Source organism: Oncorhynchus mykiss, chromosome 14, assembly GCF_057628025.1.
Source record: "Oncorhynchus mykiss isolate SJ-2025 chromosome 14, ASM5762802v1, whole genome shotgun sequence".
NCBI lineage: Eukaryota > Metazoa > Chordata > Actinopteri > Salmoniformes > Salmonidae > Oncorhynchus > Oncorhynchus mykiss.
Window position 1 is genome coordinate 35802797 of NC_143035.1, and position 71378 is coordinate 35874174.

General features: G+C 42.1%; 5 protein-coding genes across 11 annotated transcripts in view; 1 reads left to right on the forward strand and 4 right to left on the reverse strand.

Moving 5' to 3' along the window:
• Window positions 1-1474, reverse strand: part of shtn3 (shootin 3) — a 29078-nt gene extending 27604 nt beyond the window's left edge. The window contains exon 1 of the mRNA XM_090198844.1: window positions 1181-1474. Coding sequence (XP_090054970.1) covers window positions 1181-1258 — 78 coding nt within the window. The 5' untranslated portion in view covers window positions 1259-1474. The remainder of the gene's footprint in view (window positions 1-1180) is intronic.
• A 349-nt stretch (window positions 1475-1823) lies between these two features.
• On the reverse strand, window positions 1824-4147 carry tmem216 (transmembrane protein 216). The gene is made up of 4 exons (XM_036943421.2): window positions 4001-4147; window positions 3759-3851; window positions 3310-3511; window positions 1824-2199 (listed from the first exon to the last, which is right to left on the reverse strand). The coding sequence occupies exons 1-4, from the start codon at window positions 4014-4016 to the stop codon at window positions 2184-2186; spliced, it is 327 nt and encodes a 108-aa protein (XP_036799316.2). The 5' UTR covers window positions 4017-4147; the 3' UTR covers window positions 1824-2183.
• Window positions 4148-13961: 9814 nt separating this feature from the next.
• LOC110489210 (uncharacterized) lies at window positions 13962-24965 on the reverse strand. Of its 2 annotated transcripts, XM_090198845.1 has the most exons (18): window positions 24887-24965; window positions 23341-24355; window positions 23061-23122; window positions 22774-22812; window positions 22608-22684; window positions 20823-20881; window positions 20610-20726; window positions 20241-20366; window positions 19961-20086; window positions 19755-19879; window positions 17845-19543; window positions 16798-16873; window positions 16634-16677; window positions 16248-16391; window positions 15998-16128; window positions 15352-15782; window positions 14688-14809; window positions 13962-14399 (listed from the first exon to the last, which is right to left on the reverse strand). In XM_090198845.1, the coding sequence occupies exons 2-18, from the start codon at window positions 24328-24330 to the stop codon at window positions 14367-14369; spliced, it is 4401 nt and encodes a 1466-aa protein (XP_090054971.1). In that variant the 5' UTR covers window positions 24331-24355; window positions 24887-24965; the 3' UTR covers window positions 13962-14366. The 2 variants fall into 2 exon arrangements, with proteins under 2 accessions (XP_090054971.1, XP_090054972.1); XM_090198846.1 differs by lacking the exon at window positions 23341-24355 and having other exon boundaries at window positions 24887-24951.
• Window positions 24966-25001: 36 nt separating this feature from the next.
• LOC110489212 (polyadenylate-binding protein-interacting protein 2) lies at window positions 25002-27601 on the reverse strand. Its single transcript, XM_021561840.3, has 4 exons — window positions 27415-27601; window positions 26953-27121; window positions 26589-26765; window positions 25002-25788 (listed from the first exon to the last, which is right to left on the reverse strand). The coding sequence occupies exons 2-4, from the start codon at window positions 27088-27090 to the stop codon at window positions 25732-25734; spliced, it is 372 nt and encodes a 123-aa protein (XP_021417515.1). The 5' UTR covers window positions 27091-27121; window positions 27415-27601; the 3' UTR covers window positions 25002-25731.
• Window positions 27470-45096, forward strand: LOC110489211 (uncharacterized). 6 transcript variants are annotated; one of them, XM_090198847.1, is made up of 20 exons: window positions 27470-27594; window positions 28633-29638; window positions 30021-30082; window positions 30339-30377; window positions 31637-31746; window positions 32188-32252; window positions 32414-32530; window positions 37766-37891; window positions 38071-38253; window positions 38378-38517; window positions 38622-39264; window positions 39843-39969; window positions 40156-40298; window positions 40409-40537; window positions 40622-40744; window positions 40869-40999; window positions 41169-41481; window positions 42059-42218; window positions 42428-42543; window positions 44589-45096. In XM_090198847.1, exons 2-20 carry the CDS (start codon window positions 28847-28849, stop codon window positions 44649-44651), a joined length of 3582 nt encoding a protein of 1193 aa, XP_090054973.1. In that variant the 5' UTR covers window positions 27470-27594; window positions 28633-28846; the 3' UTR covers window positions 44652-45096. The 6 variants fall into 6 exon arrangements, with proteins under 6 accessions (XP_090054973.1, XP_090054975.1, XP_090054978.1 ...); XM_090198849.1 differs by having other exon boundaries at window positions 38393-38517; XM_090198850.1 differs by having other exon boundaries at window positions 27582-28256; window positions 38393-38517.
• Window positions 45097-71378: the final 26282 nt, after the last annotated feature.

The following is a 71378-nucleotide window of genomic DNA, read 5'->3' on the forward strand; positions in this document are numbered from 1 at the left end:
AGACTGGGAGACTAGTCAGGATCGAGGGATAGATGAATGGAGCAAAGTCCAGCGAGATCCTTGATGAAAACCTGCTCCAGAGCGCTCAGGATCTCAGACTGTGGCGAAGGTTTACCTTCCAACAGGACAACAACCCTTAGCACACAGCCAAGACAACACAGGAGTGGCTTTGGGAAAAGTATCTGAATGTCCTTGAGTGGCCCAGCCAGAGCCCGGACTTGAACCCGATCAAACATCTCTGGAGAGACTTGAAAATAGCTGTGTAGAGATCCTCCCCATCCAACCTGACAGAGCTTGAGAGAATTGAGAGGAGAAGAATTGGAAACTCCCCAAATACAGGTGTGCCAAGCTTGTAGCATCATACCCAAGACGACTGGCTTTAATCACTGCTAAAGGTGTTTCAACAAAGTACTGAGTAAAGTATGTCAATACTTATTAATATTTGATATCAGTTCTTTATATTTAATACATTTGCAAAAATGTCTAAAAACCTGTTTGTTTTTTTGCTTTGTGATTATGGGTTATTGTGTGTTGATTGATGAGGGAACTTTAAAAAACAAATAAAATGGTGTTGACTAGCATACTGTTAAAGGATGTGGCCCACAGATTTTATACTTTTATTATTATTATTTGTACAGTAGTATCACCCCTGTTTTAAATAGGCCCATTGTGTAATCATGCTTCAATTAACATTTTCTTTATTCATATTTTTAAAAAATGCTAATTTTTAATTAAGAAATAGGACAGGCCTACTTGGTGGGACCCTCATTTATAGTGCATAGGATTGCATTTGTAGAAACAACAAATTGGGTAGTATAGAAACATAAAAAATCACGGTGATAAAATTACCTATAAAATATAATATGATGCTCCCAATTACCAAGCATCTAATCTGGTTTGTTCAACTGAGATCCAATCATTATTTTAGTGTGTCCAGCTAAGGACCCCAAACAAATCTAGCTACCAAAATGTTGCCGACACCGGGTTTTCCTAGAGGAGCGAGATTTTGGGAGGGGTCGGCCCTTTGATTTCTCTCAGCATAGTTTACGTACAACGAAGAAGCCAAACATTTCCATGGAAAAATAATAACGTGTCACCTTGATCTCGTTCAGACTACTATGTTACTTCTGTAATCTTGGAAAAATGTCTCAAATACACGTAACGGGAGAGCATCTATTACCTGCATTTTCTGCGTATCCCTCGCCTCTTCCCCACATCCCTCCATCTGCACCAGTCCGGATGATGAAGACTGTAGCATTATTCACCCCGGCCGATAACTAATCTAATATCTTGGCCTGTATAATATCCTATTATATAAAGAAAATAACTAAGCTACTTCTAACAACAACTGGCAAGTCCACTGATACGCCTTAGAAATAAATAGCATTTTATGTCTATATGGGATGGATGACTGCTACCGCTATTCAGGCACACTGGATCCTTTCGCTGACAGCATCGCCCCCCTCCCCCCCATACAGGGTTGATTGCGCATGCATCCTTATGTCGTATTCGTCCACATTTGCTGATGAACATAAAAGCTTCACCCCATCAGATTGATTGTGCATTGTAATTAGGGATAAACGTTTTATTCAATGTCTTCAACTGTTAAATGTAAAAAATATATATATAATAATAGTAACTGCCCATCTCTCCAGAGATTGACAAAAATGTATCAACGTTGCTTCAGAATGTTCAACAACACATATTTGGTCAATATCCCTGTTCTATGCAATTAGGATCTGGGTTTAACCACAGGCTGCTGGGGGGATTCAGCAAATCAGGAATATAAATCACTCAAGGAAAAAAGTCCTCTGGTGAATGAATGAATGAGGAATTGTATTTATTAAAGTAAATAATGAAATATAGTGCTCTGAATCAACAACAACAAAAATTGTACAAATACATTCCATTATCAGGCACAGCAGATGGAATAACCTCATAAGACAATCCCATTGGTGCTGCTAGTACCATACAAGATTGACAGTTGATACAAAAACAGGTACAAAAAAATAAATAAAATAGATGACATTTCATCGTTACAAAAATATAAATATTTTGGCTATTAACAGACAATATAAAAACTACAACATGTGGGGTTTAAATATGTTCACATAACAATTCTGGTGAAAACCCTTTCTTCATTCCTCTTGAAACGATGTGGAACATTGCAGCATTCCTCTTCCTCAGTACACCTTTGACCTGACCAGCAAAATGGAGGAAAAACTGATGAGAATGAAACACTGAGCAGATCAGGACATATCCAGCATCACTGATATAGGGCCTTTACAGTGAAATGCTACGCACGGTCACATCCAGCATCACTGGTATAGGACCTTTACAGTGAAACATTATGCAAGGTCACATCCAGCATCACTGGTATAGGACCTTTATATTGAAACATTATGCAAGGTCACATCCAGCATCACTGATATAGGACCTTTATAGTGAAACATTATGCAAGGTCACATCCAGCATCACTGTTATAGGACCTTTATAGTGAAACATTATGCAAGGTCACATCCAGCATCACTGATATAGGACCTTTATAGTGAAACATTATGCAAGGTCACATCCAGCATCACTGGTATAGGACCTTTAAAGTGAAACATTATGCAAGGTCACATCCAGCATCACCGTTATAGGACCTTTATAGTGAAACATTATGCAAGGTCACATCCAGCATCACTGTTATAGGACCTTTATAGTGAAACATTATGCAAGGTCACATCCAGCATCACTGTTATAGGACCTTTACAGTGAAACATTATGCAAGGTCACATCCAGCATCACTGGTATAGGACCTTTACAGTGAAACATTATGCAAGGTCACATCCAGCATCACTGTTATAGGACCTTTATAGTGAAACATTATGCAAGGTCACATCCAGCATCACTGGTATAGGACCTTTACAGTGAAACGCTACGCAAGGTCACATCCAGCATCACTGATATAGGACCTTTATAGTGAAACATTATGCAAGGTCACAGCTTAAGCGCAAAGCATAATACATTCATTGATCAATAATCAACAATTGTTGAGGCCTAAAACCAAGGAATCTGTCAGTCTCTTTCTCCAGTAGGAGAAACATGTCATGCCTAGCCTGGGTACCAGTTTGTTTCTGCTCTCTTGCCAACCCTTTAAATGTAAATTCCATAAGGAGTTGGCAAGAGAGTAGAAACAGACTGGTAGCCAGGCTATGCCATGTCATGTTTCTCCTACTGGAGAAAGAGACTGGTCCCCAGGCTATGTCATGTTTATTCTTGCTGGAGAAAGCCTGGGTACCAGTTTATAGGTCATGTTTCTCCTACCTGGAGAAAGCAGATATGGACATGATTCCTAGCAGCATCTCCAGACTGTAGAAGCAGAGTAACACAGCATTAAGGATGAACTCCAGGCGCAGGACGAAGGTCTGCAGCATCAGGTAGTACACAGACAGCACTGTGCACGGCACCAGGATGAGCACACTCACTGACATGGCCAGAGAACGCTCTGTTAAGTTCCCCTTCCAACCTGGAACAAGTGCGGATGGAAAAAAATGTTAGCACATGATCATAAGGAAGGACATATAGCATAGTCCTACGGTAGGTGCCAAATAGAACTACCAGATGCCATTATGGCAATAAATATAAGTAATAAGCACACAATGTAGGCTACATAATGTGAATATTCTTGTTTTAATGAACACATATCATTCTACACCATGTGATGATGCAGAGACATACCTCTAGCCCAGAACACAGCTTGACAAAACACAAACCGTAAAATATTCGGAGGGACTCAAGGCCCAGGAAAACAAGTAGTAGCCCAACATCCAACGTGAGACTTGCTGGTGGATATGGTAACAACAATCCTGTGGAAATACAAAAAGGCATATTTAGAAATCTATCATTTTGCTTTTGGCCTTGACACTGGGTTTGCAAAAACATCACTCATCAGTGAGTGATCGATTAAACATGACTTTATGTCCCCGTTGTGTGACCATTTGAGTAGACGACAAACCTTTGTAAACAAACATCAGAACCTCAGCAAGGAAGTAGGCAGCAAAATACCAGCTGTTGAGGTAGAACAGGACCTGCAGTGGTGTGGAAGACAACTGAGATGTGTCGTTAAGGTCATATCGAAGACTTGCAAATGGTAGCCCACTGGCAGATGATATAACCAAGGGTCTATGATATGAGTAGGCAGGGCAAACCCATTTTGGGGATTTCTGGTAGCCTTTATCATCAAAATAAATCACAGCACATTTTTGGACTCACTCGGCAGTTTCCCCGTGAGTAAGTCCAATACCATTGGAAATTCATGTTGAAAGTTCAATTTATTTTCCTAAAACTTAAGTTGAAAGTGATGCTGTTGCTGCTTCCTGTTGACAAAAACTTTTAGATCAATAGCTCAATGTAAAAACACAGTTAACGTGTCCAAATCAATAACCAACATGCAGAAACAGTTTGTAATATATTGAAAACCTAAACATAAAATGTACTGTCTACACATAAAACAATACTAATGTGAAACAATACTAATCATATTACTTGTATTTTTTAAATAAGCACCTTAGAAACTGCACACGCACCAAAAACCCTGTTGTTTTAAAAATAAATCACTCACATCGATTAGGGGGGGGGGGGGGGGGGAATCAAATCTGGTAAAAACCACATAATTTTACTCACTGGTTAGACAACAACCAGAAGACAGTCAGCTACATTTTGATATGGGGGACACCAACAGAAAGAGAAACGCAACACTTGTCAATCCCTCCAATCGGTTATCACGTTGAAATCAATAGTTTGAGAGGGGGGAGATGAGGTTGCACGTCCTGTTAAAACTAATACAGCTCAAAAACCACACGGAATCTGGGACTAATGTGTACATCACTGGTTACAGGACAATTTGTAGGAGACACCTAGCTACATTCTGAAGTGTTGCATTTTGATTCAAGTGGGTCGACAACGCGGTAAGCGTAATGCAATCTTTTTTTTATTTTTTTAGCACTTCCATCGATATCACATTGAAATGAATTGAATAAGGAGCAAACGTTTGCTGTGTATGCACTGTTTAAACAAACACTTTTCAAAGGCCACACGGAATCTGAGACAAAAATATTAACATTACTTGTAAAGAAGAGAATTTGTTGAAGACAGTCGTCAAAATTCTAGAATGTCGGAGGGAGATAACTATTTTAATTTAAACCAATCACAGTAAGGTTACCCAGAAATGATTTGATATTGATATTAAAAGGGCTGCATTGTACCTTTAAAAATGATAAGTGTTATAAAGTCCTGCAACAGACAGGCGCATATAACAAAATGAACGGTACCAACCCACATATATTAACCTGTTTAAAGCAATCGATTTAAATCTATTCGTGATGACAGTGAACTTTTATATTAGCATCACCAATCTGAAGAAAAAAGGACCTTGTATCTCAACAAAAAAATGTACGTGTTGAAAATGTGAGCTTGTGTAATGTAGTAACATAAACCTTGGGGAAATTGGCATAAAGTAAAAATAATCAAATACAACAAAATAATTCAATACTTAAATGTAGGATGATGGTAAACCAAGCACACTCAGTTTTTTTTTTTACAACAATGAGATCTGTCTTCCTACTTAACAATGGAGAGTTTAAAAATAGACCTAAGCAAACTTTTACTGTGCTCTCTAGACTAGTAGTTCTCCAAGTGGGGTATGCAGAGGTACTGCAAGGGCATGATAACAAAAATAAAAAGATATTCACTACTGTTCAAAAGTTTGGGGGCACTTAGAAATGTTGTTTTTTAAATAAAATCACATTTTTGTCCATTAAAATAACAAATGGATCAGAAATACAGTGTAGACATTGTTAATCTTTGTAAATTACTATTGTAGCTGGAAACGGCTGATTTCTTAAAATTGAATATCTACATAGGCATACAGAGGCCCATTATCAGCAACCATCACTCCTGTGTTCCAATGGCACGTTGTGTTAGCTAATCCAAGTTTATCATTTTAAAAGGCAAATTTATCATTAGAAAACCCTTTTGCAATTATGTCAGCACAGCTGAAAACTGATGTGCTGATTGAAGCAATAAAACGAGTCTTCTTTAAACTAGTTGAGAATAAATGCACTGTAATTTAAAAATGTAATCCTTAGTTACTAAATGCATTTTTGGTATGGAATACCATGATATACTAATCAATTCTTGAAGAATAAAACTTATAAAGGCCTCATGAGGTTAGTTCAACTGTTTTACCACATCAGAACCTAAAATTACTTAATTTTTTTTTATCTCTGTTAGTAAACAGTAAAAATGTAAACAAACACTGTATAGCCTCAAAACATTGGTTACATTTCTCCAGGCCAATCCCTCAGCTTTCTACCAAAACAGTGCTTTATTATTGTTTCAATTAAGGACTCCAGCTTTAAAACGGCAACGTTTTCTCGCTGCCTCATGGCATATTATGTAGAATTGCAGGAAATTAGCTTGAACGGCGAAATTCTCTCTCGATACCAAGTGGTAGGCTTTAAAAATGTTCCTTCCCAGAGCCTGAGACTTGGTTCAGCCAGCCATGCACTGCCGACGTCATTGTAAAACTCATTGAATGCTATTTATTTTTTATTTTGATGTCACTTGGGTTATGAGAAACCGTTTTTGAGAACCCCTGCTCTAGACTAGAGCTTCCATAGTGAGTGTGAAGCAGCCTAAACCTAAGCTTTGACGTCCCTAACGTTATGTCCCAAATCGGTACCCATAGGGCTCTGGTCAGAAGTAGTGCACTATATAACGAATAAAGATGCAGACTAACGTTAGCTGTCACAGTAGCTAATGAAATAGCTGACGTTAACTAGCTATTAAATGCAGCTTCTACATTACAAAAAAAAAAAAAAAAAAGGATACAATTGGATGTTTTCCTGCAAGAATGAGACAAATGAGCAGTTAAACAAGTCTTCTTCTAAATCCTCCCATGTACATGACAACAGTGATGTTTTTCCAAAATGACTGATTAGCAAGCTTGCTTAAACATTTAACATGCTGTCGCTGTTCGTGATAGAATGCTAGGTAGCTAACATTCTCTAGCTAGCGAAGTGGCTAGCCAGTTAGTAGACAACGTTACTTCTCCCATGCTAAAGCCTACTAAAAAGTAAATGATCTTGAAACTGACAGCGCAACTCATATCCACGTTATGACAAGCGATTAATAACCAGAGACATTTATCGTTCACAAGTTGTCTGCACATTTCTGAAAACTATTTCCCACTCACCAGACACCGCCATGTTTATTTACCATGGAGACAGACGCCGCACCCAGAGATAGATAGAATAACAACCAGTGAAGAACAAACACCATTGTAAATACAACCCATATTTATGCTAATTTATTTTCCCTTGTGTACCCTTAACCATTTGTACATCGTTACAACACTGTATATATACGTAATATTACATTTGTAATGTATTTATTGTTTTGAAACTTCTGTATGTGTAATGTTTGCTGTTAATTTTTTATTGTTTATTTAACTTTTGTATATTATCTACCTCAAATGCTGTGGTTACCTAGGTTACCCCCATTTGGCTCACAGCAACAACAAACAAAAATATATATTTTCCAAACGCAATGTTATTGTTGTTTGTTTGTTTTAGTCGATTACACAACTATATTTAAGAAAAGTACAACATGTTTAAATTACTTTTCAACAATTGTCTGCTCTTAAGCGTTCTCACTACTTAGAAAAGCGTAATATTGTAGGGCTTTCCTCATGCCCTTTTTCATGATGGCGCTAGCAACCAGAACATTAAGCTAGCCAATACCAACAACAAACAAACGGACTGTACAGCTACAAGTAGTGAATGGAAACGGAGGACACTAAACAAGTTAAATGTATTTCCTGTGGTGAAATGTTTTCCACACACATAGCTACGTGTAGCCTACTTGGACACCGGGTCCACACATTTCCTATTCTCCCAGGCTGAATACCCTGAAGCCACAGGGCTCTTCTCCCAGGCTGGATACCCTGAAGCCACAGGGCTCTTCTCCTAGGCTGAATATCCTGAAGCCACATGGCTCTTCTCCCAGGGTGAATATCCTGAAGCCACAGGGCTCTTCTCCCAGGCTGAATACCCTGAAGCCACAGGGCTCTTCTCGCAGGCTGGATACCCTAAAGCCACAGGGCTCTTCTCCCAGGCTGAATACCCTGAAGCAACAGGGCTCTTCTCCCAGGCTGAATACCCTGAAGCAACAGGGCTCTTCTCCCAGGCTGAATACCCTGAAGCAACAGGGCTCTTCTCCCAGGCTGGATACCCTGAAGCCACAGGGCTCTTCTCCCAGGCTGGATACCCTGAAGCCACAGGGCTCTTCTCCCAGGCTGAATATCCTGAAGCCACAGGGCTCTTCTCCCAGGCTGAATACCCTGAAGCCACAGGGCTCTTCTCCCAGGGTGAATATCCTGAAGCCACAGGGCTCTTCTCCCAGGCTGAATACCCTGAAGCCACAGGGCTCTTCTCGCAGGCTGGATACCCTGAAGCCACAGGGCTCTTCTCCCAGGCTGAATACCCTGAAGCAACAGGGCTCTTCTCACAGGCTGGATACCCTGAAGCAACAGGGCTCTTCTCCCAGGCTGGATACCCTGAAGCCACAGGGCTCTTGTCCCAGGCTGGATACCCTGAAGCCACAGGGCTCTTCTCCCAGGCTGAATATCCTGAAGCCACAGGGCTCTTCTCCCAGGCTGGATACACTGAAGCCACAGTGCTCTTCTCCCAGGCTGGATACCCTGAAGCCACAGGGCTCTTCTCGCAGGCTGGATACGCTGAAGCCACAGTGCTCTTCTCCCAGGCTGGATACCCTGAATCCACAGGGCTCTTCTCGCAGGCTGGATACCCTGAAGCCACAGGGCTCTTCTCGCAGGCTGGATACCCTGAAGCCACAGGGCTCTTCTCGCAGGCTGAATACCCTGAAGCCACAGGGCTCTTCTCTCAGGCTGGATACCCTGAAGCCACAGGGCTATTCTCCTAGGCTGAATACCCTGAAGCCACAGGGCTCTTCTCGCAGGCTTAATACCCTGAAGCCACAGGGCTCTTCTCGCAGGCTGAATACCCTGAAGCCACAGGGCTCTTCTCGCAGGCTCTATTTACCAAAGTTGGAGCATTGTGAAATGTTGGTCGGACTTTTTTTTAACCTGGTTACATCGACATTGAACAACACAACAGCTTTTCGGCATGTTTTGTTATTTGTGTAAAACAAAAAATGTACTACGAAATAGAGTCTTTTTACACTGGGAGTCAAGGGGGAAAGGTTGTTTGTTTTCACCGATTTGTGGACGAGGTAAATGCATTATTATTACGTGAATATCGGTTGCGGTCCAAATGTGAAGTTACTTGACGGCTCTCAACCCTCGAATTATGTTTTACATCCTCACATCTGAGTTTACCTTCAATGTCCCTTGCCCAAGCGATGGAGAGTGATGCTCGGAGAGGCAATGTTCTTGGTGGAAATCTTGGAAGTTGAGGCTATAAATAACGTACCTAAAGCTTTTGATGTACCTAGCAAGCTAATGGTGCTAGCTAGCACTCCTGTCAGGTAGGTAGTGGAACAATAGCTATCAGAGCTTGAGAGGATCTGCAGAGAATAATGGGAGAAACTCCCCAAATACAGGTGTGCCAGACTTGTAGCGTCATACCCAAGACCGAAGGTGCTTCAACAAAGTACTGAGTAAAGGGTCTGAATACTTATGTAAATGTGATATTTCTGTTTTCTTTTGTTTACATTTGCAAACATTTCTCATTTGGCTTTGTCATTATTGGGTATTGTGTGTAGATTGATGAGGTATTATTTAATTTTTTTAAATAAATTTTTAGAATAAGGCTGTAACATAACAAAATGTGTGTATTGTTAGATATTACGGCACTGTTCTGCCTAAAAACAACCAACCTAAAGCTGTTGATGTACCTGGTAAGCTAACGTCGCTAGCCAGCACTCCCATTAAGAAAATATTTACCAAATAACCTAAAGTAATAAGTAACACAATAAAATAACAATATTTATTTTATTTAACTAGGCAAGTCAGTTAAGAACAAATGCTTATCAAATCAAATTTTATTTGTCACATACACCTGGTTAGCAGATGTTAATGCGAGTGTAGCGAAATGCTTGTGCTTCTAGTTCCGACCATGTAGTAATATCTAGCAAGTAATCTAACCTAACAATTTCACAACAACTACCTTATACACACAAGTGTAAATGAATGAATAAGAATATGTACATAAAAATATATGAATGAGCGATGGCCGAACGGCATAGGCAAGATGCAGTAGACGGTATAGAGTACAGTATATGCATATGAGATGAGTAATGTAGGGTATGTAAACATTATATAAAGTGCCATTGTTTATTTACAATGATGGCCTACCAGAAGGCCTCCTGCGGGGACAGGACCCTGGGATTAAATTTTTTAAAATAAATATAGAACAAAACACACATCACAACAAGAGTGACAATACTACATAAAGAGAGACCTAAGACAACAACATAGCAAGGCAGCAACACATGACAACATGGTAGCAGCACAAAACATGGTACAAACAATATTGGGCACGGACAATTGCACAAAGGGCAAGAAGGTAGAGTCAACAATACATCACACAAAGCAGCCACAACTGTCAGTAAGAGTGTCCATGATTGAGTCTTTGGATTTAGAGATTGAGATAAAACTGTCCAGCTTGAGTGTTTGTTGCAGCGCGTTCCAGTCGCTAGCTGCAGCAAACTGAAAAGAGGAGCGACCCAGGGATGTGTGCGCTTTGGGGACCTTTAACAGAATGCGACTGGCAGAACGGGTGTTGTATGTGGAGGATGAGGTCTGTAGATATCAGATAGGGGGAGTGAGGCCTAAGAGGGTTTTATAAATAAGCATCAACCAGTGGGTCTTGCGACGGGTATACAGAGATGACCAGTTTACATAGGAGTATAGAGTGCCGTGATGTGTCCTATAAGGCGCATTGGTGGCAAATATGATGGCCAAATGGTAAAGAACATCTACCTGACAATCTATAAATTATGTCTCTGTAATATAGCATGGGTAGGATGGTCATCTGAATCAGGGTTAGTTTGGCAGCTGGGGTGAAAGAGGAGCGATTACGATAGAGGAAACCAAGTCTAGATTTAACTTTAGCCTGCAGCTTTGATATGTGCTGAGAGAAGGACAGTGCGCCGTCTAGCCATACTCCAAAGGACTTGTATGAGGTGACTACCTCATGCTCTAAACCCTCAAGAGGTAGTAATAACATATTGGGGGGAGGGGCATTCTTCTTACCAAACCAAATTACCTTTGTTTTGGAGGTGTTCAGAACAGGTTAAGGGTAGAGAAAGCTTGTTGGACACTAAGAAAGCTTTATTGTAGAGCATTTAACACAACATTTGGGGAGGGGCAAGAGTATAAGACTATCATCAGCATATAAATGGATGAGAGAGCTTCCTACTGCCTGAACTATGTTTTTGATGTAAATTGAGAAGAGCGTGGGGCGTAGAATCGAGCCTTGGGGTACTCCCTTGGTGACAGGCAGTGGCTGAGACAGCAGATTTTCTGACTTTATACACTGCACTCTTTGAGAGAGGTAGTTAGCAAACCAGGCCAAAAACCTCTGAGACACCAATACTTCTTAGCCTGCCTACAAGAATGGAATGGTCTACCGTATCAAAAGCTTTGACCAAGTCAATAAAAATAGCAGCACAATATTGCTTAGAATCAAGGGCAATGGTGACATCATTGAGGACCTTTAAGGTTGCAGTGACACATCCATAACCTGAGCGAAAACCAGATTGCATACCCAAGAGAATACTATAGACATCAAGAAAGCCAGTCAGTTGATTATTGACAAGTTTTTCCAACACTTTTGATGAAACAGGGCAAAATAGAAATAGGCCTATAACAGTTAGGATCAGCTTGATCTCCCTCTTTAAATAAAGGAATAACCGTGGCTGCCTTCCAAGCAATGGAAACCTCAGGTTAAAAAGGTTGGAGATCAGTTTGGCGATGATAGGGGCAGCAACCTTAAAGAAGAAAGGGTCTAAACCATCTGAAACAGATGTTTTTTGGGGGGGGTCAAGTTTAAGGAGCCCCTTTAGCACCTCGGACTCAGTGACCGCCTGCAGGGAAAAACTTTGTAGCAGGGCAAAAATGGGGAGAAGCATCGGGGATAGTCGCATTGGAAGGGGTGGGAGATGAGGAAATGTTGGACAGGCAAGGAGGCATGGCTGAGTCAAATAGGAATCCTGACTTAATGAAGTGTTGATTAAAGAGCTCAGCCATGTGCTTCTTGTCAGTAACAACCACATCATCAACATTAAGGGACATGGGCAGCTGTGAGGAGGAGGGTTTATTCTCCAGGTCTTTAACCGTTTTCAAGAACTTCTTGGGGTTAGACCCACAGAGAGAGAACTGCTCCTTAAAGCAATGAACTTTGGCCTTCCGGATAGCCTGAGTACATATACAGGGTGTACTGGTACTGAGTCAGTGTGCCGGGGTACAGGCTAGTCAGTAATTTGTGCATGTAGGTAGAAGTAAAGTGACTATGCATTGATAATAAACAGTGAGTAACAGCTGTGTAAAATACCCGAAGCGAGCATTAAAGGCATTTAGCTCATCTGGTAGGCTTGCGGCTGGATTTCCCTTTGTAGTCCGTAATAGTTTTCAAGCCCTGCCACATCCGATGAGCATCAGAGCCGGTGTAGTAGGATTCAATCTTAAATCTGTATTGACGCTTTGCCTGTTTGATGGTTCGTCTGAGGGCATAACGGGATTTCTTATAAGCGTCCGGATTAGTGTCCCACTCCTTGAAAGCGGCAGTTCCTTTAGCTCGATGCGGATGTTGCCTGTAATACATGGCTTCTGGTTGAGATAGGTACGTATGGTTAACTGTGGGGACGTCGTCGGTGCACTTATTGATGAAGCCTGTGACTGAGGTGGTATACTCCTCTATGCCATTTGATGAATTCCGGAACATATTCCAGTCTGTGCTAGCAAAACAGTCCTGTAGTATAGCATCCGCGTCATTTGATCACTTCCGTATAGAGCGAGTCACTGGTACTTCCTGCTTTAGTTTTTGCTTGTAAGCATGAATCAGGAGGATAGAATTATGGTCAGATTTTCCAAATGGAGGGCGAAGAAGAGCTTTGTATGCGTCTGCGTGTGTGGACATCCTTCTGGTTGTGCGTGACATGCTGGTAGAAATGAGGTCAAACGGATTTAAGTTTGCGGCCACAACGAGCACCATTTCTGGATGATAATTTTCTTGTTTGCTTATGGCTTTATACAGCTGGTTGAGTGCGGTCTTAGTGCCAGCATCGTTTTGTGGTGGAAAATAGACGGCTACAAATAATATCGAGTACCCTCTCGGTAGATAGTGTGGTCTACAGCTTATCATAAGGTACTTTACCTCAGGCGAGCAATACCTCGAGACTTCTTTAATATTAGACATCGCTCACCAGCTGTTGACAAATAGATGACTGACATGGGGCACTGTTTTTAAGCCACTATTGTAACAAAACAATTCAGAAGATATAGAAATTCCGTTAAATGTCTACATTTGTTTTGCCATGTTTATTCTATTACAGACATCTTAATGCATACTTAAATTATGTGAGCTAAACATAAAACATTTTCCTTTTAAGTATAATTTGTAGAAAGTACTAATGTTGCTACAATATATATATATATATATATATATATATATATATATATATATATATACACACACCTATATAAAACATGTAATTTATTTGAAATACTGTAGAATTGCATTAATTCCTATGGAGGACTGCTCCTACTGAGGAGTGCCAATATGGCCGACCACTGGCTTCAAAGCCTTTCATTGGCCAATACATAGCGTCAGTCATCCAGGGTTTAGATACATCATTGGTTATAATCCTGAACCTAGAGCAAACTAGAAGGCGGTGATGTTATCTTGCTTGAAGAATGTTAAATTACAAAAATGCAATAATTAAGCATGTTTATTAACAATCTTTTAGAATGAAGTTCAATTTAACACAAATCTTGAAAACAAATTACATAGGAAAACCGAACAAACACTTCACGTTACAGAAAGTAGATCTGAGCTATTTTAACAGAAACATAACAATATATATATAGGTAGGTGCTGAACATTTGTTCATATAAACCAATACAGATTAACGTAATCTGCAATCTCATTTATTGTTCTAGGATGAGTTTCACAAAGAGCCTCTCATGGATGAGGTAAACCTGTGCCGTGCTTCTTGAGTGCAATATAAAGAAAAATCCAGATTCTCCACCCTCCTCCGGAAGTGTGCACTTGTACACTTCCCGTCAAAATGGGCCTAAAACTGTCATCTTGTCAACTTCCTCCAGAGATGGACACCTTTTAGCTAGAGGCTGTGTCTTCACCTGAATGTTCCTGTGAGACAACAAATCATACAGCTCAGTAATCGTCCAGGTAAACATGTAACGTACACAGCAAATAACTGCACAGAAATGTTGGTTGAATAATGTAAAGAATAGATATCCGCGATCTATCCCCTCCATGATCCTACTTTTTCAAACCTGTGACTTACATTATTTGGTAATAGGGACTATATAAAAGAGCAGTCGGCCCCCACCCTTGTTTCTACACTTATGATAAAGAAGCATAGACAAGTCAAGTGAGATGATTCTGATGAGATTCAACAGGATTCTGGTGCTTTACCATAAACTTCAGATAGTGACGGAGGCTGCTGCAGTGTTGGTTCTTTGCTTCGTCCTCATCGACATAGATGACTTGACACAGGTCGCAGAAGTAGCCAATGACAGGTTTAATGAATTCTCTTCCTGTGACAAACACATTAGAAAGCATAGTACTGTACTTCATAAAGACAATGCCTCTTTACTACGGTTCATTGCTGCACAACTTGATAGTGTTTTCAAAGCAAACAAATGAAAATAGCTGTTTCAGTGATGAAGTCTACAAAGGTACTTTTGTTATTTTTCTTGAAAGGAGACATGGCAAGTAGCCTTGGGTGCCAGTCTTATTGTGCTCTCTTGCCTACTCCTTATAGAATTGTCATGCCATGGAGTTGACAAGAGCACAAACAGATCTGGGACCAGGCTATAGAAAGAGACAACAGATCTGAGACCAGGCTATAGAAAGAGAACAGATCTGGGACCAGGCTATAGAAAGAGACAACAGATCTGAGACCAGGCTATAGAAAGAGACAACAGATCTGAGACCAGGCTATAGAAAGAGACAACAGATCTGAGACCAGGCTATAGAAAGAGACAACCAATCTGGGACCAGGCTATAGAAAGAGAACAGATCTGAGACCAAGCTACCATGAGTGCAGTGAGGCTATGAATCACATCCAAACACTTACCCACTGGGTTGTTGGCCTGAAACGATGACTCCATACCAGTCTTTATGGAATCTGGTCTCGTTTCCACATTATCCTCCATCTTGGTTTCTGCATTATCCTCGTTGCTACAGGCCTGCTTCTCTTCCTCAGCAGCAGGGACAGGGGCATCCTTTTGGTCTTCACCGTTGGAGGATTTGTCAATATTCCCTTCAGACGCTCCTCTGTCCTCCTTGTCACAGTGTTGGGCTGGCTCGGAGCATACTTGTCGTGCCGTCTTCTCTTTTGTTTCCTCGTCCTTCTCTTTTGTCTCGTCGTCCTTCTCTTTTGTCTTGTCGTCCTTAGCCGCTGACTTTGAGTGACTGCTGGTCCGTCCACTCCTTATCCTGCTACTGCTTCTAGTACTCATGTGATCCTTCTTCCGATCACTTTTAGAATCAGATTCAGGTTTCCACCTGACAAAATAAGATCATTCCTTTTTAGTCCAGACTTATAGAAAGTTTAGAAACGTTTACCTTAAGATAGATAGGCAGAAATCACTGCACGTAAAATATGATCAGACGGGGGATATTTTCTATCAGAAGAGACAGAGAAACATCAATTATCAGTGGCTCCCACACGGGATGGGACGGAGTGTGTTATACGTTTGTTTAGCAGAGCAGACACCAACCCTGTTGTTAGTCTTTTGTATTTCTGAGACCGCAGGACGATCAACTTCTGGCCGTATAATTTACAGCCATCATAACGCAGCTCTCTTAAAGCCTTTGTCGCATCTGAAGACCTCTCCATCTCAATGAAGCCCTGAGAGATAGAGGAGAGAGGAGAGAGACCAGGGTTACTGGAAACAACAAATGTGATCAGACTTGTAGTACATCATTAGGATCGACTCCATTTTAGATTTCCTTCTGTGAGGAACATACCTCTTCACCATTGCGAAGGAGGAAATAGCGATGCACTCTCCCGAAGCCTTTAACAATCTTCAGGAAGTCACTATCTGTATAGAAGCCTCTGGGAAGGTTTTTGACGTAGATCACTCTACCAAGTGTCTGATCACGTCCTGAGGGCTGAAATAAAAATATATTTTACAGGTGTGGTTGTAACAACCTTATTGACAATAGTTAACTAAAGCGGCAATGAACCGACTCAACCAAGATCGTATATATGGTGTTGAACTGATATATTGGATATATATATTAGAAGGTTGAATTAACAATTCTAAACAGATGACCAGTACTGACTCACAGAACACATCAGAAACAATAATACAAATATATATATATATATATATACACACACATTTGCTCACCTTGCTCTTGGATCTGCTCTTGATCTCATCTGTTGACTGGTTATCTGCAATGTAAGATAAACATACAATCAATGACCTTCATAACAATGTTACTCTTTCTCTAAAAATGCTGAAGTTTAAATGGAACCTATGGTCGAGTTGCTAGGTGTTGAGTAATAAGTCACCTTGGTTATCAACCGAGGAATCCTCCTCCAGCTCATCCAATGTAATAAGATTCTCAAGGTCCTCTGGGAAATCAGGCTGAGGGGAACAAACATCAAAACATAACATTTAGGATTTACTGAAACACACAACACGTATTAAACATGGCACCTTGTATTTTACACTTTTGGAACTATGTTACTTGTCTTTTTTCAATTTGACTTATTAAATAGATGAACTACATGTTAAAGACCTGACAGATTATGTATAGATGAACTACATGTTAAAGACCTGACAGATTATGTATAGATGAACTACATGTTAAAGACCTGACAGATTATGTATAGATGAACTACATGTTAAAGACCTGACAGATTATGTATAGATGAACTACATGTTAAAGACCTGACAGATTATGTATAGATGAACTACATGTTAAAGACCTGACAGATTATGTATAGATGAACTACATGTTAAAGACCTGACAGATTATGTATAGATGAACTACATGTTAAAGACCTGACAGATTATGTATAGATGAACTACATGTTAAAGACCTGACATATTATGTATAGATGAACTACATGTTAAAGACCTGACAGATTATGTATAGATGAACTACATGTTAAAGACCTGACAGATTATGTATAGATGAACTACATGTTAAAGACCTGACAGATTATGTATAGATGAACTACATGTTAAAGACCTGACATATTATGTATAGATGAGCTACATGTTAAAGACCTGACAGATTATGTATAGATGAACTACATGTTAAAGACCTGACAGATTATGTATAGATGAACTACATGTTAAAGACCTGACAGATTATGTATAGATGAACTACATGTTAAAGACCTGACAGATTATGTATAGATTAACTACATGTTAAAGACCTGACAGATTATGTATAGATGAACTACATGTTAAAGACCTGACAGATTATGTATAGATGAACTACATGTTAAAGACCTGACAGATTATGTATAGATTAACTACATGTTAAAGACCTGACAGATTATGTATAGATGAACTAACTACATGTTAAAGACCGGCATATACTTTACCTCATCATCAACGTATGAAATATCTCCTTTCTGGTCTTCACCATCCATCTCTTTCCCCTGTTCTGACCCGGTAGCTGAGAGCTCTTTCCCCTGTTCTGACCCGGTCGCTGAGAGCTCTTTCCCCTGTTCTGACCCGGTCGCTGAGAGCTCTTTCCCCTGTTCTGACCCGGTCGCTGAGAGCTCTTTCCCCTGTTCTGACCCAGTAGCTGAGAGCTCTTTCCCCTGTTCTGACCCGGTTGCTGAGAGCTCTTTCCCCTGTTCTGACCTGGGAGCTGAGAGCTCTTTCCCCTGTTCTGACCCAGTAGCTGAGAGCTCTTTCCCCTGTTCTGACCCGGTCGCTGAGAGCTCTTTCCCCTGTTCTGACCCGGGAGCTGAGAGCTCTTTCCCCTGTTCTGACCCGGGAGCTGAGAGCTCTTTCCCCTGTTCTGACCCAGTAGCTGAGAGCTCTTTCCCCTGTTCTGACCCGGGAGCTGAGAGCTCTTTCCCCTGTTCTGACCCGGGAGCTGAGAGCTCTTTCCCCTGTTCTGACCCAGTAGCTGAGAGCTCTTTCCGCTGTTCTGACACGGGAGCTGAGAGCTCTTTCCCCTGTTCTGACCCGGTAGCTGAGAGCTCTTTCCCCTGTTCTGACCCGGTCGCTGAGAGCTCTTTCCCCTGTTCTGACCCGGTCGCTGAGAGCTCTTTCCCCTGTTTTGACCCGGGAGCTGAGAGCTCTTTCCCCTGTTCTGTCCTGGGAGCTGAGAGCTCTTTCCCCTGTTCTGACCCGGTCGCTGAGAGCTCTTTCCCCTGTTCTGACCCGGTCGCTGAGAGCTCTTCTGTAGGAGCATCATCTACAGTCCCAGAAGTTGCTTTCTGCCTGGGCTCACATAGATCTTTAAACTCCTGGATCAAGTCCTCAGCACTCTCCTGCAGTTCCTCTTGTTCCTCTCCCTCCCCCACCTCTCCCTCCTCTCCCATGTCAGAGTTCTCCTCCCCATCCTCCCCATACACGGCCATCCCCTCAATGTCACTGTCCATATCACAGGCCTCCATGGCTCCATCCTCCTGGCTGTCGTGGGTCGCAGTTTCTTGCTTGCTCTGGTCAATCGTGTCAACAGCCTTTTTGGACTTCTCCATCACAGTGGAGGACTGGGACGGGGTCTTATTCTTGGTGGGAGGTTGTGAGCGAGTGGATGTGGAAATGGGGGATACCTTCTCACTGGACACCCGCTCTTTAGTATGGGAGCGAAGGCTTCTGGGGGACCGACTGGAGCTCTGTTTGCTGGGGGACTTTGGCCTGTTTTTACCCCCACAGTTTGATTTCGCCTGTTCTTTGTGACGGTCGCTATCCCTCTCTCTACTCCTCCTCCTCTTTGAGGAGATTGGGGAATCTCTCCTGGGGCTGAGGGACCGCCTTCTGGGGCTTGGGGTTCTCTTTCTCTTAGATCTGTCTTCAGACTTCCTGTCTTCAGACTTCCTGTCTGAAGACTTCCTGTCTGAAGACTTCCTGTCCCTGTCTGAAGACTTCCTGTCTGAAGACTTCCTGTTCCTGTCTGAAGACTTCCTGTCTGAAGACTTCCTGTCCCTGTCTGAAGACTTCCTGTCTGAAGACTTCCTGTCCCTGTCTGAAGACTTCCTGTCCCTGTCTGAAGACTTCCTGTCTGAAGACTTCCTGTTCCTGTCTGAAGACTTCCTGTCTGAAGACTTCCTCTCAGATATGGTCCTGCATGATGTGATGGAGGGAAAAAAAAGGTTTACAGACAACACTTTTATTTCCATGTTTTCTGGCTTGTAAAGAGTCTAAATGAACTATTTCTCCTTTAACTCAGTGGTTATAACAGTGACACTGTTCTGGCGGTCTGAACTCAGAAGCCATAATCAATGCATGTTCGCATGCAAAACAAAAGGTAATGGCAGGGGACGCATCAACTTACCGAAGTGTATTATACTCTGACGAAAAGGCCACTTTAATATGTATCTCATCTATTTTCAAGTGTTTGGATGTATGGTGTCCAACCAGCTTCTGTGCATCCAGTGCATTAGTCATTTCCACAAATGCCTAAGAGGACAGAATACACTGTAAGCAAATTGTAGTATACTATAACAAAGACCCCCAAAAAGTTCAAATGCTGTTTAATACCTGCGTAGGTAAGAATAGAGAGTGCTCCACAGGTCCAAATCCTTCAGCGACGGCCAGTAACTCTCTCTTCCACGCGGCAGACTCTTTACCAGGAGGCACTGGGGAAAAACTCAACACCCGGGAACTCTATACGGACGTAAATGGATTTATTTAACTCAATGAATAATACTGTGTGTGTGTGTGTGTGTGTGTGTGTGGTTGTTTTAGGAAAAATCCTCAATTACCCTTTCAAACAAATGTAAACAAAAAAATGGTGTCAATTCATCTTGTAAAAATGTACCTGTAGGAAGTTAAATGTTGACGAGACAGAGAAGGTGACTTGTCCTCCTTTCACCGTCACTGGGTTACTGAGGTAGTATTTCACAATATCGGCTGCCTGGTCAGTTGAGCCCATCTCCACAAAAGCCTGAAAATGCAGTGTTACAAGAACCATAAAAACATTATTACTAGAATGGATATCCCTATTGTAGTCAATGAGGCCATGATGGGTGGTCGATTCTACTTCTATACTTACAACATGATGACGATAAGATTTTCTCAATTATTATTCAGTCAATGCAAGACTTTTGACCCATTTCAGAGGAATTGAAAAGACATATATTACGTATTGTAATAGATGGCAGGATGAATAGGCTACTAGTCTTCTTACCAAAGCAGGGAACATGATGACTTTCACGACTTCCCCAAACGGATTAATCAGGTCCTTCAAACCATCTTCGTTGAGACACCGGGCGGTAAATTTGGCACAAACCACTTTGCCACTCCCCTGGAGAATTAAGGCAAGTAAACAGACAATGTGAAGAAAAAAAAATGAAAAAAGGGGGGAAACCTAGATAGTAATAAACCAGAAGAACAACAATACCTTTGTCACCTTCGTCTTAGTGTCTACGTTTTTTCTAGAGCCGCTACTTGACGGTTTACCTACAGGACAATATAGAAGGTAAGTTACTGGCACGTTAATATGTTACATGGATAAATCAGACATATACCGGCAAAGCAAATAGTCCTGTGTGGCTCAGTTTGTTCGTGCATGACGCTACCAACTCCAGAGTTGTGGGGCGGTAGCCTAGCGGTTAGAGCGTTGGACTAGTAACCGAAAGGTTGCAAAGATCGAATCCCTGAGCTGACAAGGTACAAATCTGTCGTTCTGCCCCCTGAACAAGGCAGTTAACCCACTGTTCCTCGGCCGTCATTGAAAATAAGAATTTGTTCTTAACTGACTTGCCTCGTTAAATAAAGGTAAATTTAAAAAATAAATCTAAAATTCGAAAATGCTTGATAAAAGTGTCTGATAAAATGGTATATACAGGAAGTATTCACACCCCTTGACTTAATCCACATTGTTGTGTTTCAGCCTGAAGATAAATTGGATTAAAATGAGATTTTGTGTCACTGGCCTCTATTATGTTCTGAGAAATGTTAACAAATTAATGAAAAGCTGAAATGCCAATATGCCATCAACCACTTTGTTATGGAAAGCTTAAAATGTCTTTAATAAGTCACAAGTTGCAAGGACTCATTCTGTGTCCTATAGTAGCGTTTAATATGATTTTCTCTGTACCCCACACACGTAAGGTCCCTCAGTCGAGCAGTGAATTTCACAGATTCAACCACAAAGACCAGAGAGGTTTTCCAATGCCTCACAAAGAAGGACACGTATTGGTAGATGGGTAAATATAAAATAAAGCAGACATCGAATATCGCTTTGAGCATGCATGGAGAAGTTATTAATTACACTTTGGATGGTGTATCTATCAATACACCCAGTCACTACAAAGATACAGGTGTCCTTCCTAACTCAGTTTCCGTAGAGGAAGGAAACCACTCAGGGATTTCACCATGAGGCCAATGGTAACTTTAAAACAGTTACAGAGTTTAATGGCTGTGATTGGAGAAAACTGAGGATCAACAACTTTGTAGTTAAGCCACAATACTTGTCAGTTGTACAACTGAATGCCTTCAACTGAAATGTGTCTTCCGCATTTAACCCAAACCCCTCTGCATCAGAGAGGTACGGGGGGGCTGCCTTAAATCAACATCCAGGTCTTTGGCACCCGGGGAACAGTGGGTTAACTGCCTTGCTCAGGGGCAGAACGACAGACCTTGGCCCAACGCTCTACCCACTAGTCTACCTACTAACCTAAATGACAGAGTGAAAAGAAGGAAGCTTGTACGGAATAAATATATTCCAAACATGCATCCTGTTTACAATAAAGTAAAACTGCTAAAAAGGTGGCCAAAAAAATGTACTTTGTGTCCTGAATACAAAGCATTATGTTTGGGGCATCTCCAACACAACACCTCACTGAGTACCACTCTTAATATTTTCAAGCATGGTGGTGGCTGCATCATGTTATGGGTATGTTCATCATCGACAAGTACTAGGGAGTTTTTTTTAGGATAAAAAGAAACAGAATAGAGCAAAACGCAGGCAAAATCCCAAAATTCATTTGCAACAATTTCAAAAAACATGTTTTTACTTCATCATTATGGGGTACTGTGGGTAGATGGGCGAGAGAAAACAACATATATTTAATCCATTTTGAATTCAGGCTGTAACACAACAAAATGTTGAATAAGTCAAGGGGTATGAATACTTTCTGAAGGTACTGTATTATTTATAGACAAGCTAATGAAGTTAGTTTACCTAAGTAGTTAATAGACCTATGGGAAGGTCCACCAGTCTTCTCTTCAACCCTTGGTCTGTCTGTGTGGTCATCACCACTAAAGGGATTAAAAGGCCTGTAGTTAGGATCTATTCTACATTAATACCAAGCCCACACACACAGACAGACAGAGAGATATGCTCTTACCTTCTGGCGGTCTGCATCCGGCAATCCCATTCAGGATACCTAAAAACATAGGCCCAAGACGAAGAGATAGAATGATAAAAAAAAAAAAAAAAAAAATCAAAGCTGGACAACTTAGGAACTTAATCGATTTAAGCTAGGCCTATTACAATATCAATAATGACAGTAAGAGTTTGAAACGTCATCAAATGTATTGGTCACATACACATATTTAGCAGATATAGCAAAATGCTTGTGTCATGCTGTTGAGTGGAGAACTGGAAAAACACATTGAGTATGTGATTACTCACATTTGAAGAAGTGTGAGCTGTCCGTCTGCATGTTGAGTTCCATTGACGTGTGTGAACCAGCACTGCAACAACAACAAAAAGGACACAAAAAAAAAAATCTCACTGATTGTTCATATTTAAGATGAGGCTGTCTTCTAACATACGTAGCAGTAACTGTATATTATTAGTGACACAAATAGGCTTAAGATTCATACACTGTTGACCCTTTCACACACACATGAACCTACCTGAGACCCAGATAATGCAGATTCAACAGAAATAAGAGGAGTAAGCTACTTACCTTTTCAGAGAGCACAGTAATATCGCAGAGAGAGCACGAATAAGGAAACGTTTGGGGGATTTCTCCGTGGAAGTCAAGAGCAGCCTTCTTGGTGGGAGTTTTGCCAGAGGTGGCCATCTTGATTGTGACAACTGGGACATCTTTGTCTGGGCGTGGTCTGTAGTCTGTAGCTGGTGGTGGTGGGTACCTGTAATCTACTGCTGGTTGGGATGAGTTGGGGGGTTTCCAGGTGTTGCTGCTTCCTCCTTGGGCCGTGTTGTAAGTGGACATAGGAGTTTGGTAACTTCTGGGAGTTTCTTTACCATAGTGGTAGTCCACAACTCTGACAGGCACAGGTTCTAGGCGAGAGCGTGTGTACTGCATCGGGTTGCCATGACGATCTAGTTGCCAGGGCTCAGCCTGTTCTGTGGGAAGGAGTTGGGAAGGGGGAAGAGCGGGGTTTGGGTAGTCTAATGGCTGAGAACGACTCTGGTCACGCTGCTCCCACGCACGGCCTGGAGGAGGGGTAGCAGTGGGGGGGCGAGATGTGGCAGCAGGGGGGTAAGAGGTCATAGCTGGATATGGTGGTTGCTGTGTCGCCCTCTTCTTTCTGATCTCCAGGAGCAGACGTGGTAGGTTCTCCACAGTGATGAGCTCCTCAGGCATCTCGGCTAGTAGAGACAAGTCTTTGGGCTCAAGCCCACAGCTGCTCAGGAGGGTCAGAGTTTGGTCTGACCGGCTTAGAGAGGAAGAGTAAGGGTCTGACCGGCTTAGGGAGGAGTAAGGGTCTGACTGGCTTAGTGAGAAGGAGTAAGGGGACTCGGTGGCAGCGGAGGCTCTGGATGAGGAGGATGGGTAGGATGGTATTGTGGAATGAGACGGAGCCTCCTGGGACGATCTACAAACATTGTGACTGTGGTCTCCAGGGTGCAGGTGATCTGGAGAGTCGAAAGCGCTGGCTCTTAGATCTTTAGCTGGTGGTGGTCGTCTGTAGGAGTAGTTGTGAGACATGCTGGAACGTAAACGTATCAAATCTCTGTAGAGAAAGTTGCCAGTGAAGAGATGAGGGATCAAAGAAGCAATCTAGTAGAATATGGATTTAATATCAGGAAACTTGGGGGCGGGATCTATCTTGACTTTAGCTGATTCCTTGTAGGTGTGACATGCTGGCGATAACCAGCAGGCCTAGCCCGAACCGTCATGCAGATCTAGCTAACGTCACTGGCAAATGCTGTCTGAACGTTAGTTAGTTCTGACATGGAGCCAAACCATAGGCCTGAAAGGGTTGCTCATGCAAGTGATAAAAATTACATAGATAGCTAGATAGATATTGTAGACCATCGAAATACCAAAAAGTTATAAATAGCATACATTTACAAAAACGAAACTGACACTAGCTGAACTAGCAAAGCTAACGTTGACTTAAGCAAGCTAACTTCCTCTCGCGTTAGCTCGATAACTAGCCATCATACAAACCAGCAATTTTTTGAAAGATGAAGATAATTAGTGAATAGATATAAAGACTTGACATAAATATCGGTATACAACTTTGGTCATTGTGTCTTACCGTAACCTGTAGCTAGCGCGCTTCACCGGCGTCTAAACCGGAACCGGAAGTGAAAGGTAAACTACAAAGTCGATTGCGGTTTGTTTACTATATGAAAACAGGGTATTCAAGAGTATACATTTATGAGGGAGCCATGTTTATTTTTTTGTGAAATCACAAATATAGAGTCCAGCAATATTTATTTTCAAATACTTTAAGAAAAAAAAATATATATGTTTTTTTGTTGTATGTTTGTGCAATACTTTTGGTACATTTTTATACAGTAGTTTTCCATTTTATGTGCATTTAAAAAAAATCTAAAGTCAACGTCTGCATGGCTTTAGGATATCAAGCACCTGAACGATAATGGCAGGAAGTAAAGGAGCAATGAAAATAAAAGACTCCTTAACAGCTTCTACCCACAAGCCATAAGACTGCTGAACAATGAATCAAATGGCCACACGGACTATTTAGAATCTGCATTTCAATAAAAGGAATTCATAATGCAAACCAAGATCTAATGAAAAATGTCTTTTGATTTTTAAATGAACCACTAATTTTGATTGAACAGAAAAGTATTATTTGATGGGGCAGGTATGTTAGAACTACTTACATAACATAGGCCTATAATATTCAAAAAGGAAATATAAGTAAATGGTCTTCTGGCTCCTACCCTGTTTTTACATTCAGAAGAGTTACAAAAAACATATGATTTATATACACAACATTATTCAAAACGTTAAACATGCAGGGCTAGCTGGAAAACTTTGGCAACACATTAAGTGCAACAGATTAACAAAACTCAAACAGATCTTCCTACGCTGGCTTCAGTGTGGACAGATGACTTCTTCATCAGAGGACTAGTCTCAGTGCTTCAATCCTGGTACGAATTCTTGTGCTTCAGGGTTCAAATTGCTGTTAATCTAAAGAGAAAAAAAACATGAGGGAAAATGTAATCAAAGCTTACAGATTATTCAATCCAAACAAATGGAGATGCCATAGGCCGACTATTTGTACAGTATGTTCCAGCCTGTGCCATCTTGACAAAAATCATACTTTATACTCATGCTAAAATGTTTATTATATTCTACTGAGCCATTTACTTTCTGTTCGTATTCTTATCTTTTATTATTTCTTATTGTTGGTGCATTGTCGACAAGGAACCTGCAAGTCAGCATTTCATTGGACGGTGTATCCCTTGTGTATCCCGTACATACGACTAATAAAACTTGAAACTAGAACAAGATAGCACATATATATATATATCTGGGACCTAGGCTAGCCTCAGTCTGTATCACATCCGGCCGTGATTGGGAGTCCCATAGGGCAGCCACAATTGGCCCAGTGTCATCCGGGTTTGGCCGGGATAGGCCGTCATTGTAAATAAGAATTTGTTCTTAACTGACTTGCCTAGTTAAATAATGGTAAAAAAAATAAATAATAATATATATATATATTTAAATAAAAAAAAATTTAAAGCCTTAGAAACACAGGCTTTTCACGAGTTGATGAGAACAGATTTGGAAGGATGGCCACACGAGACTAGCCTGGCGAGCCGATTGATCCTGCACGCTCACATGAATGGTTCCCTACACGCAGTGGTAATCAGTCTGGTATTTACGAGGCTAACGCGAAACTAGGAGTAGGCCAACTAAAATGGCTACTTTCCACAGACTTAACTTTCATAAAACCTGGACAAACAAAACCACTCTGAAACATTTACCGCCAGGCTGTCTGCGATGCCTGTGTCACTGAGGACCAGTAGGTTTAGTTGATCCTGGAGCTGACCGAGGGTTGGAGGGAGATCTCTGGCTGGGATGAACCATTCGTTCTCCTCTTCCTCTAACATTTCCTGGAAACACTGCTCAATGAACTCCTCCTCCCACAGCTCCTCCTCAATCTGGGGGAAAAGCATGAAAAATACTTTAGACACCCAACTCTTCGTAGCACTATAAATTAAATAAATAACGATACATTAGCATTACAAAAATAGGTATTTATTTGTGTGTGGTGGTGTAGGCATGAAAAATGACATCAACTAGCTACCTAATCTAGTACCTGATCAATAGGCAGAATAAGTAGAGTACCTGTCTGTTGAATTCCTCCTCGTTCTCCATCCACATGTATTCAACAAAGGGATTGTCATCATTGATGAACTGTCCATGTAGGATCAATTCTATGCTGCTGAGGCTCGGGGTATTGTTGATACGACTTGGGTCTTTCATTTTGGCTGTAACGAAGACAATTTAGCTATTTCTGCAAAAAAGAAACAGAACAACCGGAATAAGACAATATTTCAGAACACAGTAATAATAAGACACAGAAATAAACAACCGACGACTAGGGGAAAAACACACTACAGTTCAAAATGTTAACTATGACCACTGCGTAACGTTAGCTATCTACAGACACGTGTTGTCTGTCTGCCTTTGTTATTAAGACGACTCGATATAAAGTCTAAAAGCAGCAAGTAGGGACACTCATTTCTGTTTTATATGGACCACAGCAGTGCCATATATCGTTACGATATTTCAGAACGGTCAAATTACCAGAGGTGAAGTTTCAAAGCTGGAAGTGTCAGCTGAACTCTTCTTAGACCGTGAAAAAGAATGGCTGCTGAGTATGTTTGTTTACATGTAGAACGTCAGAGATGGAACGACGCGTCTGACCCTCCCACGTGGTTAGGGCGCATACTCCTTGGCTCGCTATAGCGTCACCCCCCTGCGCAGGTAAGGACAAATAAACACAGCCCCTTAACCTCGGAAAAACGACGTTTCGAAACTAAAATAACTAACGTTACAAATTACAACTATATATTGTTTTCATAGAACTCCATTTTTTTTGTAGAATAATGTACAATCTCATCATGAGAACATGCAGCTAAATGCCGCCATCAAATTAGCTTCGCAAGCCAACTATGGCCAGAGGCCTTTCACATCAAATATGTGGTTATGCTGTTGCATATTAACATTTAGTTAGTTGCTATCATCTTCAAACAACGTTTTTATATCTAATACGCATAGAATTCAGCAAATATTAATTCACACTGAGTGCAAATGTTTTTGTCTGCACAGCTGCAGTACAGACAAAACCGCTGTTGCGGTTAGCTGCATCTCGTGTTAGCTAGCAACTTGTTTTTAAGAGGAATAGCTAATGTTGCGATACATTCTCTATACTCGTGTCTTTGCTATAGCTTGATCCAAGTCTTTCCCGATCAGAGACTGAATCCAAATTCCATTTTTATCACGAACCCCACTGCTCATTGTAACCTAGTAGCTACACATTTTAGCTCTTCAATTCATGTCAAGTTGTGTCCACTGCAGTTCGGCCTATTGTTGGTCATCTGATAAAGTGTGAGCATTGTCCTTGTTTTATGAAGATCAAACATGGGGTAATCTATCTTCTCTTCTGGCTATGACATACAGTTCATGATACACAGTATCTTCCTCTACTTTCGTATGAGGTCAATTCACGTCTGAATCTCATGCTGTACATTTCCCTCCTTTTCTGTGAGTTGTCTCTCTTCAATGCTTTGTAAATGATTCTTCCTGTTTCTTTCATATAAACCTAACATTCTGATTCAGAACACAGTTCAATTGACTACTATTTGAATTGGGCCCTCTCCACACTTGCTATCTGTACATTGTAGGCTAACTGAACCTGGCTGCAGACAGTGTTGTTTGCACCTCCATATCCCCATGCTAACTGTGGAGGAGGGTGGCAGACAAGAACTTACACCCTACACTTTCACCATTATGTTTCTGCAGAAATATTCCGTCAGATGAAGAGGAGAGTTTTCCCTTTTTCATCATCCACGTTGACTTGTTGCCACGTCGTTGTCTCTTTTTGAATTGACTGAATCTTCCCTTCGATCAAAGACTTAAATTGGCCCTCGCTTTAACTGCTTCCTTATTCTGTTCTTGTACCGTGGAGTTTCACGTCAAGGTAGTTTAGGGCACGTCAGCCATTTTGAGAGTGGCCATGTCCCAGAAGATTCCATCTGATAGCTCTCAGAAAGGCTTTGCTGTGGGACGCGGGCTCCTGGCTGCTGCTGAGACCCTCAACTTCAGCATGAATGAACAGTGTTCAGACAGCCTCCATCATGGCTCAACCTCCAGACAGTTGCACAGCATGTCCTCAGGTATGGGTGGTGGTGAGGGCGACCATGACCCCCAGCTGTCCCGTCGTGGTGGCGGCCACATTGGCAACTCCATGAAGCTGTTTGCCAGCTTGGGCCTGTCGCCCGCTGACCTAGACGTGCTGGCACAGATCCCAGAAGAAAACATTAGTGTGGAGTCCTTGCCTCAACTTATAATGCAGCTTAAGAACCGGAAGGTGGATTCTGACAGACGCATGGCAGGCAACTCTAGAGGGGACCTGTCCGGGCTCTCCTCTGAGCCCTCATACAGAGCCAGCAGAGACAACTGGGATGACATGCGTGTTGGAAGACTGGGTGGTTCCATGGGGCAAGCTTCGGCCCACGCTCAGCAAGGAGACTTGGGCTACAATTCCATCCAAGACACTTCAGCTGGAAGGTACGAACTCGACTATGGCCACGGCAGTGGTGGAAGAGACCCAGGGTGGTATTCAGATCTTTCCCGTGATCGCTACAGCGGTATGGGCATGGGTCCCCCTTCAGCGGCAGACAGTGTCTTTATGACCAGGAGAATGGGATCCCCGTCCCAAGGCAAAGTGCAGGACTTCTTAGGAGTTATACCTCACATGTTTCCCCATGTGTGCTCTCTTTGTGATTTTGACGTGCATTCTACCATGGTGAGTAGTAACTCCAATTCCTTTTCCACTTTACCTGTCTGTTTCATCCATCCACACACACTGTCTACTCTGATCTCAGTTTGATTGCTGCTGTCATGCACGCACGGACACTTTTTCAATTCAAGACCAGAATTTATGATCAAATCTTTTATATATTTCTATTATCAACTGACGAAAGCCAATCCTACTGTACACAAAGTAATGGTTCAACAAGTTTGTTTATATTAGCGTCATATCTCCACTTATTCAGCTTCTTTCTCCTTTTGAAGAGCCATAGTTGAATCACCCTTTTGCTTTCTAATTGGTGTGGGAGCCAATTAATGTACACAGTGTATGTCTTCAGTAAATCAGTCTCTCATCCAGTGGTTGTCTTGGTCTGCAGGAGTGGAACCAGCACACGGATGGATTACGCCACACAGAAAACCAGAGGCTCCTCCTGCAAATGTAAGTTACTCTTTCTATTCAAACACACTACGTTATGTATAGGCCTTTTAGCCACAAGGTTATTTTCACTAATGTTCAGATAAACACTGAAGAAGGTGATACACACTGAAACGTCTGTGTACAACTTTTCCCCTGCCTGTTGTAAAAAATAATGGGGGAAAAAGAAAGGAACTTTTTTGGAGGTTTGTCTTATAATAAAAATATGTGCTACCACCAGCCATTTTTAAAAAAACCAATATTCTCCCATGATCTTTAGGTACCCAGAATGGGATCCACACATGGCCACAAGCAGAGGGTATGTGTGTCTCCCGCGCACACACACGCAGACAAACGCTCTCTCTTTCTTGGGCCCCCGAATGGCGCAGCGGTCTGAGACACTGCATCTCAGTGCTAGAGGCATCACTACATACACCCTGGTTCAAATCCAGGCTGTATCACAACCGGCCGTGATTGGGAGTCCTATAGGGCAACGCACAATTGGCCCAGCTTCGTCCTGGTTTGGCCGGTGTAGGCCGTCATTCTAAATAAGAATTTGTGCTGAACTGACTTGCCTAGTTAATTTAAAAATTCTCACACACACATGCCGGTTGTTTATCCAAAGAGTTATTATCCAAAGAGTTTATAAAGAACATAAGAACACAGTAAACCAGAACCTTTCAGGTGTTTTGATTTTTAAAGAGCAACTACCCCTAAAAAACAACTTCTCATTTTGAAAAAAGGGCTGTGTGGCATCAATATGGACTCTTGGAAGATTAGTCCAAATGGGGACTAAAAGAGATTCTAATCAAATCAAATCAAATATGAGTGTGAAACATTTATTCGAATGTCAAAATGTACTACAAAGTGTAAATATAATAATTTTGGTCATAAAGTCAGTCTTTTCCAAAACAAGGTTTTGTGAGACTTGTAGTCGTGACTGCATCACAACATAAATGAAAGTTGGCTTTGTTTTTATCCTGCCCACAGCTGGCAGCACACTAGTAATCATCAATTCGGAGTACAGCTGTATGCCACCCAATCGTAATGCCTGTGGTAAATCAGGGTTGACTTTGGATATCCCTATGGGGCTAGTTGGGGGCCATCGGTAAATTACACAATGTACAATGTATATGTTAAAATCCAAATAGCTCCAAATTTCAATGACTTAAAAACCTCAAATATTGACAGCATTTAATGAGAACTAAAAGGTATGCAACATGAAAATATTGTCTCATTTACATTGTGTAATTTATTGACGGTCCCTAACTAGCCCCGGAGATAGGCTATCCAAAGTCAAACCAAATTTACCACGGTCGCACTCCAGACGGCTGAAGTTAATTGTGGAAATAATTTGTCGGAACTCTTCCCATCTGCGAACACACACACATGAGACACCCACATCAAACCACACCCTGAAACCAACTCGCCTTTGAATTCAGTAATGGCCGCTACCATTTCTTAATCAACCAAATCTAAAATGAGGCTAAATCAGGAAGTGCAGTTGCCCGTTTAAATACGTGGATGAATCAGCCTTGTATAATAGTAGACTGAATCTCATGTTTGTCCCTTTTTCAGCGGTGCGTCTCATCTACAGGAGACCACCAATCAATCAGCCAGTCTTCTGGGACCAATCCCCATGGGCGGTGGGCAGCAGGCTGGAGGAGGCCGCATGAGCTCCGGCTGGGGTAATGCTGTGTTTGTGTGAAAGATTACGTCTGTGTCTGAAATGGCACCCTATTCCATTTTAGTGCACTACTTTTGATTAGGGTCCCATAGGGCTCTGGCCAAAAGTAGGGCACTACTTCCTTAATGGGCTCTGGTCAAAAGTAGGGAATAGGGTGCCTTTTTCGCACGCAACCAATGTATGCTTATTCCTGTCACTTACTGGTGAATTTCTGTATTCATTATCATGTAATCATTATCATTAAAGGGATAGGCCTAGTTCACCCAAATGACATATTGGCTTCCTGACCCTGTAGTCTATATAGACAAAGTAAGTTAGCAATCCATGTTTGCTTTTGTTTAGCTTTCAACTGTTGTAATTTAAGGGACTGTGGGTCCTTGAAAAGCCATATATATATATATATATATATATAAAAGCCCTGTGTTGTTATTATTTATTTTAGGTGGTGGTGCTGGATCTAATGTTGGATCAGGCAAGCCACATCAACACTCTATGGCACTCAAGCAGGTAATGTGTTTTATTTGTCAAATTATCTTGATAAAATACGATTCTATTTACTGTAATGCAGTGGCCAAGGAACTCTTCCTCAAATCAACATGTATTTACTGGTGGGCCTTTGGTGTGAAAGTGATGGATTCAACCTGTTTTGTAACTGTTCTCCTCATCAGATCAGAAGCAAAGTAGTGGTGGCCAAATATGACAGGAGTCCTCTGTCTAACAAAGCCCTGTTCGCCCTGGCTGAACCCTTTGGAACTCTCTGTGAACACCTTGTTCTGAAGAACAAGGTATAGCACGACACTTTGTGCCCGAGGTCTCATTTATACATTTCTCACTTAAATCCTGGCGTACGTGGAGATTCTAGGATTTGCGTGCTCGACAAATGATTGTGATTTATCAAACTGTCGCACGCTACATGCGTTTTCCATTGATATGTCAGAGCCAGACTATATTTCTGCACTCGTGAGCAAGCGTTACAACCTTGCCTAAAAACGCCCTCCATTCACCCTTTTAATGGTAACAAAAACACCCTCCATTCACCCTTTTAATGGTAACAAAAACACCCTCCATTCACCCTTTTAATGGTAACAAAAACACCCTCCATTCACCCTTTTAATGGTATCAAAAACATCCTCCATTCACCCTTTTAATGGTATCAAAAACACCCTCCATTCACCCTTTTAATGGTATCAAAAACACCCTCCATTCACCCTTTTAATGGTATCAAAAACACCCTCCATTCACCCTTTTAATGGTATCAAAAACGCCCTCCATTCACCCTTTTAATGGTATCAAAAACGCCCTCCATTCACCCTTTTAATGGTATCAAAAACGCCCTCCATTCACCCTTTTAATGGTATCAAAAACAAATCAAATCAAATTTATTTCAATAGCCCTTCGTACATCAGCTGATATCTCAAAGTGCTGTACAGAAACCCAGCCTAAAACCCCAAACAGCAAGCAATGCAGGTGTAGAAGCACGGTGGCTAGGAAAAACCCCCTAGAAAGGCCAGAACCTAGGAAGAAACCTAGAGAGGAACCAGGCTATGTGGGGTGGCCAGTCCTCTTCTGGCTGTACTGGGTGGAGAAACACCCTCCATTCACCCTTTTAATGGTAACAAAAATGCCCTCCATTCACCCTTTTCGTGGTAACAAAAACGCTCTCATTTGCTCTATGATTTGGAACAGGACCAGGACAGTTTCTAAAGCGCAATGCCAAATGATCACATTTCTGTAGAGTTTTTTTTGCAGTGGCTTTGAAACTAAAATGCATGCCGTCTATAGAGGGCGCCAAACACTGGCTGCACATTCTCTAAGAGTTATTGGCCTATTGAACAATTTTAAAGTAAATGCTACAGACAACACTTCTATACAAAAATATGAATTGTTGTTCAATATTTACTTTATCAATACGTTGTTTTTCTGTCTCCTGCCTTGACGATGTCACACCTATCGCACAGCAATACTGTAGCCTACTCATACTGTCAGAGGCTACTGATCTATTTACTTAAGAGCATGGTTGGCTATTTATTAAGCGATGGCTAAATGGTAGCATGGTTGGCTAGTGAATAAGCGATGGCTAAATGGTAGAATGGTTGGCTATTGAACAAGCGATGGCTAAATGGTAGCATGGTTGGCTATTGAATAAGCAATGGCTAAATGGTAGCATGGTTGGCTATTGAATAAGCGATGGCTAAATGGTAGCATGGCTAGCTATTGAATGAGCGATGGCTAAATGGTAGCATGTTTGTCTATTGAATAAGCGATGGCTAAATGGTAGTATGGTTGGCTGTTGAATGAGCGATGGCTAAATGGTAGCATGGTTGGCTATTGAATGAGCGATGGCTAAATGGTAGCATGGTTGGCTAGTGAATGAGCGATGGCTAAATGGTAGCATTGTTGGCTATTGAATGAGTGATTGCTAAATGGTAGCATGGTTGGCTATTGAATGAGCGATGGCTAAATGGTAGCATGGTTGGCTATTGAATGAGCGATGGCTAAATGGTAGCATGGTTGGCTATTGAATGAGCGATGGCTAAATGGTAGCATGGTTGGCTAGTGAATGAGCGATGGCTAAATGGTAGCATGGTTGGCTAGTGAATGAGCGATGGCTAAATGGTAGCATGGTTGGCTAGTGAATGAGCGATGGCTAAATGGTAGCATGGTTGGCTAGTGAATGAGCGATGGCTAAATGGTAGCATGGTTGGCTAGTGAATGAGCGATGGCTAAATGGTAGCATGGTTGGCTATTGAATAAGCGATGGCTAAATGGTAGCATGGTTGGCTAGTGAATGAGCGATGGCTAAATGGTAGCATGGCTAGCTATTGAATGAGCGATGGCTAAATGGTAGCATGGCTAGCTATTGAATGAGCGATGGCTAAATGGTAGCATGGCTAGCTAGTGAATGAGCGATGGCTAAATGGTATCCTAATAATTATTGTGTAGCGGGAATTAGTGATGCACCGATATTACATTTTTGGCTGATACCGATATCTGATATTTTTTTTGCCAACAAAAAAACGATACCGATAACCCATATTTAACATTTTATCGACCTTTTAATCATTCTAGTTAATAGTTAAATAGTTACACACACGGACACAGTGGTCTAAGGCACTGCATCTCAGTTCAAGAGGCATCACTACAGTCCCTGGTTCGAATCCTGGCTGTATCACATCCGGCCATGATTGGGAGTCCCATAGGGAGACGCACAATTGGCCCAGCGTCGTCCGCGTTTGGCCGGGGTAGGCTATCATTGTAAATAAAAATGTGTTTTTAACTGACTTGCCTAGTTAAAGGTTACACACACACCACACTGACCAAAAGTTATTTTGCTGCCATTTACGTATGTCCCCATAACCAGTAAAACATCATCAAAATCTTTTTCTTTCACTTACTTGCTGTGTATGCTGTTTCGTTGTTCATTTGTTCAGTTGTTTCATTCTCAACCAGGATTTCTATGAAATGCTGTTTGGGTCTTTGCGTGTCAAATTGACCAATCAGGACCTGAATAACTGTACATCACATAATAATTTAACCCGTTCATTCATTTTCTTATGTAGTTATTACACATGGATTACACTATCATTCGTATTTCATGTCACAACGATTCATCGATACGTGTGCTACGATGCTGGTGAAGTTGTCTGGCGCACCTGGTCATTCAAAAAAAAGCTAGCTAGCTCATGGATGTTCTTCCCCGAAAACATAGCAAAATGACATCTGTTTCAGTAGCTATATAGTTAGCTAGCTAGCTAACTATATAGCTAGGTGTAATCTTAAATAACCCTAATTTATAAGACAGTTCTTATTTGATTCATGGTGGTCGGACACATCTATGTGAAGCTAGCCACAATAAGGATTAGCCACAATAAGGATTAGCCACAATAAGGATTAGCCACAATAAGGATTAGCCACTATAGTGGACTTCAAAATAATGTAATTGACAGTGATGCAAGTGAACACTAAGTCGAGTTATGCCATAATTTAATAGATCATGCTAAACGAGGTTGGAATGTTGCTATATAAAATCAACAAAATACATTAATTTGACAAAAAATCTGTTGAAATCACACTGGATGTATTATACTTTAGAATTGCATTGGGGACATCCTTATTTCACTGTACAGCCTTACCTATGGATTGCGGATCGATGACATGGGGTATCAGTCTACTCAGTGACACCCAGAGAACATTAGCTTCCTAGCTCTTATTACGGGACTCTGAAACAACTGTGAATTGAGCCACATTTATTGTCAACCTATGTGTATGGAACACTATTCCTGAGGAAAAACAATACTGCGTGGATGTTTTGGAGTCTGAATACTCCGAGGAGGATGTTGGGAAAATACATATTGGGTATTAAGTAGACTGTTACCCCATTTCATTGATCCCCAATCCTTAGGTAAAGCTGTGCAGTGCAATATGAATGTCAATACACACAATAGGCTGACTGGGGAGGTGATGTCACAGTCCCGAGATAAGAGCAACAACGCTAATATTTGCATAAACTCTTCACCATTGTGTTCTGCGGGTGTCACTGAGTAGACTGATACCCCATTTCATTGCATCACATTCCAACCTTGTTTAACGTGATCTAGTCTAAATATGACACGATTCCACCAATTGTAACCTTCTGCATCACTTTCAAAAGAGGTACTTTTCTTTTGAAGGCGAACCACAAATTCCACTATTGTGCCTAATCTTTATTGTGGCTAGCTTAACAACACATAACCCGATCCGGTCGAGCCCCACTAGCTAGATGAAGCTAGCTGGCTGTTTATAATGTTAACCGTGTTGTCCAAAGCTATGTAGCTGGCTAGCTATTTATTTCCATGAACTGAAGTTCCATTTTCAATAGGCAAACAACAAGTGGCTACCTAGCTAATACTATCATTGCTAAGAATAGCTAAGAATGAGAATAATGAAAATGACTGCAGTTTCTACTGGTCACTGTTTTCAGGCTGGTTGTATTGGTGCTAGCTAGGTACCAAGCTAAAACTAGTTATCTATCCCAGAAGTTGCGGTCGAACAAATAATGCTTTATTACCAACGTGGTATTGTAAACACATCGTTCGTGGCCCGGTGTTTGCTTGTTGGCAGACTTTTTTTTGTACAGCTTTGTCAGTGCTTCTGATAGTAGTGGTGGTGCTTGGCTTGCACGTGCAAATTCAGAACACACAACATGATATAATAGAACTGTGTTTTTTTGACTTGTCAAATTAAAAGCTTATTTGACGTGTATCTTTCTTGACACGCAAAGACCCAACCGGCGTTCCATAGTATGTCGTGAAGCTAATAGCAGTGACGCTAGTACTGTGTAACTCCGGTAGGGAAACATCTGAACAATAGCGCACTTGGTAACGGTAGTGTGTACCTGGTGCTCGACCAGTCGGCGAAAGCCAACATCAACCACGACAGAGAACGGTTGATTTGTCAAGGGCAATGAATTCCATTATCGTGGCGTTAATGGATTTTCGCCTTTTGAGTTGTCTCGCTGAAAATGTTCTTACTCTTTTCAAATGACTGCTGGACTTGTTGACTGCTCGATCCACACAGCAGACATTGTGGACCAGGTTAGGAACGCTGTGTTGCACGTGTAGCGCAACATTGTACGTGGCGTCATTATGTCATGTACCTACGTTATATAGGTATCCACGTCAGCTTTGATAAAGTTTTTCCACATCAACGTTAAACTAGACATCGGGCCGATACCGATGTTGGCATTTTTAGCTAATATCGTCCGATTCCGATATGTTCGCCGATATATCGTGCATCCCTGGTGGGAATAAACCAGTAACGTATTACAGTACAACGGAAATCAACGTATCACAATGCGAACTCTACTTTGAATAACAGAGTAACTGTCTGTGAAGATTTAGGTTTAAAAAAATAAATAATAATAAATAACCTAAAACTTGTTCTTTATTGCCCCATTTAACAGAAGTAAACAGATGGTGTTGTATTAGAGCACCTGCTGACTGGTCCTGTAGGGTTCATGGTGCGTATTCCTACTCCCACAGGCCTTTTTAGAAATGGAGACTCATAAGGAAGCTAGGGATGTGGTGAGCTACTACCAGCAGAACCCAGCGATGTTGCACGGGAAACAAATCACCTTATATCTGTCCAAAGAACTCATGGTGATTCAGGTAATATTGGAATGCCCTTATTCATCTATTTTCATTAGTTTTGCCTGTATCGATCTGCTGTGTAGATTGAAATACTTAAAGTCGCTCGGCTGCGTTTCTATCTTCGCTGACCGTTAACGACCCCCAGTGATCATGCTCGCAGATCGGTACACGTAATATGTTCCTCTCTCTGAATACAGAAAGACCGCAGAACTGAGAGAATCAACCGGGAGGCGAAACAAGGCAAAGATCCAGTGGTGGCGAACCAATCGCAGGTAGTCTTCTTCTCCAACTTGCCGCGTGAGAACGAGAAGAAGCAGGAACTCCTCACCATCGCGCGGCGCTTCGGCGTCGTAAAGAAACACTTGTTTCTAACTGAAGAGGTAAAAGTCTTACTCTTCTGTTTGTATAAATACATATGGATAAAAGCATCTTGCTAAATTGCACAGTATTTTTTTAAATGTATTTCTGGATGTGTCATGTCAATGCTTAAAATGTATCGTTAAGCGTTCGTCTTCCAAGGCTTTTGTTCAGCTGGGGTCTGCGGAGGATGCTGAGATGTTGGTGAAGTACCACACTCTGAATCCACTGACCATCCAGGGAAAGACTGTCCGTTTAAACATCTGTACCAAGTACAAGACCTTGAAGTAAGAATTCCCAAGATTCAGTGCTTCATTATCATATTAGAGGACTTAGTTGTCCTTTTTTTCCACAGAGCTTTCTGGACTGATTGTATGTCTGTCTGTAACAGTGTGAATAATCGCTCCAACAAACTGATGGATGACAAGAGAAGGAGAAGAAGCAGTAGTACTGGACCCAAAGACAAATCTTCCTCCTCCAAGAGCACCAAATCTTCCTCTTCTTCTAGCGGCAAAGCCAAAGAGGACACGAAGGAACCACCAAAAGGAGAGGACGGCGATGCAGGGAGAGAGGGAGTGGGGTCAGGGAGAGAGGGAGTGGGGTCAGGGGATGTGGTGGCTGGTGTGATGGAGGGAGATAAAGCTGAGGAGTACGAAGGAGAGGGAGACCAGGGTTCACATGATGTTGGGCCGTCAGCGGACAATGCTGAAGCCGTGACGGAAGACCCAGAGCCTGCTGCCAACACCAGTCTGGAATCGCAGGAGGAGAAGGAACCTGCTCCGGACTCAGACGACGTTCCGAGCACTGCCAAGGTTCTGAGCAGTAGTGATATCACAGAGAAAGCTGAGGGGTCAGAGGTGGAGGAGGGGACTGTGCCTGGTGCAGAGGAGAAAGCGGAGGGAGAGCCTGAGAGTGAACAGATGGAAACTGAAGCCACTACAGATGAGCCAGAGGCAGAGGTCAAGGTTAACTCGCCGTCGGCAGAACCAGCAGAGAGCTCAGAGATGCATGAAGAACAGCTACCTGCAGATCAGGTAGGTCAACAACAGAAAACTTTTATAGATCATATAAAATATTTGTCTTGTTTACAAGTTGGTGCTACTCTTGTGTTTTGTTCAGTTCTGTTGAGCACAATTACTTATCTGCCTTTTATGATGTCCATATTGTAAACATATATTTATAATATTTAACCAATATCTCAAGATATATATATATATATATATAGAATCTTAATCAGGACAACAGTTTTCAGCTGTGCTAACATAGTTGCAAAAGGGTTTTCTAATGATCAATTAGCCTTTTAAAATTATAAACTTGGATTAGCTGACACAACGTGCCATTGGAACACAGAAGTGATGGTTGCTGATAATGGGCCTCTTTACGCCTATGTAGATATTCCATTAAAAAACTCAGCCGTTTCCAGCTACAATAGTAATTTACAACATTAACAGTGTCTACGCTGTATTTCTGATCAATTTGATGTTATTTTAATGGACAAAAAAAAACGTGCTTTTCTTTCAAAAACAAGAACATTTTTAAGTGACCCTAAACTTTTGAACGGTAGTGAACATGTAACTAATATGTTGACATACATGTTGTTCGTTTCCGTCAGGAGGAGGGCAGCATGGAGCAGGACTTCCCGGAAAACATGGATGACTTTGTGACTCTGGATGAGCTGGCAGAGGACGAGGACTTGGAGAGACAGGACTCCTCATCCAAAGAAAAGTACTCCTCTTCAGGTGAACAACATTAACTTCACCTCTAGCATGATGTATGATCATTTAATTTAGGATGATTGATTGACAGCGTCTGTGGAATTGAAAACCATTGCTACGGTGTCGACCCACATGAAAATAAACTACATTAACTATTGTTGGAAAAGTAAACAGTTGTGTAATTGTCGCTCTCGTCCTCTCTTTGTGCAGGGAGCTCTAAGAAAATTGGGGGATTGAGAGTGGTCAACGTTGTGGGATTTAAACGAGCCTATGGTTTCCTGAACGAGATCTTGGCCCTGGCCAAACCCTTCGGTACTGTAGTTCAGCACCTGGTGCTTGACGTGAGACCTGAGGTAAAGTTAGTTGGTTGATTTGATGAGTTAATTAACTTGACAGTGAATCAAAAACAGTATGACGGACATCAACATCTAACCACTGCCTATCTTTTTGTTGGTGAACCTAGGCCTTTCTGCAACTCACTTCGGAAGAAGAGGCGAAAGCCATGGTCAATTTCTACAGTGGGAATGTAACACCGACTGTGTGTGGGAAGTCTGTGAAAATCTACCATTCACAGACGTACGCTACCATTCAGGTGAGCTCCGTACCTGCAGATTGTTGGTCAGCCTTCTACTGTAGAAGTTGTTTGTAATGTTGTTTGTTGTTCTTCTTCTTGCAGAGTGGGAGAGTGGTATACGTGGGACAGATTCCCCACTTCAAATCCTCCGACGCCTCCCTCCTGAAAATCGCCGAACCGTTCGGCAAAGTGAGACGCTATTTTCTGAACAGATCTCGCAACGAGGTAATTAAATGTGAATTCAATATTTTTTTCAGCTACAGAGCTTCTTGGAATGCCTCATGGGTGAATAAGTGGGATGCGGTAGAAATCACATATATATTTTGTATGTTTATTCTTTCATTTCTAGTGTTTCATTGAGATGGAACGTGGAGAGGACGCTGAGAGAATGGCTGACACCTACAAGGACACGCCCCCTAAATTGGAAGGCAAGCGGTTAACGGTGTACGTGAGCAGGAAGTACAAACAGCTCAAATACGGGTGAGTCAAACTAAACAACAGTTGGTGTATTTGCTGTGAGCGTTGTTATTTTTGTCACTACTAAATACTTCTCTTTTTACTGTATGTAATGTAAAATATGTAATGTGCTTAAACTAAATTGACCTTCTGGGACAATAAAGTGGAAATGAAATGCTCTTTCCCACACTAGACACCGACCACCAGCCCCTGACTCTGAGGAGAAGAGGTCGTCGAAGAGGGAGCGATCAGGCAGTGAAACAAGCTCCCACAGGAGCTCCGCAGCCAAAAGCTCAGCCAAACAGGATGAAGAACCTCCAGTCAAGAAGTCCAGAGAGGAGACGGCGTCTTCATCAACAGACGAGCCTGACAAAGAAGACGAGGAGAAGATGGTGGAGGCGCCCACTGAGCAGAGTGAGGTAGAGGTTAGGAAGGAGGAGGCGGCCCAGGGGGAATACGGTCAACCCTCTGAGAACTCCGCTGTACACGAAATAGACACTGACATGGTAAGTTTATCTGGTCTAGGTTGTTCTGATTTGGCACCATATTCACTATAGTGTATTACTACGGCTCACAGTCCTACGGGGCTTTGGTCAAACGGGGCGGCAGGGTAGCCTAGTGGTTAGAGCGTTGGGCTAGTAACCGGAAGGTTGCAAGTTCAAACCCCCGAGCTGACAAGGTACAAATCTGTCGTCCTGAACAGACAAGTTAACCCACTGTTCCTAGGCCGTCATTGAAAATAAGAATTTGTTCTTAACTGACTTGCCTGGTTAAATAAAGGTAAAATAAATTTTAAAAACGTTCATCATCATCATCATCAATCCCTCAATGATGATCTGACGGGGAATATGATGTTAATTCGAAATGACAAGGTTCCAGTTTAACAAAGTTTACTAAACCGTATGAACCACCCTCAAAGGTCGCCATTCCACTCGACTTCCTGCGCATGCGCACTCTTGACTGAGTAGCCCCGTAATAACAGAAATATTGGGATACTTAAAACATGACACCACCACCCAGGTCGTTTTTAGTTTGTCAACCAAAAGTAGTATTTTAAGGAACTGACATTGCTCTGCGCCGTAGAACATCAAAATGGAGGAAAACGAGGCGCCCATTTCCATACTGAGTGTGAGGAGCGTTGAGGAGAATGGAGAGACTGCCTGCACACCATCCCAGGCTGAGGGGAAGCTTTCATCAACCAGCCCGGTTCCTCTGGGGCCGTATGAGCCTAACAACCCAGTGGGTAAGGACATGCTCAGATTAATACTATTTCGAGGGAATGGGGTTTCTATGTGTTTAGTAAGACCGTTTTTAACGATATATAGAATAACCATATTTTTTTCCCGTGAGACAACTTCTTGTCTAAAAAAAAACAACGACATTGGAACTATATATGTACTGTATATTACACACGTTATATCCAAACATCATAGTGACTCTGTCTGATTTCAGGTGTCGAATATGTGAAGATGGGGTACTACTGTAGAGTCTGTTTCCTGTTCTATTCCAACGAGGAGTCGGCCAAGAAGGTTCACTGTAGCAGTCAATCTCACTACCAAAAACTCAAGGTAAACATACAATATTTTAGTCAATTATCAGATATACCAAAAATATCTGAGCAGTTATTTAAAGCTCTGACACAACACACACCAATACGTCTCTCACTTGGTATCAAACTGTGTTCAGCTTAAGAACAGTTATATATATCCTCTCTCTATGTATATATATCCTCTCTATATATATATATCCTCTCTATATATATATATCCTCTCGCTCTATGTATATATATTCTCTCTATATATATACAGTGCCTTGCGAAAGTATTCGGCCCCCTTGAACTTTGCGACCTTTTGCCACATTTCAGGCTTCAAACATAAAGATATAAAACTGTATTTTTTTGTGAAGAATCAACAACAACTGGGACACAATCATGAAGTGGAACGACATTTATTGGATATTTCAAATTTTTTTAACAAATCAAAAACTGAAAAATTGGGCGTGCAAAATTATTCAGCCCCTTTACTTTCAGTGCAGCAAACTCTCTCCAGAAGTTCAGTGAGGATCTCTGAATGATCCAATGTTGACCTAAATGACTAATGATGATAAATACAATCCACCTGTGTGTAATCAAGTCTCCGTATAAATGCACCTGCACTGTGATAGTCTCAGAGGTCCGTTAAAAGCGCAGAGAGCATCATGAAGAACAAGGAACACACCAGGCAGGTCCGAGATACTGTTGTGAAGAAGTTTAAAGCCGGATTTGGATACAAAAAGATTTCCCAAGCTTTAAACATCCCAAGGAGCACTGTGCAAGCGATAATATTGAAATGGAAGGAGTATCAGACCACTGCAAATCTACCAAGACCTGGCCGTCCCTCTAAACTTTCAGCTCATACAAGGAGAAGACTGATCAGAGATGCAGCCAAGAGGCCCATGATCACTCTGGATGAACTGCAGAGATCTACAGCTGAGGTGGGAGACTCTGTCCATAGGACAACAATCAGTCGTATATTGCACAAATCTGGCCTTTATGGAAGAGTGGCAAGAAGAAAGCCATTTCTTAAAGATATCCATAAAAAGTGTTGTTTAAAGTTTGCCACAAGCCACCTGGGAGACACACCAAACATGTGGAAGAAGGTGCTCTGGTCAGATGAAACCAAAATTGAACTTTTTGGCAACAATGCAAAACGTTATGTTTGGCGTAAAAGCAACACAGCTCATCACACTGAACACACCATCCCCACTGTCAAACATGGTGGTGGCAGCATCATGGTTTGGGCCTGCTTTTCTTCAGCAGGGACAGAGAAGATGGTTAAAATTGATGGGAAGATGGATGGAGCCAAATACAGGACCATTCTGGAAGAAAACCTGATGGAGTCTGCAAAAGACCTGAGACTGGGACGGAGATTTGTCTTCCAACAAGACAATGATCCAAAACATAAAGCAAAATCTACAATGGAATGGTTCAAAAATAAACATATCCAGGTGTTAGAATGGCCAAGTCAAAGTCCAGACCTGAATCCAATCGAGAATCTGTGGAAAGAACTAAAAACTGCTGTTCACAAATGCTCTCCATCCAACCTCACTGAGCTCGAGCTGTTTTGCAAGGAGGAATGGGAAAAAATGTCAGTCTCTCGATGTGCAAAACTGATAGAGACATACCCCAAGCAACTTACAGCTGTAATCGCAGCAAAAGGTGGCGCTACAAAGTATTAACTTAAGGGGGCTGAATAATTTTGCACGCCCAATTTTTCAGTTTTTGATTTGTTAAAAAAGTTTGAAATATCCAATAAATGTCGTTCCACTTCATGATTGTGTCCCACTTGTTGTTGATTCTTCACAAAAAAAATACAGTTTTATATCTTTATGTTTGAAGCCTGAAATGTGGCAAAAGGTCGCAAAGTTCAAGGGGGCCGAATACTTTCGCAAGGCACTGTATATATATGTGTGTGTGTGTGTGTGTGTGTGTGTGTGTGTGTGTGTGTGTATGTATGTATGTATGTATATCCTCTCTCTCTCTCTCTCTATATATATATATATGTATATATATGTGTATGTATGTATATATATCCTCTGAAACCTAAATGTTGTCCCTTTTTTTTTTTTTTTTCAGAAACATCTGGAAAAAGAGAAGGCCAAAGCTCAAAGTAGCACAGGGATGAAGACTCCCGTGTAGGATAATTACACGTGTCCAACTGTTGATCAAGTGTTCATGTATGGATAGAGTTAGTTTGTAACCTTAGAGTGGATGTTTCGGGAGTTTTTTTTTTTTTTTAGGTTTTCATGTTTAGCTATACAGCTTTAACTTTAACTTTTAACCAATGTACCAGGAAGAACCAACTATGAAGGGATCTGGAGAATGTTATGAGTTTTGTATGCCTGGTTTTGTTTCATGTTTTCTGACAACTCGTCTTGCTATAAATGTAAGTCCGAGATGCATTTTTGATTTATATTAGACTTGGTTGATCATTTTAACTTACCTCCCATGCAGACGTTCAGATAATTGCATTACTTGGTTGAGGAGGAAGTACACTGTACAAAAATATCAACGTAACATGTAAAGTATTGGTCCCATGTTTCATGAGCTGAAATAAAAGATCCCAGACGTTTTTCCAACCATACCCACAAATAGCTTATTTCTCTCAAATGTTGCGCACAAATTTTGTTTAGATCCCTGTTAGTGAGTATTTCTCCTTAGCCACGATAATCCATCCACCTGACAGGTGTGTCATATCAAGAAGCTGATTTTAAACGGCATGATCATTACACAGTTGCATCTTGTGCCGTGGACAATGAAAGACCACTCTAAAATGTGCAGTTGTCACACAACAGAATGCAACAGAAGTTTCGAGGGAGCGTGAAAATGGCATGAATGTCCACTAGAACTGTTGCCAAAGAATTTAATGTTCATTTCTCTACCGTAAGCCTCCAACGTCATTTCAGGGAATTTGGCAGTACGTCCAACCGGCCTCACAACCGCAGACCACATGTAACCACGCCAGCCCAGGAACTCTGGGTTATTTCACCTGCAGGATCATCTGACCAGCCACCCGGACAGCTGATGAAACTGTGGGTTTGCACAAATGAAGAAATTCTGCACAAACTGTCAGAAACCGTCTCGGGGAAGCTCGTCCACCAGGGTCTTGACCTGATTGCAGTTTGACGTTGTAACAGACTTCAAGTTTTTAGAAATGTTTGCAAATTTATTAAAAATAAAAAAACATACTTTATTTAAATAGGAAGTCCAACACTTTGCTATGAGACTTGAAATTGAGCTTAGGTGCATCCTGTTTCCATTGATCATCCTTGAGATGTTTCTACAACTTCATTGGAGTTCACCTGTGGTAAATTCAATTGATTGGACATGATTTGGAAAGGCACACAACTGTCTATATAAGGTCCCACATTTGACAGTGCATGTCAGAGCAAAAACCAAGCCATTAGATCGAAGGAAGAGAGCTCAGAGACAGGATTGTGTCGAGGCACAGATCTGGGGAAGGGTACCAAAAAATGTCTGCATCATTGAAGGTCCCCAAGAACACAGTGGCTGTCTTTCATTCTTAAATGGAAGAAGTTCGGAACCACCAAGACTCTTCCTAGAGCTGGCTGCCTGGCCAAACAGCAATCGGGGGGAAAACGACCTTGGAGGTGACCAAGAACCCGATGGTCACTCTGACAGAGCTCCAGAGTTCCTCTGTGGAGATGGGAGAACCTTCCAGAATGACAACCATCTCTGCAGCACTCCACCAATTAGGCCTTTATGGTAGAGTCGCTTGACTGAAGCCACTCTTCAGTAAAAGACACATGACAGCATTGTTGGGAGTTTGCCAAAAGGCACCTAAAGGACTCTCAGACCATGAGAAACAAGATAGATCTCTTTGGCCTGAATGCCAAGCATCACGTCTGGAGGAAACCAGGCACCGCTCATCAGCTGGCCCATTCCATCCCTACGGTGAAGCATGGTGGTGGCTCCATCCCTACGGTGAAGCATGGTGGTGGCTCCATCCCTACGGTGAAGCATGGTGGTGGCAGCATCATGCTCTGGGGATGTTTTTCAGCGGCAGGGACTGAAAGACTAGTCAGGTTCGAGGGAAAGATGAACAGAGCAAAGGTCAGAGAGATCTTAGATCAAAACCTGCTCCAGAGCGCTCAGGGCCTCAGACTGGGTTGAAGGATCCAACAGGACAATGACCCTAAGCACACAGCCAAGACAACGCAGGAGTGGCTTTGGGAAAAGTCTCAATGTCCTTGAGTGGCCCAGCCAGAGCCCAGACTTGAACCCGAGCGAACATCTCTGGAGAGACCTGAAAATAGCTGTGCATCGAGGCTCCCCATCCAACCTGACAGAGTTTGAGAGGATCTGCCAAGACGAATGGGAGAAACTCTCCAAATACAGATGTGCCAAGCTTGTAGCGTCATACTCAAGAAGACTCGAGGCTGTAATCGCTGCCAAAGGTGCTTCAACAAAGTACTGAGTAAAGGTCTGAATACTTATGTAAATGTGACATTTTATTTTATACATCAGCAAACATTTCTAAAAACCTCTTTTTGCTTTGTCATTGTACAGTATTGTGTTTAGAATAAGGCTGTAATGTGAAAAAGTGAATGGGTCTGCATGCTTTCCAAATGCGCTGTATTTAAACGATAACTCCGTAAAATACCCCATAATGACAAAGCAAAAAAAGTTTTAAGAAATGTACGTTTATTTATTTTTCCAGTGTATGTTTGCACCATGTTACTGAAGGAGAATGGGTACAAAGAAATGTCTCGAGCCCCCTCTATTGGTAAGCATGCACTTTATACGTACAGTTCATGTTGTGACCAGCAGATGGCGGTATTGTTCAACAGGATTAAGGGTGATTGTTTTTCTACTGATTTACTTGTGATTATTACTTTCCCAGTGACTTCACAAAGCAATGTTAATTGAAATGCAGCATTTCACAAAAACAAACCAATATTTGTGTAAATCTATCAACTTTTTTAAATTTCACATTCCTTTAAGAGGTATCAAAAATTCTACTTGCATAGCTATTTTGGAGGATAATTTAGGGATCCCCAAATCCACCTTTCATCTGGATGGATACATCCTATTTTTTTTTCCATCCAGTGCCCTTTTACTACACCAATTTCCCTTTGAATGGCAACCTATGGACAAAGGTCTGGTTGCCTGCACAGTGAAAAATTAGAATTCGTGGGGAGGCTTGAAGGGAGGAGAAACCAAAGTGTAAGTTGTATCTATCCTCCCTGAAAAGAGGTCCTGACATTCACTTACTCTTTTCTCTCTTTCCAGTTTTTAGAGTCTGTTCTTTGAGCTGGGATAGAAAAGCAGTAGCAGTAGTGGTGATAGATCAGACTGCAGCACCATTGTCTCCCGGGCAGGTCACCAACCCCCAGGCTGGGAGTATGTATGTAGAGCCCAGGGCAGATGTCCACAAATATTTTGGGGTTTTGTTGCGGGGAGTCCGCCGAACAAAAAGGGTTGTCCGTGCCTAACCCGAGGAGGTTCCTCTCCTTGGGGACTTCCTATTCTGTCTGGGTGCCAAATTCTTTCAGAGGAGAGGACCAAGCAAGGTTTTATACCATTAGGCTTGATATCAAGGAGAGTGCTGGAGTCGCAGTGGGAGAATGTGTACAGATGTCCCAGCAGAGTCACAAGTTCATGACCCTGGTGTGTTGCAGGCACACCCTCGTTGCATCTCATTATCAGGCTTTGGATACGACCCTGCGTGATATTAGTATAGGGCCTGCAGGTGTACTGTTGCCAAAATCTAATGCTTCTTTCTTGATTGACCTGTTGGGACAGCAGTGTAATGGTACAAGCATTATAATGCATGTTCAGTGGCTGATCATGGGTTTGGGAGGTTTACAGAATCTACGGAATATTGGTTGTAAGTAAAAATCAAGAGAAAAAACGTTATTCATTCGTTAATGGACATTTTGTGTGACAGAGAGGGAAGTTACATTAGAATTAGACTCTTGCTGGCCTTCCTGTAAACTATCATACGGTTCTTGGAAACAAAGAGGGTTGATTACAAGCATTTGCCCCCAAAATCCTCCCGAAATCAGTCACTCCAAACCACCCTGGCCACTAAATCACCTTTTTAGTAATAATGGTATTATCCTAGCTTTTAGCAGGATACCGTTTCAAGGTAAAAGGATCACCGTAAAGTGGTGTTGCCTCTATCCCTTAAGTGACACTTTATCCTCAGGTGTTTCCTGCCAGACATAAATCTGAAAGTGTTCCTGTGGCTAATGAAGAGAGCTCTTCCTTTATTTTCAAATTCCAATGCAATGACTGCCGAAAAAAAACTCTTCCAAATAAAGAATTATCTTGTTTATGATTACTATTTAAAGGCTTCTGTTTAGATATTACTGTAGACACCCTCAAATACACTTTGAGGTAATAAATTAAAAAACACTTTAAAAAAGTTCCAAAGGCAATGTTTTATACTTGCAATAAAAATCTGCATGAGCAAGTTTGCTAAATATATTTCTGGAAAGTGTGAAAAAATGTATTTCTTGGGAACAAGTAGATTGACGTGCTCTTGTTGCTTTTTGTCTGTGTTCTGCTCTGTCGAGGGATGGAGGAAGGGCGGGGACAGAGAGAACAGACAAGCCCCAACACGAGGCTTAAAGGATTACGTTCATTCTCCCTGCCAGTCCGTTCGTCACCTAACCGATGCCCTCCACCATGCAGCCTTCTCAATGTGCTACCGTGTTTTGTGATTGGCCGATCCAGTCCACTGAACAATAATAAGAAGGATGAGTGACTCCAGAGAGGGGCTCCAGAGGAAATATCCCCGGGCTAGGAGTAGCTTCCTATTCAAACTTAGTTCAAGTTGCATCGGCCTTGTTCCCACATAGATGCACTTGGTGGCCGACATAGGTGGCATATGCGACGGCACGTTACATTTTTTCACAACCATTGCTTGATTCTAAGAGTCTTGCATGGACACTTATGGATTACCAACCAAGGAAATGTTCTGGTTGATGTCACAGACATCCATCCCAGACGGAACATTTGTTGACAATCTGAAATGTCTATGACCTGTATAGTAGACTTTTATAGAAGATAATGGTTTAAGATCAGCCCATTCAAGTGTTAAATCAGTGAGCAAGTTGCTCTTATACACTGTAACTGTAACTGTTCAAACTCTTCAGGCTTCAAGTTTATCTTTGTTCCTAAAGTCTTTGTTCAGACTCCCTTCTTTTTTTTTTTACACCGAGTACTTGTGATACATCCAAGCTCCATGGAGGAGCCTGATCTTGTTAAGAGTCTTTCATTTCAAATCAACCTCTTCTTCCCCATGTTTGTCCTTCGTATTATCTCCTCAGAGGTCAATGTTGAGATGGTCAGTGGTTGGTTGATGATACACAATACAACTAGGGCCCCTGAATCCACACTACAGGACCTCCAGAACTAGAATATAAGGGCCTCCAGAACTACAACTAGGGCCCCTGAATCCACACTACAGGACCTCCAGAACTAGAATATAAGGGCCCCCAGAACTACAACTAGGAACTACAATACAGAACCTCCAGAACTACAATACCTTCAGAACTACAATACAGGACCTCCAGAACTACAATATAGAACCTCCAGAACTACAATACAGGACCTCCAGAACTACAATACAGGACCTCCAGAACTACAATACAGGACCTCCAGAACTACAATACAGAACCTCCAGAACTACAATACAGGACCTCCAGAACTACAATACCTCCAGAATTACAATACTATACCTCCAGAACTACAATACTATATCTCCAGAACTACAATACTATACCTCCAGAACTACAATGCAGGCCTTCTGAACTACAATACAGGACCTTCTGAACTACAATACAGGACCTCCTGAACTACAATGTGGCCCTACCAAGAAAAAAGGCAGTAACTGCTCATTTGGTCGAAAATTAGTTAATGTCATTTTTGCTACATTCAATACATGCTTCATCATATGGACAAGTATCCTGCCTCTATTGTATTGTATGTTGGAGAACATGGGGATCATGTTAGCAGTAACTCCATAAAGTCACTGTGAAACCAAGATAAATAAAAGCCATTTTTCTCAGTTCAACGCTATGAGCAGATACTGACTTTTTGATTGGTAGGGCAGAATACAGGACCTCCAGAATCACAATACAGGACGTCCAGAACTAAAATACAGAACCTCCTGAACTACAATACAGAACCTCCAGAACTACAATACAGAACCTCCTGAACTACAATACAGGACCTCCAGAACTACAATACAGGACCTCCAGAACTACAATACAGGGCCTCCTGAACTACAATACAGGACGTCCAGAACTAAAATACAGAACCTCCTGAACTACAATACAGAACCTCCAGAACTACAATACAGAACCTCCTGAACTACAATACAGGACGTCCAGAACTAAAATACAGAACCTCCTGAACTACAATACAGAACCTCCAGAACTACAATACAGAACCTCCTGAACTACAATACAGGACCTCCAGAACTACAATACAGAACCTCCTGAACTACAATACAGGACCTCCAGAACTACAATACAGGGCCTCCTGAACTACAATACAGGACCTCCAGAACTAAAATACAGGACCTCCTGAACTAAAATACAGGACCTCCTGAACTACAATACAGGACCTCCTGAACTACAATACAGGACCTCCTGAACTAAAATACTATTCCTCCTGAACTACAATACTATACCTCCAGAACTAAAATACAGGCCTTCTGAACTAAAATACAGGACCTCCTGAACTACAATACAGGACCTCCTGAACTAAAATACAGGACCTTCTGAACTACAATACAGAACCTCCTGAACTACAATACAGGACCTCCTGAACTAAAATACAGGACCTCCTGAACTAAAATACAGGACCTCCAGAACTACAATACAGGACCTCCTGAACTACAATACCTCCAGAACTACAATACAGGACCTCCTGAACTAAAATACAGGACCTCCTGAACTACAATACAGGATCTCCTGAACTACAATACAGGACCTCCTGGACTAAAATACAGGACCTCCAGAACTAAAATACAGGACCTCCTGAACTACAATACAGGACCTCCTGAACTAAAATACAGGACCTCCAGAACTACAATACAGGACCTCCAGAACTACAATACAGGACCTCCTGAACTACAATACAGGACCCCCAGAACTAAAATACAGGACCTCCTGAACTACAATACCTCCATAACTACAATACAGGACCTCCAGAACTACAATACAGGACCTCCAGAAGTAAAATACAGGACCTCCAGAACTAAAATACAGTACCTCCTGAACTACAATACAGGACCTCCTGAACTAAAATACAGGACCTCCTGAACTACAATACAGGACCTCCTGAACTACAATACAGAACCTCCTGAACTAAAATACAGGACCTCCAGAACTACAATGCAGGCCTTCTGAACTACAATACAGGACCTCCAGAACTACAATACAGGACCTCCTGAACTACAATACAGGACCTCCAGAACTAAAATACAGGACCTCCTGAACTACAATACCTCCATAACTACAATACAGGACCTCCAGAACTACAATACAGGACCTCCAGAACTAAAATACAGGACCTCCAGAACTAAAATACAGTACCTCCTGAACTACAATACAGGACCTCCTGAACTAAAATACAGGACCTCCTGAACTACAATACAGGACCTCCTGAACTACAATACAGGACCTCCTGAACTAAAATACAGGACCTCCAGAACTACAATGCAGGCCTTCTGAACTACAATACAGGACCTCCAGAACTACAATACAGGACCTCCTGAACTACAATACAGGACCTCCAGAACTAAAATACAGGACCTCCTGAATTACAATACCTCCATAACTACAATACAGGACCTCCAGAACTACAATACAGGACCTCCAGAACTAAAATACAGGACCTCCAGAACTAAAATACAGTACCTCCTGAACTACAATACAGGACCTCCTGAACTAAAATACAGGACCTCCTGAACTACAATACCTCCAGAACTACAATACAGGACCTCCAGAACTACAATGCAGGCCTTCTGAACTACAATACAGGACCTCCAGAACTACAATACAGGACCTCCTGAACTACAATACAGGACCTCCAGAACTAAAATATAGGACCTCCTGAACTACAATACCTCCATAACTACAATACAGGACCTCCTGAACTAAAATACAGGACCTCCAGAACTACAATACAGGACCTCCAGAACTACAATACAGGACCTCCTGAACTACAATACAGGACCTCCAGAACTAAAATACAGGACCTCCTGAACTACAATACCTCCAGAACTACAATACAGGACCTCCAGAACTACAATACAGGACCTCCAGAACTAAAATACAGGACCTCCAGAACTAAAATACAGTACCTCCTGAACTACAATACAGGACCTCCTGAACTAAAATACAGGACCTCCTGAACTACAATACAGGACCTCCTGAACTACAATACAGAAACTCCTGAACTAAAATACAGGACCTCCAGAACTACAATGCAGGCCTTCTGAACTACAATACAGGACCTCCAGAACTACAATACAGGACCTCCTGAACTACAATACAGGACCTCCAGAACTAAAATACAGGACCTCCTGAACTACAATACCTCCATAACTACAATACAGGACCTCCAGAACTACAATACAGGACCTCCAGAACTAAAATACAGGACCTCCAGAACTAAAATACAGTACCTCCTGAACTACAATACAGGACCTCCTGAACTAAAATACAGGACCTCCTGAACTACAATACAGGACCTCCTGAACTACAATACAGAACCTCCTGAACTAAAATACAGGACCTCCAGAACTACAATGCAGGCCTTCTGAACTACAATACAGGACCTCCAGAACTACAATACAGGACCTCCTGAACTACAATACAGGACCTCCAGAACTAAAATACAGGACCTCCTGAACTACAATACCTCCATAACTACAATACAGGACCTCCAGAACTACAATACAGGACCTCCAGAACTAAAATACAGGACCTCCAGAACTAAAATACAGTACCTCCTGAACTACAATACAGGACCTCCTGAACTAAAATACAGGACCTCCTGAACTACAATACAGGACCTCCAGAACTAAAATACAGGACCTCCTGAACTACAATACAGGACCTCCAGAACTACAATACAGGACCTCCTGAACTACAATACAGAACCTCCTGAACTAAAATACAGGACCTCCAGAACTACAATGCAGGCCTTCTGAACTACAATACAGGACCTCCAGAACTAAAATACAGTACCTCCTGAACTACAATACAGGACCTCCTGAACTACAATACAGGACCTCCAGAACTAAAATACAGGACCTCCTGAACTACAATACCTCCAGAATTACAATACTATATCTCCAGAACTACAATACTATACCTCCAGAACTAAATACAGGACCTCCAGAATCACAATACAGGACCTCCAGAACTACAATATAGGACCTCCAGAACTAAAATACAGGACCTCCAGAACTAAAATACAGTACCTCCAGAACTAAAATACAGAACCTCCAGAACTACAATACAGAACCTCCAGAACTACAATACAGGACCTCCAGAACTACAATACCTCCAGAACTACAATACAGGACCTCCAGAACTAAAATACAGGACCTCCAGAACTAAAATACAGAACCTCCTGAACTACAATACCTCCAGAATTACAATACTATATCTCCAGAACTACAATACTATACCTCCAGAACTACAATGCAGGCCTTCTGAACTACAATACAGGACCTCCAGAACTAAAATACAGGACCTCCAGAACTAAAATACAGAACCTCCTGAACTACAATACCTCCAGAATTACAATACTATATCTCCAGAACTACAATACTATACCTCCAGAACTACAATGCAGGCCTTCTGAACTACAATACAGGACCTCCAGAACTAAAATACAGGACCTCCAGAACTAAAATACAGGACCTCCTGAACTACAATACAGGACCTCCTGAACTACAATACAGGACCTCCAGAACTAAAATACAGGACCTCCTGAACTACAATACCTCCAGAATTACAATACTATATCTCCAGAACTACAATACTATACCTCCAGAACTACAATGCAGGCCTTCTGAACTACAATACAGGACCTCCAGAACTAAAATACAGAACCTCCAGAACTAAACACAGGACCTCCAGAACTACAATACAGGACCTCCAGAATTACAATACAGGACCTCCTGAACTACAATACAGGACCTCCAGAACTACAATACAGGACCTCCTGAACTACAATACAGGACTTCCAGAACTAAAATACAGGACCTCCAGAACTAAAATACAGAACCTCCAGAACTAAAATACAGGACCTCCTGAACTACAATACAGGGCCTCCTGAACTACAATACAGGACCTCCTGAACTACAATACAGGACCTCCTGAACTAAAATACAGAACCTCCAGAACTAAAATACAGGACCTCCAGAACTACAATACAGGGCCTCCTGAACTACAATACATGACCTCCTGAACTACAATACAGGACCTCCTGAACTAAAATACAGGACCTCCTGAACTAAAATACAGGACCTCCAGAACTAAAATACAGGACCTCCTGAACAACAGCCTTTGGAACTTTGGGAATCTCCCTGATGAGTAAACAGAGACACAGGGCTTGTTAAATCTGACTGACTAGGAGAGTGGCTCTGTGAATGGATCCCACAAGGATTAATTAAGACCATAGATAGCTGTAAGGACCAGAGTGGCTCTGTGAATGGATCCTGCAAGGATTCATTATGACCATATATAGCTGTAGGGACCAGAGAGGCTCTGTGAACTGAACTGGCCTTGGTCTCTTCATTGATGTTGTTGTCACTGAGTGCTTTGAGTTGGATGGTGACCTCACAGCCTTACACCCCTTTGAATCCAGTTTAGTAGTGTCTCACACTTGAGAGGTGTCTGTCTAGCTGGTCCGATGAGAGGTGTCTCTCTTGGGAGAGATGTGGGGTGGGTTGGGGTGGGTGTATTGACGAGGCAGCAGCTCTGAGGGCTCTCTGGGTGTATTGATGAGGTAACAGCTCTGAGGGCTCTCTGGGTGTATTGATGAGGTAACAGCTCTGAGGGCTCTCTGGGTGTATTGATGAGGTAACAGCTCTAAGGGCTCTCTGGGTGTATTGATGAGGTAACAGCTCTGAGGGCTCTCTGGGTGTATTGATGAGGTAACAGCTCCAAGGGCTCTGGGTGTATTGATGAGGCAGCAGCTCTGAGGGCTCTCTGGGTGTATTGATGAGGCAGCAGCTCTGAGGGCTCTCTGGGTGTATTACGAGGCAGCAGCTCATGGCTCTCTGGGTGTATTGACGAGGCAGCAGCTCTGAGGGATCTCTGGGTGTATTGACGAGGCAGCAGCTCTGAGGGCTCTCTGGGTGTATTGATGAGGTAACAGCTCTAAGGGTTTTCTGGAACAATAGGGAGTCATTGGGACTTTCTTCTTCTGCAGAGTATTTTGCTCATAGGAGGAATCGTTTACTATAACTTGTCCCTTGGTTAGGCCAATTAGGGGCTGCATAGGTTGGTTACTGTAAAGCACTTTGGAACAACTGCTGATGTTAAAAGTCTTTATAAATATATTTGATTGATAACATATTTTGTTTTGTCACACATGGTCATTTAAGTAGAACAGAAATTTGATTATGTGACTAGCAAAATTCATAACATTCAGCTATAGGGACACTACATTACCAAAAGTATGTGGACACCTGTTGGTTGAACATCTCCTTCCAAAATCATGGGTATTAATATGAAGTTGGTCTCCCCTTCGCTGCTATAACAGGCGAACTACACTGGGAAGGCTTTCCACTAGATGTTGAAACATTGCTGAGATTCATCCACAATAACATTAGTCGAGGTCGGGCACTGATGTTGGACGATTAGGCCTGGCTCTCAGTCGGCGTTCCAATTAATATCAAAAGTGTTCGATTGGGTCAGGGCTCTGTACAGGCCAGTCAAGTTATTCCACACGGATCTCGACCAACCATTTCTGTATGGACCTCGCTTTGCGCACGGGGCGTTGTCATGCTCACACCGGAAAGGGTGTTCCAAAACTGTTGCCATATTGTCATTGTATGCTGTAGCGTTAAGATTTCCCTTCACTGGAACTAAGAGGCCCGAACCATGAAAAACAGCTCCAGACCATTATTCCCCCTCCATCAAACTTCACAGTTGGCACTATGCATTCTGGCAGGTAGTGTTCTCCTGGCATTCGCCAAACCCAGAAACGTCCGTCAGACTGCCAGATGGTGATTCATCACTCCAGAAAATGCCTTTCCACTGCTTCAGAGTCCAATGGTGGTCAGTTTTACACCATTCCAATCGTTGCTTCCAGAGGCAGTTTGGAACTCGGTAGTGAGTGTTGCAACCGAGGCCAGACGATTGTTACGCGCTACACACTTCAGCACTCGGTGAGCTTGTTTCCACTTCACAACAACAGCACTTACAGTTGACCGGGGAAGCTCTTGCAGGGCAGAAATTTGACGAACTGACTTGTTGGAAAGGTGGCGTCCTATGATGGTGCCACGTTGAAAGTCACTGAGCTCTTCAGTAAGGCCATTCTACTGGCAATGTTTGTCTATGGAGATTGCATGGCTGTCTGTTCGATTTTACACACCTATCAGCAACGGGTGTGGCTGAAATTGCCCAAATCCACTAATTTGAAGGGATGTCCACGTACTTTTGTATATATAGTGTATGTGGTTTCAGTTCATACTGGAGAAAAACAAACATCATCAGCCGCACACGCAGAAAAGCTCAGTAGTTCGTTTAATGCAAGTGGCTACCCTGTTTTTGTAACACAAATTATTCTCCTTATTCCTAAAATCTCTGACAAAACATGGTACATACAAACTTTGATACTCACCCATGTAGACTAATCTGGAAATATTACCCACAGCCACCCCGTGGGATAATTCGTGTAGAATAATTGGTCGCTAGTTTGTTTAGTGCAAAAGGAGAGGCCTACTAACACAAACAATTGCATTACAGTTAGCGGCCCCAATTATCTGAAACAACCCGGGATTTTGTTGTTTAGCGTAGAGTTATGCAAATCTGTGCTGTGAGTTGCATTGTTGCACACATACATGCCTGGAGAGGCCTGCGTGACCTAGCCTGTAAACACCCTACCTGCATTCTTCTCCTGCCCCACATGTCCCCCAGCACCAGATCACTACATAAAGCCTAGGTTAAAGGGAATAATCCCATGGAAGACCTCGCTTTGTCACCTCACTTCTCTGAAACAGAGAGGGGGGGACGGAGGGATAGAGGGGGAGAGGGGACCAAGAATAAGTAAACGCAGCTCCAAATTAAATCCACAACACTGAATGGACCTTTGACCTCTGGTTTCAAATGGAGAAGAGAGAGAGGAGAGAAGGAAACACTTTATAACTAGACTGAAACCCCAAACAGAACCAATCAGCTACTCCTTTAGGCTTTATAACTCTAGTCTGAAACCCCAAACAGAACCAATCAGCTACTCTTTTTAGGCTTTATAACTCTAGTCTGAAACCCCAAACAGAACCAATCAGCTACTCTTTTTAGGCTTTATAACTCTAGTCTGAAACCCCAAACAGAACCAATCAGCTACTCTTTTTAGGCTTTATAACTCTAGTCTGAAACCCCAAACAGAACCAATCAGCTACTCTTTTAGGCTTTATAACTCTAGTCTGAAATCCAAACAGAATCAATCAGCTACTATTTTAGGCTTTATAACTCTAGTCTGAAACCCCAAACAGAACCAATCAGCTACTCTTTTAGGCTTTATAACTCTAGTCTGAAACCCCAAACAGAACCAATCAGCTACTCCTTTAGGCTTTATAACTCTAGTCTGAAACCCCAAACAGAACCAATCAGCTACTCTTTTTAGGCTTTATAACTCTGGTTCTGGGGTTTCAGACTAGAGTTCTAAAGCCTAAAGGAGTAGCTGATTGGTTCTGTTTGGGGTTTCAGTCTAATCAGCTACTCCTTTGGGCTTTATAACTCTATAGTCTGAAACCTCCACTAAAGGGTCCAGAGTGTTGTATTGCTAACTGTTCCTCTCTCTTCCCTTCCTCCGTACATTAATCCCCCCCCCTCCCCCCCGTCCTCCTCACCGGCTCCCCCTATTGTCACGCTCCTCATTGTAATGTGAGCCTCGCTTCATCTCTATGCAACGGCAGGCAAGACTGTCTTCTCCTCTCCTTTTTCTCCCCTCCTCTCTTAATTGCCTGAGCTCAGACCACCAGTATGCTTCTCCTGCAGATGTCTCGCTCCTTAATTTGCGTAGAGAGCACAATCAGACCCATCTGCTCTAGTTTTTCCTTTCTCCACTCTTACCTCCCTCCCTCTATCCCTCCCTCCCTCCTTCCCTCCGCCCTCCCTCCCTCCCTCCCTCCCTCTATCCCTCCACCCTCCCTCCCTCTATCCCTCCACCCTCCCTCCCTCTATCCCTCCACCCTCTCTATCCCTCCTCCCTCCCTTCCCCCCAAAATCACCTCTGCACCCCCTCCCTAAATCTCCACAGTAAGCCCCTCGCCCCAACACCGAAAAAGCCACAACTCCTACTCCTCCCAATGAAAACCTTGTCAGTGGCGTGGGGATTGAAAGCCTATCAAAAAGCTATAGAAGACTAGTTCTGTGTGGAAGAGCTCAATCAGAGGGTGGGTGTGAGGCCAAGACCCCCTGCTAGCTTTAGGCTCTGTCAGGGGTAGGGGGGGAAGAGGCCCAGGCCAGATAAACAGGGACAGATGGAGGGACTTTGGAAGGGAGGAATAATCAACGCTATGCACCGTGCACGATAAAGGTGCTGCGTGATGCCACTGTTTATACAAAACAACATAAAATACATGGCTGTGAAACAGTGGATGCTCCTCAGAGGAGGAAGGGAAGGGCCATCCTCCATAGAGAATTTCATTTAAAAAATAAAAATAATGAAACATTAAAGTTATCTTTTTTTAGATAAAACTATACTAACTATATTTACATCACCAAATATTTAAAACACTCTGTTTTGCAATGAATATGTACAGTAGCCTCAACAGCACTATGTAAGGTAGCACCATAGTGTAGCTGGAGGACAGCTAGCATCCATCCTCCTCTGGGTACATTGACTTCAATATAAAACCTAGGAGGCTCATGGTTCTCACCCTCTTCCATAGAAGAGTAATTACACAGTAATTATGACAACTTACGGAGGACGTCCTCCAACCTATCAGAGCTCTTGCGGCATGAACTGAAATGTAGTCCACCCAATCAAAGGATCAGAGAATGAATACTGAAAGCATAAATTACAGCCTACTCACGAACACCAGGCTCAAACAGAGAGGGATGCTATGTTAGCTAGCTGGCTATGGCTATCCAACAGAGAGAGATGCTATGTTAGCTAGCTGGCTATGGCTATCCAACAGAGAGGGATGCTATGTTAGCTAGCTGGCTATGGCTATCAAACAGAGAGGGATGCTATGTTAGCTAGCTGGCTATGGCTATCCAACAGAGAGGGATGCTATGTTAGCTAGCTGGCTATGGCTATCAAACAGAGAGGGATGCTATGTTAGCTAGCTGGCTATGGCTATCCAACAGAGAGGGATGCTATGTTAGCTAGCTGGCTATGGCTATCCAACAGAGAGGGATGCTATGTTAGCTAGCTGGCTATGGCTATCCAACAGAGAGGGATGCTATGTTAGCTAGCTGGCTATGGCTATCCAACAGAGAGGGATGCTATGTTAGCTAGCTGGCTATGGCTATCAAACAGAGAGGGATGCTATGTTAGCTAGCTGGCTATGGCTATCCAACAGAGAGGGATGCTATGTTAGCTAGCTGGCTATGGCTATCCAACAGAGAGGGATGCTATGTTAGCTAGCTGGCTATGGCTATCTAACACTGGAACTCTTCCAAGTCAAGGTGGTTTTCTTCATTTATTGTAAACGGGCCCACCGGTGTAATTGCTAAACTGCTTGCTGCTGACTGTACTGCATGATTGTAGCAGGTTTACTAAGGCGTTAGTTCCAGTAACTATGGTGATTGTCTATGACGTGACAACAATGTAGGCTGTGTGTAGCAGTTAGTGGTCGCGATATGAAGGTTTGGCTTGGAAAGGTTTTTTCGCCTGGTCACAGACATCTGATGTGAGGGGCACTGAAGTCCACAAGCGAAGGGGAAAGGTGAGAGGAGGAGAGCGCGTAGATAGTTGCGAGAAGGAATTACATAATGAGCTGTATGTGGCTGCTATGAAAGTGATCGGGGGTGTATTAATTCAGCAGATTCTGTTGAAAAATGTTTCTTAAACGGAATTAAACGGGGATAAACATATCTGAGTTTGTCCAATAGAAACTTGTTTGCAACTGTTGTACCAATGAATTCACCCTAAATCAGCTAGATGCAGGCAAGAGTGTGCAAGGCTGTATTGAATGTGTCACTGTCTGTCACCTTGGGTGTGTTCGCAAAATTAATTCTGGAGTGCCAGAGTGCGGCCATAATGTGCTCAGTCTTGTCAGACTGTCCGTTTTGTACATTCAGAGCGTGTCTCTTTTTGGAGTGTTCAGTAAGGTTGATCGAGTGTTCTGACCTCACAACTGCAGTCAAGCACCCAAGCTAATTGGCTAAAATTGTCTATCTACATCCAGAAACAAATGAGAGAACACCTCACTCTGACCATTGTACTCACCCTAGCAGAGCCGCTTAGGCTGATGTCATGTTATCCAGAGCGTTAGTGTCTGTAATTGTGCTGCTGACAACAATTTAATTAAGTTTTTTTTTTACCAAAGTTTACTGACATCTGTCATATTCAATGAGTGTTGAGCATTCATAAATTCATCAGTTATTCTGCTCTCTGGTACTCAGACGAGAGTGCTCTGAAATCGGAGTAGATAGCCAGAGTGAATTTTTCTCTCGAGCTATGCACCTACGTTGTAAACTTTCTTTCATAAACTAGGTAGTAGCAACCTCGTGGTTTGGATAGGGAACACTCTAGTATCATGTTGTAGCCTAAACCTATCCATGTTACACTGAACTGGGCGAATGGACTATGAATGACAGTCATCCAATATGCTGTAATAGAAATAAGGCCATGCTCATTTAATTTTTTTTTTGTTGCCCTCCCTCATCTTAAACGTCACTGACCGCCACTGCTTGAAACAAGTGACACTTGGATTCCGTGGAACCTCCCCTGCATGTGGTCTTCGGCTTGTGTCCATGACAACTACACAGACAACTACAAACTACAGACTAGATAAAGCCCATATACAGCATTCACAACATGCAGTCATGTCATGTTCCAATGGCATACAGAGGCAGTCAAATATATTGGCATTATTATTCTTTTCAAAACTGGTTGAATGGCTATTTTCACCTATAGGCACCTGCAGCTTACCACAGGTGATATACATTACACAATAAATGAGAATCATTACCTCCAACCAAATTAATTCGAATTTAGAATAATTTAGTTCCAAGCCATATTCGAGACATTGAAGTGAAAAATCATAATTTCAGTTAACATTTTTCGAATGCGTTTGGGTCCTGTGCAGTAAATAAACACAAACACGGGTGTAAACTACACCAAACTTTTTTTTAAACAATTTATATTATTTTAAGAAGAAATAGTGACTCATGCAAAGTGCCAATGCATCTGAACCATTGTTTTCCTATTTCGACCACTATCTGAAAAAAAAATAGACATTCTCAAGTAAAACACTCGATCTAATTTCATTGGTCACAAACACATATTTAGTAGATGTTATTGCAGGTGTAGCAAAATGCTTGTGTTCTTAGCTCCAACAGTGCAGTAGTATCTAACAACTCACAATAATACACAAATCTAAAAGTAAAAGAATGGAATTAAGAAATATATAAATATTAGGACGAGCAATGTTGGAGTGACATTGACTAAAATACAGAAGTATAGAATACAGTATATATATATGAGATGAGTAAAGCAGTATGTAAACAGTATTAAAGTGACTAGAGATCCATTATTAAAGTGGCCAGTGATTCCATGTCTATGTATATAGAGCAGCAGCCTCTGAGGTGCAGGGTTGAGTAACCGGGTGATAGCCGGTAAGTGATGGCTATTTAACAGTCTGATGGCCTTGAGATAGAAGCTGACTGAGTGGATTGATGCCCCCCCCCAAAAAAGTGTTCATAATTACACATAAAAATAGCCCCACAAAAAAGTCTGGATCGTGATTGATGAGTTCAACCAACATTTGCATCAGTTTTTTTTTTTGACTCCAGATCTGAAATGATTGATGGTGTATTGAGATGGGACAGAATCCTATGAGTTGCTCTTAACTTGGAGTAGCTGCTTTGATTCTATCACTCACGGCACTCTCTGTTTTTATGCCTTTGTCTATCATCCCAAAGTGGTGCAATGAGATGAGTGAATCCAGTGTTCCTCTCGCGAGCCGTTATTGTCCACTTTACAATGAGCGTTCATCTTTGTTGATGTGGGAATTTATCATCTACGCTTGCTGGTTTGACTGTCCAACAAAGACTAGTTTTAAAAAAGATAAATAGGACACTTTTTTCTTTTTTTAATTGCAAATAATAACCTTCAGTGACATCTGGTTTGTCTTTTGTGATGTTGTGTTGATTCTGTCTTCTGTTCAAATGAGCTGATGGCATAAACACATTCCACATTTGTTCCATTTGGAATGAATGCTTCAACCTTGAGCAAATCCTCTGCTGCTCTGAAGGGAACTAACCGTTGCATGACTGCATTGGCAAAGAATTCAAAACGGCAGTCTTGTTGTAACATCCAATAATCACCATCTAATGCTATGTTGGGACCCAACAGTCTGATAATCACCATCTAATGCTATGTTGGGACCCAACAGTCTGATAATCACCATCTAATGCTATGTTGGGACCCAAAAGTCTGATAATCACCATCTAATGCTATGTTGGGACCCAAAAGTCTGATAATCACCATCTAATGCTATGTTGGGACCCAACATTCTGATAATCACTATCTAATGCTATGTTGGGACCCAAAAGTCTGATAATCACCATCTAATGCTATGTTGGGACCCACCAGTCTGATAATCACCATCTAATGCTATGTTGGGACCCAACAGTCTGCATACCAGAGATCAACTTCTACTGATTCTATAGACTGTTGAAAACCTCAAACCCAGTTTCTGCAAATGTATCTTCTCCCTTCTTCACACTGAACAGTCGGATGCATTTGGCCTGTATCTGCTGGGATGGCCAGTGAAAGGGTATTGTCCGGGTCTGCTGGGCCTGTTAGCTATGGGGCCTCTCCTGTCACTCAAAGGGATGGAGGAGACCAGGGACCACATAGAGACTAGGCCCCACTGGGGCCGTACCTTGCACCCCTACACCGCCTTGTTACCCCGTCTGTCTGTCTGTTGCCCTGAGCGTAGCATTGGAGAAGAAGAAGAGGATGGCGTTCCACTTCAGCCCACGGTCATGGTCTCCTCTCATTCAATGACAGTTTGTTCTCAATTAGATAGCTTTGTAAAAATGTAAAGCCTTTTTTAAGAGAATTTTCCACCACCGTCTGGGGAAGGCTTTATATTATCTAAAAGATGGCACCCTATGCCATCATACCGATGTTTCACTTTTCTCCTCTCCTTGTGACTGTCTTTCTATTCTCATTTAAACTTCTCAATGACTTGCTTGAGTGGTTAAGTAGAAACTAACTAGCTTAGAAATCTCCCTAGATATCTAAAATCTCATTTAGCCTATATAGCCTATCGTCTACCTGCACAGATGAATCTAAATGTCACCATGTTCATACAATGGAACACTTCTTACATCATGAGAGTACACAACTGGTTAAACACAGCAGTAGTGATGCATTAAGCAGGCAGCAGATGGCACTGTGTTGTAGGTCTTACAAATGTCTTGGCTCACAAGTTTGTCTCCGTGCTTCTCTATTGTAGTCATAACCCTCTCTGAGTACATTTTTAAGATTATATTGTCCCCAACATGACTGCCACATTACATTTTTGTTTTGTTTTTTGCATTCGTTAGTAATGATGCGCCGATTTCTAATTGTGAGGTAAAAATCGGAATAAAATATATGGTTGACTGGACACCAATTGGTATGCAAAAGTATTTGTCAAAGTGATCTGTTCTCTGAATTCTAAGGAACCGTAATAGGCTACAAATCGAGATTGCCTAAAATGTCCATCATTCCTTATCAGCATTTTAAAGTATTTTCAAGTGGGGTCCTGCATTTCACAGATATGTAATTTCACTAAACCAATTCTGCCTTCGGAAGAAACAATTCTCCCCAAAAAACGGGTTCAATTCAGGCTACTCTATTATCATAATCTCTTAAAAGTTGTCCTTTCAAAGGGCCTGTGGTGTAAGGGTAAGTGTGACGTGCTTTGGACCGCCACCACTTCGTGGCCTCTCTTGGCCTCTCGTGCCTAACAGGGGAGTAGTGTGGGTGGCTGGGTATAGGTGAGGGTGGTGCATAGCTAATAGGCACAGAGGGGACCAAACCAAGGGGGGGATCGACCACGGTCGGTCGGTCGGTCGCGTTCTCTTCTCCTGTTCTCAGAGGGAGCCCCCCAACAGAGCCTGCTTCACTGTAAAGCACCGCCTTTTGTTGTCCATTTGTTTACCTTGCTTCCCCAAGTCCCCGGCGGCAGGACAATGACGCCTACAGCAACAGCTCATTCAATGCTCCTTCGGCTCCTTTATCCTCGGCCTCTGAACACTGGTTACCTCAGAGCCTCAGAACAGTGAGTGATTAAGAACCCAACAGGCTATCTTACAGCTCACAGGCACAAAGGCACTCCACTTATCCAATAAAAAAAAGTGTTCCACACCCCGTCCGTCAAACTGATGGTTCTGGTGAATTTGGCCAATGTGGCTAGTTCCCAAAGGTTGTTGTTATCCCGACTGAAAGAAGAGCTACCTTGCATGATGTTGTTTCTGTTGTTGTTGGTGGTAGAGGTGGTGGTGGTGGTGGTGGTAGTAGTAGAGGTGGTGGAAGTATAGGTGGTAGTGGTAGTGGAGATGGTAGTGGAGGTGGTGGAGGTGGTGGTAGAGGTGGTAGTGGAGGTGGAGGTGGTAGTGGAGGTGGAGGTGGTAGTGGAGGTGGTAGTGGTGGTGGAGGTGGTGGTGGTGGAGGTCGTGGTGGAGGTGGTAGTGGTAGTGGAGGTGGTATTAGTGGAGGTGGTAGTGGTGGAGGTGGTAGTGGAGGTGGTAGTGGTAGTGGAGGTGGTAGTGGTGGAGGTGGTGGTGGAGGTGGTAGTGGAGGTGGTAGTGGTGGAGGTGGTAGTGGAGGTGGTAGTGGTGGTGGAGGTGGTGGTGGTGGAGGTGGTGGTGGAGGTGGTGGAGGTGGAGGTGGTGGAGGTGGTAGTGGAGGTGGTAGTAGTGGAGGTGGTAGTGGTGGTGGAGGTGGTAGTGATAGTGGAGGTGGTAGTGATAGTGGAGGTGGTAGTGGAGGTGGAGGTGGTGGAGGTGGTAGTAGTGGAGGTGGTAGTAGTGGTAGTGGAGGTGGTAGTGGAGGTGGTAGTAGTGGAGGTGGTAGTGGAGGTGGAGATGGCAGTGGAGGTGGTAATGGAGATGGTGGAGGTGGTAGTGGAGGTGGAGGTGGAGGTGGTAGTGGAGGTGGAGGTGGAGGTGGCAGTGGAGATGGAGGTGGTAGTGGAGGTGGTGGAGGTGGAGGTGGTGGAGGTGGCAGTGGAGGTGGTGGTAGTGGTAGTGGAGTTGGTAGTAGTGGAGATGGTATCTCATCAATAAAAACTATGTACACTTTCACTTGTGTGTACTCTCACGTATAATTCTCATCGGGAAGACGAAAAGCTTTTTTTTTGGTATGGTGTCGGTGGGAACATGGGGTGACTGGGGTAAAGCTGGTGGGGAATCTGGGAGTGAAGGGAGGTTTGGGAACAGACAGGCCTTCTATACCAGCTGCATGGTAGATACACCGCCCATTCTTCCCCGTTCCCCTCTCGGCTACAAAAGATAAAAGCCACATCCTGCTGGGTGGCAAAGACACCAGGTGACCGTAGCAACCTGAAGGGTTAGTCAAGTGCTCCCTAATGTGTAAAACCATACCACGCTGTATAGGGACCATTTAAGGGAGGTTTTAAGGGGGAGGAGTGGGTTGGAGTGGGGTCTTCTCCCTTGTTTTTAACCCGGACCACATAATCTTTGCCTCTGAGTTAGGGACAATAGAATGGGTTTGAAGGTGGCACCACACTGGCCAACTCTTAAGAAGGGGCCAGGCACTCTGGGCTAGTAGTGCACTCGGGTCAGGTTACCTAAGAGGAATAGGACATCTTTAATGAATGGCTGTTGGCCTCACAGGAAACATTGCCCCTCCTCTATTCTGTTTTTTGACATTCCAATTAGTGAACAGTGGACACCTCTTGGCTATAGAGTGGGGTAAGCATGAATATTTATTTAGGGGGGAAATAATTGGTTGCTGTGGCTGCCTCTCACAGCTAGGCTACTGCTCACAGCCTGCTAGCAAGTCGATGGCCTCCAAAGTACAAACACATCTTAGACCAAAAAGAAGTGTAATTTTGAACATGTCCTCAAATATGTATAGTTTTGTGTAGTCTGCTAGCTAGAATTTCTAATTTAGCCTACAGCTAGCAGACATGGTTAGCATAGCACTTGCTATAGTTGGCTAGCTACCTGCCTTTATCTTTGGTTTTCTTCAATCTATGAAGTGTTGTTCGTAAGTTCATGAGCTCTCATGCCTTATCAAGATAACTGACATAATTATTTATAGTTCATCATTGTTGCTGATCAAAAAATATCCATATAATGCAACCTTTTTACAGTTCATGTCTAAAACTCTGATGTCCTATTTAAAGAGTTCAACAGCTCTTTTCACAGCCGCTATAAAATGTAACTAGTGTCCTTAGAATCCAGAATTATTCCATGTTTCTACTGACACAAAATATGAATTTGTAATTGTTCTAGGAGAGAAATGGGGCACATTTAGTTGTTCTCCATATTATTTTTCTTGGCTTCACTGTTGGTTTACAATCATTGTAACCAAGGCCCTAAATACAGTGCCTTGCGAAAGTATTCGGCCCCCTTGAACTTTGCGACCTTTTGCCACATTTCAGGCTTCAAACATAAAGATGTAAAACTGTATTTTTTTGTGAAGAATCAACAACAACTGGGACACAATCATGAAGTGGAACGACATTTATTGGATATTTCAAACTTTTTTAACAAATCACAAACTGAAAAATGCGAAAGTATTCGGCCCCCTTGAACTTTGCGACCTTTTGCCACATTTCAGGCTTCAAACATAAAGATATAAAACTGTAGTTTTTTGTGAAGAATCAACAACAACTGGGACACAATCATGAAGTGGAACGACATTTATTGGATATTTCAAACTTTTTTAACAAATCAAAAACTGAAAAATTGGGCGTGCAAAATTATTCAGCCCCTTTACTTTCAGTGCAGCAAACTCTCTCCAGAAGGTCAGTGAGGATCTCTGAATGATCCAATGTTGACCTAAATGACTAATGATGATAAATACAATCCACCTGTGTGTAATCAAGTCTCCGTATAAATGCACCTGCACTGTGATAGTCTCAGAGGTCCGTTAAAAGCGCAGAGAGCATCATGAAGAACAAGGAACACACCAGGCAGGTCCGAGATACTGTTGTGAAGAAGTTTAAAGCCGGATTTGGATACAAAAAGATTTCCCAAGCTTTAAACATCCCAAGGAGCACTGTGCAAGCGATAATATTGAAATGGAAGGAGTATCAGACCACTGCAAATCTACCAAGACCTGGCCGTCCCTCTAAACTTTCAGCTCATACAAGGAGAAGACTGATCAGAGATGCAGCCAAGAGGCCCATGATCACATGGATGAACTGCAGAGATCTACAGCTGAGGTGGGAGACTCTGTCCATAGGACAACAATCAGTCCGATATTGCACAAACCTGGCCTTTATGGAAGAGTGGCAAGAAGAAAGACATTTCTTAAAGATATCCATAAAAAGTGTTGTTTAAAGTTTGCCACAAGCCAACTGGGAGACACACCAAACATGTGGAAGAAGGTGCTCTGGTCAGATGAAACCAAAATTTAACTTTTTGGCAACAATGCAAAATGTTATGTTTGGCGTAAAAGCAACACAGCTGAACACACCATCCCCACTGTCAAACATGGTGGTGGCAGCATCATGGTTTGGGCCTGCTTTTCTTCAGCAGGGACAGGGAAGATGGTTAAAATTGATGTGAAGATGGGTGGAGCCAAATACAGGACCATTCTGGAAGAAAACCTGATGGAGTCTGCAAAAGACCTGAGACTGGGACGGAGATTTGTCTTCCAACAAGACAATGATCCAAAACATAAAGCAAAATCTACAATGGAATGGTTCAAAAATAAACATATCCAGGTGTTAGAATGGCCAAGTCAAAGTCCAGACCTGAATCCAATCGAGAATCTGTGGAAAGAACTGAAAACTGCTGTTCACAAATGCTCTCCATCCAATTTCACTGAGCTCGAGCTGTTTTGCAAGGAGGAATGTGAAAAAATGTCAGTCTCTCGATGTGCAAAACTGATAGAGACATACCCCAAGCGACTTACAGCTGTAATCGCAGCAAAAGGTGGCTCTACAAAGTATTAACTTAAGGGGGCTGAATAATTTTGCACGCCCAATTTTTCAGTTTTTGATTTGTTAAAAAAGTTTGAAATATCCAATAAATGTCGTTCCACTTCATGATTGTGTCCCACTTGTTGTTGATTCTTCACAAAAAAATACAGTTTTATATCTTTATGTTTGAAGCCTGAAATGTGGCAAAAGGTCGCAAAGTTCAAGGGGGCCGAATACTTTCGCAAGGCACTGTATGAACACTTTCTAGCTACTTTTGAAGCACATGTTGTGTTCTAGAAACTATTATTTAACCCTGTAAAGACAATTGTTTATTGTAAAAATCTAAAATGTTGATACAAACACCTGTCATTGAAATTACAAATTAATTTGTGGAATATTATGTTTCTGTATTGTGTAAAACCACTACCTATAGAGATCTATTACATAGAAAATTCTACTCTGTCTCTTTAAGAGCGCCAAGTGTTTGAGTGAAGAAGCTATCCTTTTTACTTTATTTCTGTGCTGCCAGCTGTTTAGATATACTGGTAAAGTTACCATGTTGTTAGCTAACATAGCTAGCTAATGAGGTAACATGACTGAGGTTTAGATATACTGGTAAAGTTACCATGTTGTTAGCTAGCTAGCTAATGAGGTAACATGACTGAGGTTTAGATATACTGGTAAAGTTACCATGTTGTTAGCTAGCTAGCTAATGAGGTAACATAACTGAGGTTTAGATATACTGGTAAAGTTACCATGTTGTTAGCTAGCTAGCTAATGAGGTAACATAACTGAGGTTTAGATATACTGGTAAAGTTACCATGTTGTTAGCTAGCTAGCTAATGAGGTAACATAACTGAGGTTTAGATATACTGGTAAAGTTACCATGTTGTTAGCTAGCTAGCTAATGAGGTAACATGCCTGAGGTTTAGATATACTGGTAAAGATACCAGGTTAACATGACTGAACAAGGTGTAAGCAAATGTCTGCGAGTGGTTTGTTTTGGAACGACCCACAACATAAATTATGAATAAGGGCCTAAAAACAAACGTTTTGGTCAACCAGCCAGTCATGTTACCTCATTAGCTAGCTAGCTAACAGGCAGGTAGATCTACCAGACACTCAGAATTCTTACCAGCCAATACATTTAATAATAATACCCCCACCCAGGTTTCTACTCTCAAAATAATGCTTGTTTTATTAGAAAAACAACCAGATTGGATGTTTTAAGTCCACAACAATGCTTAAACCACATGAAGAAACCACTTTTGAGGTCTGGGGAAGAAAATACAAAATGTATTTTGGAGGGTAAAGTTGCCCTTTAATTAAAATGGACACCACAACAGAGTGTTTCTGTACTGCATGCTCAATAGCAGAGTTTGCAAAAACAAACACCACCCAATTAATACAAATCATCGTGATATCATGTCATTCTTCCCGCTAAGCCTACTTTGCAGTTATTATTTCATTTGGAAGGTTTTATGGGAAAGCCTTGAGAAATAACTCTTTTGGCGTCACTAACTGGCGACACAAAGTAGCAGACAGGCGTTCCCATGCTATTACATCTTCAGAAAGATGCACGAAATACAAATCCCTAATTCATTATTTAATTTTCTTTATATGTAGGCTTTGGATTGAACAAATCTGCCTTGGTTTTTTTTTCTTCTCCAGGGCACTTGGAAACAACTGCACAGCAAAGCCTATTATTACAACAATTAGCATTTGGGTATTTATTTTTTCCTGATTGCAACTGGTGCTGCCAAAATACATGTTCAGGTCGCACAGCAAAATATCTAGGAGCATATGCAACCAAAATGTCGCACTTTAGAGCCCTGAAAGTGTTGTTTTATGACAGTCATTATAACGGACACTAGAATGGACCCTTCTCCTTTTAGTTTGGGATCCTGAGTGGCCCAGTGGTCTAAGGCACTGCATCTCAGTGCAAGAGTCCCTGGTTTGACTCCAGGTTGCATCACATCCGGCCGTGATTGGGGAGTCCAATAGGGCGGCGCACAATTGGCCCAGCGTCGGCCAAAGGGTAGGCAGTCACTGTAAATAAGAATTTGTTCTTAACTGTCTTGCCATGTTAAATAAAGGTTAACAAAAACAAATTGTCCATACAACATTTCTGGTCTTTGTCATCCCACTAGTTGTGCTAGCTATTGTATACAGTTCATTTACAATGCATCAACATGTTCCATTGAGTTCTGACAAGAACTATGTCAACAAACCAAACCTTTATCAGTAATGTAACCCTTTGGTATTCTTTCCAGCATGGATTCAATTAACTGTATTACCTCAGCCTTCTTGAGTTATTCTGTTTCATGATTTCAGTGTATCTTTTGAACTCTCTACTT

What these genes read in the sequence shown, in the direction of transcription:
- LOC110489211 (XM_090198847.1), top strand. Translation starts at nt 28,847, where the DNA reads ATGTCCCAGAAGATTCCATCTGATAGCTCTCAGAAAGGCTTTGCTGTG. An exon ending in ACCAAGTACAAGACCTTGAA is followed by an intron (nt 38,518 to 38,621) that starts GTAAGAATTCCC and finishes TGTCTGTAACAG; the next exon opens with TGTGAATAATCGCTCCAACA. An exon ending in CTCACTACCAAAAACTCAAG is followed by an intron (nt 42,544 to 44,588) that starts GTAAACATACAA and finishes TTTTTTTTTCAG; the next exon opens with AAACATCTGGAAAAAGAGAA.
- LOC110489210 (XM_090198845.1), bottom strand. Translation starts at nt 24,330, where the DNA reads ATGTCTCACAACTACTCCTACAGACGACCACCACCAGCTAAAGATCTA. An exon ending in TTTCATACGTTGATGATGAG is followed by an intron (nt 16,874 to 17,844) that starts GTAAAGTATATG and finishes TGTTCCCCTCAG; the next exon opens with CCTGATTTCCCAGAGGACCT. An exon ending in TCCTTCGCAATGGTGAAGAG is followed by an intron (nt 16,129 to 16,247) that starts GTATGTTCCTCA and finishes TCTATCTCTCAG; the next exon opens with GGCTTCATTGAGATGGAGAG.
- tmem216 (XM_036943421.2), bottom strand. An exon ending in GTCCCTCCGAATATTTTACG is followed by an intron (nt 3,512 to 3,758) that starts GTTTGTGTTTTG and finishes CACTTGTTCCAG; the next exon opens with GTTGGAAGGGGAACTTAACA.
- LOC110489212 (XM_021561840.3), bottom strand. Translation starts at nt 27,090, where the DNA reads ATGAAAGACCCAAGTCGTATCAACAATACCCCGAGCCTCAGCAGCATA. An exon ending in AGGAGGAATTCAACAGACAG is followed by an intron (nt 26,766 to 26,952) that starts GTACTCTACTTA and finishes CTTTTCCCCCAG; the next exon opens with ATTGAGGAGGAGCTGTGGGA. An exon ending in GCATCGCAGACAGCCTGGCG is followed by an intron (nt 25,789 to 26,588) that starts GTAAATGTTTCA and finishes TTTTCTCTTTAG; the next exon opens with ATTAACAGCAATTTGAACCC.